The 66,852-nt window shown below is 40.2% G+C and overlaps 3 protein-coding genes across 8 annotated transcripts; all 3 read left to right on the top strand.

The window, feature by feature from the left end:
- The first annotated feature begins 6,719 nt into the window (after window positions 1–6,719).
- nfe2l3 (nuclear factor, erythroid 2-like 3) lies at window positions 6,720–16,659 on the top strand. The gene is made up of 4 exons (XM_017693860.2): window positions 6,720–7,705; window positions 9,626–9,727; window positions 9,844–9,930; window positions 13,595–16,659. Exons 1-4 carry the CDS (start codon window positions 7,274–7,276, stop codon window positions 14,834–14,836), a joined length of 1,863 nt encoding a protein of 620 aa, XP_017549349.1. The 5' UTR covers window positions 6,720–7,273; the 3' UTR covers window positions 14,837–16,659.
- Window positions 16,660–17,591: 932 nt separating this feature from the next.
- Window positions 17,592–21,695, top strand: cbx3a (chromobox homolog 3a (HP1 gamma homolog, Drosophila)). 3 transcript variants are annotated; one of them, XM_017693859.2, is made up of 5 exons: window positions 17,592–17,747; window positions 18,819–18,958; window positions 20,258–20,426; window positions 20,504–20,598; window positions 21,030–21,695. In XM_017693859.2, exons 2-5 carry the CDS (start codon window positions 18,825–18,827, stop codon window positions 21,154–21,156), a joined length of 525 nt encoding a protein of 174 aa, XP_017549348.1. In that variant the 5' UTR covers window positions 17,592–17,747; window positions 18,819–18,824; the 3' UTR covers window positions 21,157–21,695. The 3 variants fall into 3 exon arrangements, with proteins under 3 accessions (XP_017549348.1, XP_017549347.1, XP_037391360.1); XM_017693858.2 differs by having other exon boundaries at window positions 17,623–17,778; XM_037535463.1 differs by lacking the exon at window positions 17,592–17,747 and adding an exon at window positions 17,902–17,926.
- A 3,704-nt stretch (window positions 21,696–25,399) lies between these two features.
- Window positions 25,400–42,123, top strand: snx10a (sorting nexin 10a). Of its 4 annotated transcripts, none has more exons than XM_037535276.1 (8): window positions 25,400–25,468; window positions 25,747–25,928; window positions 36,125–36,170; window positions 37,291–37,377; window positions 37,815–37,915; window positions 38,531–38,629; window positions 39,244–39,432; window positions 41,155–42,123. In XM_037535276.1, exons 2-8 carry the CDS (start codon window positions 25,798–25,800, stop codon window positions 41,324–41,326), a joined length of 825 nt encoding a protein of 274 aa, XP_037391173.1. In that variant the 5' UTR covers window positions 25,400–25,468; window positions 25,747–25,797; the 3' UTR covers window positions 41,327–42,123. The 4 variants fall into 4 exon arrangements, with proteins under 4 accessions (XP_037391173.1, XP_017549339.1, XP_017549340.1 ...); XM_017693851.2 differs by lacking the exons at window positions 25,400–25,468; window positions 25,747–25,928 and adding exons at window positions 30,285–30,448; window positions 30,533–30,716; XM_017693850.1 differs by lacking the exons at window positions 25,400–25,468; window positions 25,747–25,928 and adding an exon at window positions 29,111–29,157.
- The last annotated feature ends 24,729 nt before the right edge of the window (window positions 42,124–66,852 follow it).

Raw genomic sequence — 66,852 nt, 5'->3', positions numbered from 1 at the left:
ATTTTATAAATGTTTACAATTACATTCATATTTCGATGCGAGTTCATTTAGCTGTACATACTGTATAAAGGAATTTCTGTACTTAATTGTTATGATGCTGAATTCCCATTGCACGTCCTTTATATTGTTCACAGATGTTTCTGTGTTGTCAATTTTATGTGTATTTGTAGTGTATATATATATATATATATATATATATATATATATATATATATATATATATATATGCTGATTTAATTGTATGTACACATGCACCAAGATGAATTCCTTGTACGTTTGTTTTTGGCGAATAAAGATCCTGGTTCTGAAATATGGGCTGATCAAACTCAATCCAACCCTTGGCTGTAATGACAAACTACATCCAACAGATGTCGCTGCAGCCACAACAAAAGAAGACAGAGAAACCTGTTGACTTCACAAGAAAAGTAAAAAAAGTAATCACAGTCTTTAAAAAGAAATCACAGACATGAAAAGGAACGTATCTACGTTAGTGATATATGTAGGATTTGTAAATTGTTATTATCTGGGCGAACAGCCACAACCACAACCCATTAGGATCTGTCCACCTTTGTTCCAAAAACAAGTCGTCCTTATGTGGTTATGTAACCTTGCCGATGGGTTTCCAGTGAAGTGGTGAGAAGCGTGATAGCTGAAGGTGGCATTTATTCTCTTTGAGCTGATAGAATTATATCAGGAGACCTTGGCCTGGAATAAGCAATAAGTCAAGTAGGCAAGTGAGTTTAATTTCTGATTAATTACAGATTGATTTGCAACAGAGTGATCTCAAAGTCCGTAAGAGTAAAAACAACAGGATGAGGCTGAGGAAATTAGTGCTTGATCATGTGTACTTTGGTCTACATCAAAATATTACATTTCTACATCACAGAAATGTACATTCAAGTAATCTTCTAGGTTACTGGCAACTGTTCTGTTTGTTTTTTAAGCAGTATATTCAAAAGTATCTGGTGAATTTAGTTACTTTAAGTTGCACCCATAGCTGACACAGGAGTTTAAATGTGCACACACAGCTTGTATAATCGTTTATATTATATAGCCTGTATAATAGTGTTTTAAATAGAATGGGATGCTCTGAAACAGCCGCACAAGCCTAAGGTGGCTAGAGGGGTGTAAAGCCCCACCAGCGCTGGTCTGGAGTGACGGAGCTCCATCCAGTACATTTCCAGACCTAATCATGCAACATCAAAACCTAACTAATCCTCTTGTGGCTGAATGCAATAAAAACATCACTGCAATGTCCCAACATCTGTTTTATCCATGTTATTGCATATTATAAAAATCAACAAATGTTCTTTGACCGGGTGGCACTGGGTAGCGCTGTCGCCTCACAGCAAGAAGGGCCTGGGTTTGATTCCCGGCCAGACGACCAGGGTCCTCTCTGTGTGGAGTTTGCATGTTCTCCCTGTGTCTGTGTCGGTTTCCTCCGGGTTCTCCTGTTTCCTCCCACAGTCCAAAGACATGCAGTCAGGCCAATTGGACATGCTAAATTGCCCCTAGGTGTGAATGTGTACCTCTGTCTGTCTGCCCTGTGATGGAATGGTGACTGTGATGGCCTCCACCTCCCCCCGCCACCCAGAAGGAAAAGCAATTTAGAGGGTGTGTGTGTGTGCGTGTGTTCTTTGACCAGGGACACCCAAACTTTTGCGTATGACTGTTTAGTAAAGTATAAAATCAGCAGTCTAATGATTCGGAACCTACTGAGGTTACTGTATTATGGATGCTGCTGCTGCTTTTTAGTCAGTCAGTATTTAAATATTTACTGAATTTATAGAAATCTTAACATTCGTTAAATTATTTTTTGACATAAAATTGTATGTGACTTTTAGAAACTAAAACAGAAGAGCTTGTGCCACAACAACACATCGAGTCACATGAGCAGACAACAAAGCTCAACTGAATGCCTGTGACCTTTGACCTTTCTGAAGGCATGGCGCTAAAAAACGGTGATGGAGATGACCTGGACTTGGGGATACTAATACAGACAAATGACTGTCAATAAACAGTTTGTTGCTTTATAAACAAATGCAGGTTAAGACTACCATGCAAACATGGAAGTCATATTTCAACAGCTTTCAGAAACCCTGCCAAGTTCTCTGGGCTCAAGCTCATCTGAGATTCAGGTCGGTTTATATAGTGCTTTTTACAAGTGTTATCATAAAGCAGCTTTACAGTGAAATCCAGGTCCAAGCCTCATTGAGCAAACCAATGGCGACAGTGGCGATAAAAACTCCCTAAGAGCAAGAGGAAAAAACCTTAAGAGGAACCAAGACTCAAAAGGGGAAAACATCCTCATCTGGTCAACACAGAGTAGCAAAACAATAAAACAAGAGTAATATGAATAGAGAATGAAGTATACCATCAGTATAAAGCATTAAAATACAGAAAAGGAGAAATGCAGGTGAAACAATGGCCCAGATTTAATTGTTTGAGTCTGTGCAGCGGTGCCATCAAGAGGATCAGTAGAATGCAGGTGAGGTTTGCACAACATTGTACAGCAAGAAGCTCCATGGTAGTCAAACTGGTCCAGAAGGTGGGCGAGCAGTGGGCACCCAGCTTCACAAAGAAACACACAGAGTTGGTTCTGTTATGAGAGATTGGTTATACTATACAGTGTAATAGAGTGCAGCAGAGTTTCAGGCAGATCTACATGTTTCAACCTAACTAAAAGGGAGAGCCAGAAGATAACGAATACATGAGGGCTCCCTAAGTTGCTCCTTCTCTTCACTGTCAATAAACTTTAGTGAATGTGTGAGAACAGGGGGACGACAGAAGCCACACTCCCAGGAGAGGATTAGTGGGTAACTAGTGGGTAAGCACCATTAATGCAACAACATGCCATTGTCAATCTACATTCTGCATGAGTTAACAAAGGCATGGCTGCTTAATCAGAGTGGGGCGTGCCTGCAGTCTAGAATTGTCTCCCAGTGAAAACATAAGACTTTTCATTTATTTATCCCCCAATTTTCTTCCCAATTTATACATATCCAGTTCCACCCACTACTTAGGACTCTCCAAATCATGCAATACCACCAGCACTAGGAGGGTGAAAGCTAGCACAGGCCTCCTTCAAGATCTGTGAGGCAAGCCACCACATCTTTTCAAACTTCTGCTAATGCAGTGTCATTGGACATTGGACCAATTGTGCTCTCTTGGACTCCCATGTATGGCCGTAGCATATGCAGGGATCAAATTCACAATCTCCTGATGATATCGCCAACACACAGATTATGAAGCTCAATATATGATCTCAAAAAAATTGTAAAAAAAAATTACTTTCAAAATTGGACCAATTGGTGTCTTCAGTCCCCAGAGGATCCTTAATTGTTAAAAGGTGATGTAACACAGTGGCAGACATGCTCCTGTCCCAACTTCCTCCAAAAGATAAAATATCAAATGCTGTTTTTTGTGCTGCTGTAGCTCAATGTAGATCAAACAGGACTGTCTAATCACTGCCTTCACTTTTTGGAAATGGGTTTCTATGTACATGGCCTTTGACTCATGTTCCCTTATGACCTGATCCAGCAAACATTTCTGAATTAATCTACATGCGCGAGAGGAGATACCTATCACTTGCTTCATGATGCAATCAATTGTTTGACCTCCAGCGATAACTCAAATGTTGTCCTGCAGTGCTTTTAATGCTTTCCTTGCTGATCAGCTAAGTAAGCCTCCTTGACTAGAAACAAGCTCTGCAGTGTTCAGACAAGCCACCACATGGGCAAAGAATGTAATACAGTTATAATTGCTATCAGAAAGATTACTTCTTCATTTTGAAACACACTCCAAGGCACATTGGACCGCCTACATTAATCACTTAATTTTTTGGTACAATTAAAAAAAAATGCTGGCTGTATTTATTGTCATTAACATATTGCTGATGGAGAAGTCTATCTAGGAGATATATAACAATAAAATCAAAGCTACTTTACCCTTTATTGTAGTTGATGAGCCAAGAGATGTTTACTGTTTGGAGTCATTAGTTTTACAGTGGAGCATCAAGTCAACAAATAGAGGAAGCTCATATCCCACCAATTAGCACAATATTATGTGTGTGCTTATATCATCCAATATTTCACATCACAAATGAGTTGGTAAATATTCTTGAATAGATTTAACTATGTGGTGCCTGGCACTACTGTTACCTATTTTTAAAAATATGTTACATAAATACAGTAATAGCAGCAATCTTAAAACTTGAATTTGTTTGTACTTTTGTCCATTTTCAAATGTTTGCTTAAAAACATTTTTACTCAGCTATTTCTTTAAAAGACACGAAGGAATTCAGCCTTTATAAACATCACTTTTGCACTTGCTATCACAAAAGCTGTGTAGACTACCATGATTTCATCTACTGGTTCAAGGTCATTCAATTCTGGTCCTGGAGGCCTGATGTCCAGCACAGTTTGGAAATTGTGCTATAGAAAATATTAAACCTACGATCAACAGCTGAGTTGAATGGGATGTGTTTGAGCAAGGAACTCACTAAGCTGTGTTGTAGACCAGTCCTCCAAGATTGGAGCTGAAGACCTAGACCACATAATGTTCTATTTCTTTTAGACTAATCAAGCACAATCCACAGTGAGCCCATTTTAATTCATAATGAGTGGTTCATGTATTGATGTATTGCCTAGCAGTCAAGCTAGACGTGTGAGGTAACCAGCGACACAAAATGGATTTGGATTTTACGTATAGTGAAGAATATTTGTGAAGAAACTAATCTACTTTTACTCATTCTTCCATCATTCACAGTCTGTCACTAACTCCTTTTTTTCTGTTTAACTTCTTTCTCTTCTGTTAATGACTCCTTTGCTGTTTGTCACACTTCTCTCTTTAGAAAGCGAAAACAGAAAAAATGAAATGCCTACAAATAACCTCCACAAATATGAATACTTATTATCAAAAATCGAACCTTTACTAGTAGTATAATGATTGAAAGAAAGAAAAAAAACTACATCGTACCATGACATTTTTCTCAAATCTATGTGTCTTCATTGTCAGCAACCCTAGGAATTATTATGAGTAAAATCTAAGTAGATTCCTATTCATATTTTATGGTTTATAGCCCACCTGAGTGTTTTAGAACAGTTTAGCACACCACAACATGGTCAGCCATGACGTCCTGTTTCATTGGGGTATGAATAAGAGGTGACACCCAGGCCAAATTCCCTTAGTCTTCCATCGCTTTAAGAAGACAAGTCAGGAAAAAAGAAATTAGCGAAACAGTTGAAAACGCCCCTTTCCACTATCAGATCAACAATTAATACATTTAAAGCAACTGTAGGTGTTTATAATTTGCTGAGAACCGGACGTACGTCTATATGGACCTCAGGTACAATGAGGACGATGATTCAATCGCCCAAAGAATCTCCAAGGGTTACAGCTTGGGAACTGCAGACATTAGTTAGGTCTTAGAATCAGGACATTTTCCAAACCACACTCTTAGAAAAACAGGTACTAAACTGTCGCTGGAGTTAGGGAACATAATTTAGCCACATTATACTGAAATGATATTTTATTATATACTCTACATACCCTGTGTTTACTATAGGCTTTATATCTTATTGTTCTGTTATGACACATTAGATTTTTTAAAAGGTACAAATATATAATATTTAAAAAGAAAATATTTAATGTCCACAATTGGACCTTAAACACCACTGGTGTACCTTTGAGGGTACACTTATTGTTTGTACCTTCATGAATGAAAAATGTATATGCACAGTAGCTTTTTTTCTGGCAGTGTACAATCACTCACCACCTAAATAACTCCAAACTGTTTGGCAGTAAATATTCTGAGAAAAACGTTCACCTCCTGCTACATTTTTTAATTCTTTTTTCCTTTTAGTCATTGTACTTCAAACAGATTTTTGTTAATATTTTGAATAAGAGATCAAAAGGATGAGCCTTAAAGAATGTTCTTCACAGCCAGTTGAGCTCATGTTTAAAAGGGCTGCCAGTATTTGTGAAGGGCACTGCATGCAATAGTTACAGATGTGCTGAGAGATAAGGTTTTGACCTAAAACATACTTTTTAAATACAATCAGGACAGAGATGTTTGTGCAGATGGCAAACCTTTTGTGTGTGTGTGTGGGGGGGGGGGGGGGGGGGGGGGGGGGTATTACTATTTACCATCATTATTTACTGCTTAAATCTCATGTAGGTTCACTGGCAAATGCATCGGCTATATTTACTTTGTAAACAGTAGACTGTAAAGAAATCTGAGTTAGTTAGTCTCTTTACACTGCATCATTTCACACGATACCGCTCTAAATAACTCTTTAAATGACACATAGGTTGTATACATTTTAGAAAATTTTATTTAATTTTATACTATTTATTAAAAAGTTTTAAGAGACCACTTTTACTTAACGGGAGTAATTATTTCACCGCAACGCCTTTTCTCAGCGTGGGTTTCAGGCTGCTCTAAACATCTGCTCTCTAATCTCGGAACCGGCTTAACGGCTAGAAACACACTCGTAGCCGCTTCAGCTTCAGCCAACGCCGCGGAGCCCGGGCACGGCCTCCTCCCCGCTCTACAGGGAAGAGAACCGGGTTAGTAGGTCAAAGTACTGAGGGAGTGTCCGGATGTTGCATCAGTGTTTGCCTCATTTCTACTGTCTCTCTCTCGGTATTTGAATGAGATTCAAGCAGCTGCCTCGAATTTCTATCGCTGTATGTTTCCAAACAGATCAGTTCCCAAAGCGGTTAGCCTGCTCCTTTCCCGGAAAATCCCAAAAAAGCCGTTAACGGTCGAACCAAGAGCTGTCAACACGCGGCCTTGTGATTGGCTCTAAAATGACAGAGTCAGCAAACGGACCAATCGGAGCTTGTTGCGATGGGAGTCCTGCGCGAGCCCACTGCAATTATGCAAATTGACATTTGCCTCCTCCTCGCGGTCCGATGAGGGGACTTGAGGTTTGAGACTTCAGGGAAATTTAACAGAATCTGAAAGCAAAAGCAGCCCACGGAGGGACGCGGACACACGCGGGACGTCTACAGTTGAAATGGTTCGCTCTGCTTTCGCGAGTCCTGCCTGAGGTCCAGCGCTGGTTGGGATGTCATGTCAGGAAGTTGCCAGAAGCCGGTGGTAGCGTGTTAGTGCGAACATTTTCGCCGGCCTGGGCTGTTCCCTTTGTCTGACAGGAGAGGCAACGGCGTGCTCTTTTGTTTGGGGTCTTTCTTTGTTTAACTGCAAAAAGAGGACCGTGTCTGTTTTTTCGTGGAGGCCGTCCCGAGGTTGACTTGATTTTGAAACATGCAATACATGAAGAAATATTTCACAGAAGGTTTGATTCAGTTCACGATCCTACTTAGTTTGATAGGCGTTCGCGTGGATGTCGATTCCTACTTGAACGGATACTCGCCGCTGATAATAGAGACTGACGGAGGGCCGAGCTCAGCTTTCATACAGACTCCGCTTCACCATTACCGGGACACGGCGGACGGTTATCAAGTGCACCCCAAATGCCCGGAGTTCGACTACCACTTGGTGAGCCGAAGGCTGCTGAATGAAGTACGCGCTCTCGGCTCTCCTGCCCGCTTCCCCACTCGCCTCAGCGCGTGGCTGGTGCATCTGGTACCCGGTGGCCAGGAGCGGGACGAACCACAAGAGAACAGCGGGAACCAGGACGCAGGAGAGCTCGACGGCCAGAACTCTTCTGGAGACGAAGCTGACGATAATAACGCCGTGAGTTGACTAACGCCACGAAGTTTCCTAAGCGCTAGCTAAGCTGGCTAACAAGCCTAGCAGGCTGACCAGGTAGCATGCATCACTTTGTTCGCGAGTTCGGTCACCTGTGACCCGATTTAAATCAATCGGGCTTGAGTCGGTGCCCCAGAACTGCTGTGCGAACCAGCGACTCTCTGAATTAGCGTTAGTTCATGGCATGCTTTCTGTGCGCAGGAGAAGCAAAGCCGAAAGTGAAACGACGGTTGGCACGTTAACTTGCTAGTTAGCTAAGCTAGCTAACATTAACAGCTTACGTTGGCTCTTCAGTTAATCGAGACAAAAGTTTCACTGACTAGTATCTACAGAGTTACCAGTGTTTAATGGTTTGCCATTCGTTTGTTAGCTAGAAAGATATGGACTACCAATACGCACTGTTCTCTGCTGAGCTTTTGGTATTGGTACTCAACAGAGAACAAAGCCTGACATTGTGTTCGGTTTACGCTAATGCTAACTGGCAGCCCACCTGTTATTTCAGCAGTCGCTATGGCAACAAAGTCAGGGCAAAGTTGGACAACACTCTTACTGCTGCTGAGATGGACTGCCCACGGCACTGGCTCTAAAACTACCTTTTATAAGAGAGTGTGTGCAATTTTTATGTTTCAAACATTTATCTAGAAAACAAAGTTCAAGTCCAAATTTAAAAAGTGCTTTTCCTAACCAGCTATACATTTAGAATGGTAAAGACATTGATTATTCCTAAATGCCTTATGCCTAAATTTCCTTCGGGATCAATCAAGTATCTATCTATCTATCTATCTATCTATTCAGTGGCACTCTTGCTCAAGCTGGGATGTGCCACAGGCTTTTACATAATAATTTTTTTTTTCTTAGGTAGGAGTGGTAGGTAGTTCATGTGATTGTGTCTTTGCAGCTGTAGGGGTTCTGGGTGGTTAAATCAAGTCCAGACAGAGGCTGAGCAAAGCCACTGTCTTTGAGTCACTTCTTGTAACTCCATGAGGCAGATAAAAGGCGTAACATGCAAATCTCTCCCATTAACTTTTTCCACGTATGAAGCCCCAACCAGGGATTGGTGAAGTGGTGCAAGTGTCACCCTAAGGATATCTCTTTACAGGAATTTACAGGAAGAGCGAACCGTTTGTAGATTCCAAAATTAGAGTGCAGTAAAACTTGGCTTGTCCGTTGGCATCACTGTTGACGGGATCTTTAACAAACATTTACATTTATGGCATTTGGCATCTTATCCAGAGCGACTTACAATTTTGATCATTTTTACACAGGGAGGCCAAGGTGGTGTTGGGAGTCTTGCCCAAGGACTCTTATTGGTATAGTGTAGGGAGTTTTACCCAGGTGGGGATTGAACCCCAGTCTACAGTGTAGAAGGCAGAGGTGTTAACCACTACACTAACCAACACACAACAAAGATGTATAAACTTTAGGTCCTTGGTTTGCACTTGCAGCAGGTGTGAAAGCCTCCATACATGATTGTGTGATTGTACTGCACCTGTCCGGCATCCCTAATTTAAGAGGGTGTACACATTCTACCACCACCTTTTCAGTCTTTTCTGAGCAGAGACGGAGCAATTGCTCTCATGGTCATATTTCACCGTAGTAGGATATAAGGATGGAATTAATTGCGTGATTTTAGCATAAAAGTAAAGTAATGAACTTCTAAAGGAGGTTTTGAGAGAACTTAACATTGGGTAACATTCCTGGAGGCAACAAACAGCCCAGTAATGATCAGAAAAAGGTTTATTTCATCAAGAAATTCAGTTTTATCACTGCAAATTTACAGACCTCAAACTTGTAACTGCGATAAACACAAGTGTTGTGCTGATCCTTTCTGTTTGCATGTCCACACCAAGCCTCTTTTGTTATATTGTTTTGTAACTTCTCTTTCTTTTTTTTCTACTATTTTAGGGGGCATGCCAAGCAGAGGAGGAGGCTGTGAAAGATGAGGATGAAGAGCTCAGTCTTGATCCACTGAGCCAGCTCACTCATAGCTCGACGCTGGAGCAAGAGGTAGGTTAACTAGTTTTACACTGCATTTTATTCTAATTGATTTGTGTGGTTTTGGGTATTTACAGTATTTTTATATATTTTTTAGAACTGTTAATGTTACTTGCATATGTTTTCAGGGATTGTTTAGTAGCAGTATTCTGCCTCCTCCTCTATCTGGGCTTGAGATCCATCCTCAATGGCAGGACCTCCTGTCAGATTTTGATGTGAGTAGCTTTATTTAGTTATTGTGTTTGAGTTGATGTAATATAACATGAAAGATAATAAACACACATGACTTATTTTTACTGAGAATTGTCAGGAACTTCACAATTAAATGATGTGACAAAATGAAAAGGAAAAAAACACACCACATATACAACCCCAATTCCAATGAAGTTGGGATGTTGTGTAAAACAAATAAAAACAGAATACGATGATTTCGCAAAATATTTTCAACCTACATTCAACTGAATACACTACAAAGACAAGATATTTAATGTTCAAATGGATACACTCATTTTGAATTTGATGCCTGCAACACGTTCCAAAGAAGTTGGGACAGGGGCGTGTTTACCACTGTGTTACATCACCTTTCCTTTTACCAACACTCAATAAGCGTTTGGGAACTGAGGACGCTGATTGTTGAAGCTTTGAAGGTGGAATTCTTTCCCATTCTTGCTTGATGTCCAGCTTCAGCTGCTCAGCAGTCCGGGGGCTCCGCTGTCGTATTTTGAGCTTCATAATGCGCCACACATTTTCAATGGGAGACGGTCTGGACTGCAGGCAGGCCAGTCTAGTACCCGCACTCTTTTACTACAAAGCCACGCTGTTGTAACACGTGCAGAATGTGGCTTGGCATCGTCTTGCTGAAATAAGCAGGACGTCCCTGAAAAAGACGCTGCTTGGATGGCAGCAGATGTTGCTCCAAAACCTGTAAGTACCTTTCAGCATTAATGGTGTCTTCACAGATGTGCAAGTTACCCCTGCCATGGGCACTAACACACCCCCACACCATCAGAGATGCTGGCTTTTGAACTTTGCGCTGAAAACAATCCGGACAGTCCTTTTCCTCTTTGGCCCGGAGGACACGACGTCCATGATTTCCAAAAACAATTTGAAATGTGGACGCGTCAGACCACAGGACACTTTTCCACTCTGCGTCAGTCCATCTCAGATGAGCTCGGCCCAGAGAAGGCGGCGGCGTTTCTGGGTGGTGTTGATATCTGGCTTTGCATGGCAGAGTTTTAACTTGCACTTGTAGATGGAGCGACGAACTGAGTTCACTGACAGTGGTTTTCTGAAGTGTTCCTGAGCCCATGTGGGAATATCCGTTACAGAATGATGTGGGTTTTTAATGCAGTGCCGCCTGAGGGGTCGAAGGTCACGGGCATTCAGTGTTGGTTTTCTGCCTTGCCGCTTACTCGCAGAGATTTCTCCAGATTCTCTGAATCTTTTGATGATATTATGGACTGTAGATGATGAAATCCCTAAATTCCTTGTAATTGCATGTTGAGAAACGTTGTTCTTAAACTGTTGGACTATTTGCTCACACAGTTGTTCACTAAGTGGTGAACCTCGCCTCATCCTTGCTTGTGAACGACTGAGCCTTTCAGGGATGCTCCCTTTATACCCAATCATGACACTCACCTGTTTCCAATTAACCTGTTCACCTGTGGAATATTCCAAACAGGTGTTTTGAGCATTCCTCAACTTTTCAAGTCTTTTGTTGCCCCTGTCCCAACTTCTTTGCAACGTGTTGCAGGCATCAAATTCAAAATGAGTGAATATTTGCAAAAAACTAAGTTTATCTGTTTGAACATTAAACATCTCGTCTTCTTAGTCTATTCAATTGAATATCGGTTGAAAAGGATTTGCAAATCATCGTATTGTTTTTATGTTTTACACAACGTCCCAATTTCATTGGAATTGGAGTTGTACGATAGATGTTTTTGGTCAGTGGTTGTCTTGAAATAAATTAAGGTTTTTATTAATAATTGCTTAATTTTTATTTGTTTTAGGAATACATGAATAAATTAATAACGGAGGAGTGTATTCCTGTATTGTAGGTGATGTTTTCTCTTTGGAGTTGTTCAGAGCACAGAACTGTCTACACTTTTAATCACAGTGACAACAGCACAGGCTGTAGTCAGTGTTTGGGTGTGAGACGGTCAGTGGCTGTAAAATTCTGTGAGCAACTGAATGTTTGCTAACGCATAGCACAGAACATTCAGCAGAGTAACATCAGTTCAGTTTCTATAACTTCTCTCTCTTTTTTTCTGCTATTGATTTATAGAAACTGAAAAACATCAGAAATTGAGATACTAGTTTGTACTACAAATGCACAGACTACCTCTTCACCATTAGCAATCACAACAGGCTACTGATAACAACTCGCTAGTACTGCTAAATATACCACATCTGTGAAAGTGAAACTAGCTCAAGTACCCAGCTATCATGCATGCTTTAACAGCAGAAAACAAACTAGCGAATCATTTTCACACTTGTTTCTCCGTGAATTGTGACTCACAGAAGGGTTGGACATAAATTACTAAGATACAAAACAAAGTTTATAAATAATAAATTTAAAATAGCTGACTCTGGAGATCTTATACCATGTAGCTTTTACTTACTAGTCAGTCAAACACACCTAATCCAGTTAGTCAGGCTCTTAAGGAGGCCATGAAAATTAGGTGTGGTTGAAACAAATTTTGTTGGTAGAAATCCAGTAGCAGGGCAGGGCAGCCAACTCTGATTTAAAACGAGGGCTTTCAGTCAGTTTCTCAACATTTACTGCCAGCAGAATTCTGTAATGGGACCTCTAGCAGATTTGCCCTCAGATAACCTTCACGTTGTGGTGCTTTTAATACTTCAAAACACTGCAAAACAGTTCTAATAATTGGCTGATTTAACAAGTCCTTCCTGAACTGAGTCAGGTAAGTCACTAAATTGTAAAAGGCACAATGACCGAAGTATCATGACTCATTTAAATTGTACATAGATGATTCCAAAAGAATTGAAAGCAAATTATTTTTGAATAAATAGTGATTGGTCAGAGAGGTTTTAATATTAAGATGTGTGTGGATTGGCTTGGCATCTTGTATCTCCATTTTTGATGCATTTGTTTTTGACATAATTTGAAAATACCAGTTACCATTTACATTGTATGTAAATTTAATGATGAATGGATCCAAAGAAATGACCCAAAATGACTTGTGGTGCGGGGGAGTCTGGTTCCAGACTTATATTACATTAAAAGTAAAGAAGTTTTTTTTTCTCCTGTAAAATTACCTTTCTGGTGATACAAGGTTTTCTTCCGACCACAGCGATATGTTTAATAGCTTATTTATAACTGAGGACAACAATTTTACCATCTTTTCCCCATCACAGTCCCCCCCCCCCCCAAAAAAAAAATCCCTGTGGTCCTTTGAATTATTTGTGAAATGTGTGTCTCTGAAGTAAAGCAAATCAGATAAATTGTTTGAAAAAGCTGGGAAAACATTTGAACATTCTTTTGAATCCAACTGGTTAGCTTGCTTAGCAGTGAAAGCAGCTTTGTAGGGCATATCCTGTAGTGGTAGAGATGGTCAGTACATGATATCCATGACGATGATTCTAAAGGAAAACGTGCATCTCCAAAACAGTAACATTACAGGAGAAGGCAAAAAACATTCTCAATTTTTAATGCAAGTTAATATAAAAAGGTTTTATTCCAAGTAGTTTTGAAACATTTTTCAGTCCATTCATTATAAATTTTCAAACAATGTAAAGGATAACCATTGTTCACATAGTGATGAAAAATAAAAAGACAAAACTTTCTTTCTTTGTGTGTGCTGCATTGTCTACATGTTATGAATTAGTCTGATGCACTTCTGGCTTTTTACTTTGCAGGCTTTTGACTCGTTGATCCCACAGCACATCTCCAATCTGGATGTGGATATCCCGAATCCCATTAGCTATAATGCCAGCCTCCAAGATGCAATGGTAACCAGTGGTGGAGATTACAGACCAGACCCACAAGGAGGTGGATTGCAGGCCACATCTCACCAAAGAGCATCATTCTTCCGTCTAGAATCAACTAACTTGTCTCACTCAGACACTCCACCTGGAGCAGCAGGTGCTCTGCCGCTCCCTCTGTTCTCCTTATCAGGGAACAGCTCTCACAATGAAACCTCCCATTCAAGGGTGGGGGGTTATCTGGACGAGGCTGTGTTTGAACAGATAAATCTCCTGGGTCTGGAAGGACTGGGAAGCATGGACTCTCAGCTGCTAAACAGGATGGAGGGCAGTATCAATTCTCCATGGCTGGAGGACTTTGACTCAGACTCTGGTCTATCACTGGAGAGCAGTTACAGAAGCCCAGCCTCTACATCTGCCTCATCGTCTTCAGATTCATTTTGCGAAGATGAGGGTGGAGCCACGGGTTACAGTAGTGAAGTGGAGTCGCTCTCTACTAAGGGAGGGGCCTGTGCGTCAGCATGCTATGACTGGACGCCACTGGACCTCAGTGAGAATATCTGGCATGACCACACCTACTCACTCCAGATGCCTGAAGACCACACCCCTCACAGCTGGGCCCCACCTGTCAAAGGTATTAAACAAGAAATGCTAAGCGAAGATGAATGTGAACCAGAGGAACTGAGTCGGGATGGGCGGCGCCTTCAGGCTTTAGGTCTTCCCTTTTCCGCTCCTCAGATTGTGAACATGCCTGTGGAGGACTTCCTGGAGCTGTTGGAAGGACGAGGCCTGTCCATGTCTGAAATCACACTACTGCGGGACGTGCGCAGACGGGGGAAGAACAAGTTAGCTGCTCAGAACTGCCGGAAAAGAAAGTTGGACGCCATCTTGGGTCTTCAGGAAGAGGTGGATGCTCTGGCAGCTCAGCGAAACGCCCTCCTACGTGAGCGGTCTCGGACTGCCAAGGCGCTTTCTGCTGCAGCAGAGAGTTTTGAAGCCTTTTCGCAGGACGTCTTGAGACAGCTGCGGGATGAGTATGGACAGCCCCTGAACCCAGAGCAGTACACAATTCACTGTGGCGCAAACGGACGGATAGCTGTCCGACCTCGTACGCACGCAAGAACCACCACCACAGGGGGCAAGACTGTGAAGAGGAAGAAGGATAAAAAACCCTAAGAGATTTGTGTGTGTGTTTGTGTGTTTGTGTGTGTGTGTGTATACAGAATGTATATGTGTGCTTCCTGAAGGGATATTTGGACTTGGACTTCTACTGAATTTCCTTTCCTGCAGTTAGCTGTCATGGGATATTTGTGGATCATTCCTGTTATTCATGGCTTCACAGGAGAATAGAAAGACTGTTGGCAATTTTAAATTACAGCACCCTAGACTACAGTTCTCTGCTTAAAAGAATGTAGCAAAAACACTGGACGTGTATAGGAGTGTCTCAGAGTATTTTTAAAAAAACGACTTGAAGACATTTATCCTTTTATTTTTTACAGTAGCTGCAAAAAGAAAATCGTTACTAAGTACATTTCTTTGCAACTAATGTAAAGATGGGCGTAAGAGGCAGGTAGTCACTGGATAACTTTGCCAAAAAAAAAAAAAACTCGTGCATTGTTGTTGCTACTCTGGAAAGGTATGAATATACAGTAGCCACAGTCAAGCATGACTTTAATTTGTGTAATTTAAACTTGACCACATGCTGCCCCTGACTTCCATCTGAAAGGGTGCATCATGCCATAATTAAAACCATTACAAGTTACTTGTAAGCAAAACAGTGTGTAGTTTTACTGCTGTAGTCATCATAAACACAGATGACGCAGTTATCTCCTACGTGCATGATGGTTCCTGCCTCAGCTGTGAGACTGAAGGCTAAGCACCCTCTGGTGGGAAGCTGCCTGTTGATGGGGCTTACACAATAATGTGTACTTACTGCAGTGATTAGGCTCCTCTCCTTGTTAAGCAATTCTTTTGTTTCCAAGTGTTTACAACCACATGACTGTTACTCTCTGGCCTTCCTCCTTTGATTATTCCACTTGTAGCTGTATTATTTCATATTTACCGTAACGGGAACAGTTTTGCGTCTTCAGTTCAAAAACTTTGTTTTTTGAAAATGTGTTTTCTTTTTTTTTTTGTAATGTCTGTCTTTACAGTTTTTATGCCAATTACACATTCTGTGTTTTGAATGAAAATCACATCAGCGCAAACCTTCAGAAATATGCCTTGTCCCTGAAGAGCACAAGACGTTCTAGACATTTGCCTAAATCTTTTGGAGCTTTCTGAGTGGTGATTCTTGGTGATTCGTTCTACCTCATAACATGACCACTAGGTCACCAAAGTTAAAAAAAGATTCATGGAAGAGAGAGACAGAATTACCCCAGCCCCCACTTCATTGCTTATCTGCCCAGTGTATTTTAGGGGAGAGGGGGCACCGATTTCTCTACATACAAATGATTCTTCTGGAAAAGCAGTGCAAGTCAAAATCATGTTCTGTAGTACTTAAGGATTTCCATAAGACAAATAAAGGAAAAAAAATCAAGTAACTGCTTTTCAGTTCTGGTTTGTACTTGGGACCCTCTTAACATTTCAGCTTATTTTATTGGAGAGGAAAAAAAAAAAATCAATACCTTTACCTTGTAGTAAGCCCCTCCACCTCTGTCCATTTCATAGACTGAGGTTATACTATATGTTCAATGTTAGTTTGTTGAAATAGAGTTCTCCTTGCTTTAAGGGAGTACTTTGGTTTTAAAAAAAAAAAAAATCACTTCCCCTTCAAACCCCAAATGTTGTCCATCAGCAGACGTGGTTGGTGTCTGTAGTTTATTTCTTCAGTTTGCACTGGAGCGGTGAGGCTAATGTGGCTAATAAGGGTGTAATGATTTACAAAATCCTGATTTTGTTTTCATACAATAGTCAAAAAAAAAAGTACATTTGAAACTAAGCTGTGCTTTGTAGTGTCCCAGTCTAGTGCTCTAGCCACATTAAAGGAGAATTCCACAGATTGTTCAAAATCTCTGTCCATTGAGTCCTTGATATGTAAAAGAAGTCACTCGGAGTGGTTTACAGATTTCTTTACAGTGGTGATGGTAGGAACCAGGGGTCATGATGTCATGTAAACATAGGCATTTGATTTCTTAACCGAAATGACAAATAAGCCTACATGCATCTTCTGGGTTTTTTATACGCAGTGTTTATAACCGTAAAGTTGTAAATCTGAAACAAGTTTTCATTGGGAATGCTATTGAAATGCCCTGCATCGCCCCTAATAACGTGAGGGAGCTTGGAGGCATTAAACTTTCCAGACGTCTGGTTCCCATCACCACCACTGTGAACAGTTTTGAATTTTACGTTTCAATACAACGAGGCATTTCACATCAAACTACGCTGAAGGACCTTATTTACTTCATATAATTATGCAGAAATTTTGAAAAAAAAAAATCAGTGTACTAACCCTTTAACACAGCGACCACAACCTAACGTGCTAGCCACGACAGAGCAAGCAGGGATTTCCAGCTGTGGTGCTGGAGGAGCCTCACCTTTTCCCTGTTCCCACACATCTGGAGCTTATACCCTGCTTCAGCTGCATGCTGACTGCAGATCTAGACAGTAACTGTAGTTTAAACCGTAATCCAAACAAATCTGTTTTGTGGTTTCTCACATACTGTAACATATAAAACCGCACATCACACTACCCGCTCAGCAGCGCGTGCGCTGAGCCGGGGTTAACCCGCGCGAACTAGTGGAGTGAGGTAATCAGCAGCGGGGGATCGGGAGACACACCGGCCTGATCTCTGCAGAGGGGCTTCCAAGCCCGGGAGCGAGGGCTCAGCGCCGTCCGAGCCCTTTAAGGAGGGTCCAGTGGAGTCTTTTAAAACGGGCGGACCGCCCCTTTGGCGCCTCCTCGGAGCTGATTGGCTGTACGTAGGCGCGCAGAGGCGTGGTCGGGCCGCGGCGCACATGTTTCTAACCCGTTTCCACCCGAAAGGAGAGGACGCTGTTAGCTGGCGACGTGCCAGAAACATCCCCGGAGAAGAAGTGTTTTAGTCTACAGCCTCTTTTTTTGTAGTCGTTTGTATCCAAGGCCAAAGTAAGTACCTGCTAAGGAAGACATAAACATGGTAATTGACGCTTAATTAGATTCCATACCGTTAAGTGAATGATGTTTGAGGCTGGTTCCGCTCGGTTCTGTGTTTTTCATCTCCGCTTTTGTTCAATTGTTTTCGCGCGCATGCGGCACACGCGGTGCGAGGCGCGACATCCTCCGCGGTATGTGGCTGCGGTTCGGGTTGTAGGCGACTTTGAGTGTCAGGCCGCTTAAGTGCTATAAAAATACGTTTTTCGAACGACACGATAGAAACGACCGTGTTGATCTTTAACTGCCCTTAACTGGAAATGAGCTGGTTGGTGGTTTCGCCCCAGCTCCCGCGCTAGCGCTGCTCCTGTTAGCCGAGGCTAGCTGCGCCAGGTAGCGCTAGGTTACCCTGGTATTGAACACTGCGCTGCTAATGTCCGGTACGAGTACCGCTGTTATCTGAGGTGCCGCGGAGCTCGCCAGTTCGCCTGTGATAAAAAAATACATCACTTTTAATGCGAATTAGATGCTGAAAACACCTGTACACACCGGTACCGATACAGGCCTCGTCTCGGGCTGTGGAACCGTTAGCACCACAGTTAGCATTAGCTTGTTAGCAGCGCAGCATCGTCTTTTCTTGCTAGGACACAACACCGTGATCCATTAATGGCTGTGCTGTTGATGCTGCAACATGCCCGAGTGTCTTTTGGGGGTCTTTTTATGCACGTAGTATTTCGTGTGTGTACCTTGGGGCGGTTTCTCGCCCAGCGGCTCTGTTTTCAGTGGTTGCTGAACTCTTCGCTCTTGTGCTCATTAGCTAGCTAGCAAACTTCTCAGGGTGGAAAACCACCAGGCACTGAAACGTGTCAGGAAACCCAAAATGTAATGCAAAGTGCGCTTCAAGCTAAACTGCGGACCTCTATTTGTGGCCGTTTGAACTGACCCTGGTCAAATATGGTGCATGTAATGGCGCTATTTCGTGGTGTCAGGCATGGAGCTGAGCACAACCAGTTTATTTTAAAAAAAGACCTTCTGCAAATGGGGCATTCTGTATGTGTGAAAAATGTGTTGATGTACCTTTTGCAGGCTGAGATGGGTAAGAAACAGGTGAACAAGTCCAAAAAGGAGGTTGAGGAGCCAGAAGAGTTTGTGGTAGAGAAAGTGCTTGACCAGCGGGTGGTGAATGGCAAAGTTGAATTTTTCCTTAAGTGGAAAGGTTTTCCTGAGTAAGTATTCGCCATCAAACATTGTGCAGTGCCACAAAAAGTTTTATTTTCTGCATTACTGCACAGTTTTTAATGGTAAAGATTAACCAGCCATATCAAACCATGGTCATATTGTAGTGTCTGCATAGAGTAAGACACAGGAGCGACCATGATTTCCACCATGAGAAGTGCTCTTTGTTAAACACTCAGACAGAAAGGCACAAACGCACAGGGGAGGTCGCCACTAGCATCAGGCTTCACCCTCCCGGTAGACCAGCCCCAATGCAAAACACACTAACTGAACTCCTACCCGGACACAAAATAACAGTTAACACGTGCAACTTCAACTAAAGCAACAAGATAAGGATTATTGGTTTTTAGGAAGGTGTGCACCTACTTTGCGTCTCCACTTGCATTGTCTTCTCCCAAGCTTAAAGGCAGCATGAGCCAGTAATGGGTTACTACAGTATACAAAGCCATCTGAATAAAGAACATGACTTTTTTTATATAATTATATTTTATTTGAATCCCTTTGTGGAAAACCTCTTGGGTTCAGTACCTGGACCACGCTAGGAATCACGGTCAGATTATGTGAGCAAGACATTTCCAGTTCTGCTAGTATAGTTGTAAATTGAAATGTTTCACAGTTCTTGATCATTTAAACGCATGTTGGCGAATCTGAGATGAACACTTATCTTTATGAGTAGTAGGTTTATTATCTCAAGTATTCAATAATGGGCTAAGTTCATGATGTCTAGGTTGTATGGATTGGATTTGTATGCCCATTCCTGCACTACAATGCTTTGTCTTGATGATGTATAAGTAAAGACAAACCTACTTTATGTCCCAGTGTGATTTATACCATATCTTGAGTGCCGTACTCTAGCCCTGGAGAACCACAGCTCTTTTGATTCACTTCACTAGTTGGGCAGTGACTTAAATTTGAGATGTGATTTACGTGCATATTAAAACAAATGCCTTTCTGTCTTGACCCTAGGAGCTTAGACTACTGTAATCCCTGAGACACCTAACCAAAGTAAAAATAAAAAAAGAAAATATTAAACTGTTTAGGTAACTTGATTACATTTATTTACATTCCTGCTTTGTTTACAGCAGTGGTGCACGTCTCTACTTCTGGAGTGCTTGTCTACCACACCTGCTAAACCTGGTTTATAGTCTTAAGTTGGTTGGTTGCTACAGAGGTTTTTGTGTGCAGATCACTTCAGAAGAGGCCTCTTAGCTATTTAGATGCACCCCCCCCCCCCCTGTACACCTGTCATGTGTATAGTTTTAATAGACCTAATTATTTTCTTGTTTCAGTACTGATAACACATGGGAGCCTGAAGAGAATCTTGATTGCCCTGAGTTGATCTCTGCATTCCTGACATCACAAAAAGGTGTGGTTGAGAAGCCAGACTCAAATAAGAGGAAGTCATCTACAGATGAGCCGGAGACAGAGGAGAACAGTGCTAAGAGGAAGAAGGAAATGGTGAGTATACAGCTGATGTTACATGATTGAATCTTGTTTGATTGTGGGCCGAATGTATAACATGGTCCATTTTGCAGAGTGAAAAGCCAAGAGGATTTGCTAGGAATCTGGAGCCAGAGCGGATCATAGGAGCAACAGATAGCAGCGGGGAGCTCATGTTCCTGATGAAATGGTGAGATAATCTGATGTAGTATTCTATAGACAATTCCGACAATTCCTTCAATACTTTTTATCCTTTCCTGCTGCTTTGATGGTGGATAACTCTATATTGTAAATCAGGGCTACCCAGCTCTGGTCCTAGAAACAAGCAATCCAGCATAGTTTAATGATTTATGTTGATGCATAAATCTGTTCACCAACGACCAACTTTAGTAGGTGTTTTGGAGCAGTCTGTGCTGAATTTAATGATGGGACCAGAATTACTCCAGCTGTGAACTGTAAATGAACGTGGGCAGTAGGGGGCAGCACGCACTCATAGTTTGAAGTGTTTAGAATGGAGATGGCAAAGCTTGCAAAACATATTTTAGGCCCTTATTTTTTTTAGTAATTCATGGCTTCGAAAATTACAGCTTGGGTAAAGCATGTCTCTCTCCCTCTCTGCAGGAAGGATTCGGATGAGGCAGACCTGGTGCCAGCACGAGAGGCTAACACCCGCTGCCCACAGGTAGTTATTGCCTTCTATGAAGAGAGACTGACCTGGCACTCCTGCCCAGAGGATGAACAGCAATAGAATTTTCCTATGCTACATCTCCTTACCCGCAACACGTTTAAGCTCTCTCTGGCTGACCCACCCTGTTCATCGCAGGGCCTCACCTGTGTTGAATGCTTTCCTACCCTGGCTTTGTGCTGCAATGCGGACAGCCTTGACCAGTGGTGTGTTTTAGTCTCTGGATTGGGCTGAAAGACTGGTAAAAGGAGGGTTGGTTTTTTTTTTTTTTTTTTTTTTTTTTGTTTGTTTTTAAACTGAAAAAAAATTGTTGCGCATATGACAGTGCTGGTTGCCATTGGTGATGCACTGGAGTTTTCCCCTGTTAATGTCTTTGTTTAGCTGTAGTCTTCCAGTTGACCTTCGCTTTTGTGCATCCTTCTCTTGTAATGTTCAGCTTTTAATGTAAAGAACCCATAATACTATTAGATGATAGATTTTTATTTTCCACTGCATCTTTTGGTTCATACTCTGTTTTGAATAGCTGTTGTGTATATTTTTTTCTGTACATATTTTTCAATAAACTGAAAAGGTTATTCAATAAAGTTTATTGATCTTTTTAATATGCTGTCTTATGCTTGTGTCTGCAGCTGTGATTCTATAGGAAAAGTCCATGAGCCAATAGTCAACTTTTAAAGGGATGGAGTGTTGGAAGTGAATGTCATTCCAGATCCAAGAGGTTTCCAGTCAACTTTGGGACTTCTAGTAGGCCATGCTTATATTCTGGTTTCAGTCCAAGCAGAGCTAAGCCTGGTTGCCTCCGTTTGTCCTCCTTGTAGACAGGAATCCAGTGCAGTTCAGAATAGAACAGTTGATCTAAGCAGTTTCTTCCTCTATTTATTATGGGTGTAGTCACCACATGGTATGAGATTAGCTTTCCTATTCCTGACATGACTGGTCTATGGACATGGGGTTCTTCACTTAGTGTCTGCTAGTAGAAGTGCCTTTTGCAGCACGAAGATTCTCCCACACACTTTAAAGGATGCTCTCCATTGACATCTTTGTTTTGGGATTGTCTGTGTTAGACAGAAAATTGACATTAAGAGCAAGTTTTGTCTACTGCAGTGTAGTTTATAATGGCATATAATTGAACCAACACTAACCGAATGACACTAATGATGTTTAGCACAGGGGATCCCAGTGACCACCCTATGGACGTCTTTGTGATTTTTCCTTCCTTTAGCACACATTCAACTTGGTAGCTAAGTGTGTTTGAGTACGGAAAACAAGTATGCAGAGCATGCAGTCTTTAGGAACCTTTGGGTTAGCATGGTATTGTTTTTAGTGTTATCAAGTGCTTTCAAGCTTTATTCCTTATTGCCAGCCTTAACACTTTGTGGCGAGTTGTTCTATAATTAGAAAAAAAGAGCTCCAGTTATCTAGTGTCTTAACTCAATACTAGCATGTGGCCTTCTGAAAGTACAGTACTTTATACAGAGAATATCCTGGATTAATTCTGATCAGATTACATAGTTGGAAGAAATGCAGTGTATTTGTCAGAGTAATGTTTTTGGAAACTAGTTTTCTGGTGAGATGAACAAATAAGATTAAGACTTGGCTCCTTTTTAACAGTGCGCTGTTTCCACACACTGCTGTCAAACAGGGAAACGAGTCTTTGATGTTTTTGGCATGGAACGATGAGTACGTGTTCAGTAGAGAACAATGAGTGTCTTAGTATTTTTGTATGCCACTTTTTGTAAGACAAAATCAAAGGTAATGATAAAGTATAGTAAACAACATCCAACATGAAAGGCATGTATGTAATGTCAGTATGTGGGGGGGGGGTCCGTTTTAGAAATACACAAGCTGAGTACCACCAGTTTAAAATGAACTTCCCTCTATGTTGTAATTCAGATATTTCCCACATGAAGGCTTTGAGTGAATGAATCATCTGACAAGTTCAAAATGCAGCAAATGAGTGCAGTTACAGTGATACCAGCACTGGTGCATTTTCTAAATTCTGCCCTTTTTCAAACCAGTTTTGGACCACAGGCTTTCTTTTTAGACGAGGATTGTATCTGGCCTGTGACTAAACAGCTATGCAGCAAATGTCGTCATGTGGTTGTTGACCTTTGTCTCTACTGGGGCAGGACTGTGTCTCAGGATGAACGCTATTAGCCTGTCAGTCATATGGCTTAGAAACCAATAACTGATACACAATGTTTCCCAACTAAAGTCAATCAAGACCAACAAATAACTATCTGAATTCCAGTGTGAATGGGGAATACACGGGTGCTCCAGGATTAGTTGTTTCCCCAAAGGTAATGTAAATGAGCATTTAATGGCTTTGGAAATAAGTCATGGTGAAATTGGCATCACTTCCCTTGTGGTGACTAAGTCAGTTTATGAAGAAAGCCAGGATGACAACGTTTTTTAACAGCACATACATGTCAAGTTCACAGCTTGGACAGCACATACATAAGAAGTCCTCACTACAAAATGAACACAACACAATATATCTGAAAACACAGCTCTCAAGCTTTCAAGAAGACACAAACAAGTGGAATTAAGCTTTGGATTTGTGCTTTTAGGATTATGATTGGAAGAAGTGATTCAGTTTCATTTCCACTTGCCAAGCAGGCTCATGACGGAGATTAGAAGATGGACTTCGAACTTGTTTTTTTTCCTGTTTTTCTTCTATTTTTGCTGTACATTGAAGGGGATTTCCCCCTATACTTAAACAATTCTTTCAAAAAGATCATTCAGATTGGTTAGATGTGAAATGCTCCATTACAGAGAAATTGGCCCCAGTCAGAATTGTTCACAGTGGCGTTAATAAGAACCAGACGTATTAAATGTTTTCTAAGTCTTTCTAAAAACTACATGACAGAGAGCAGTTACAAATATGCTGCCTTGTGCCTTGGACATTGTTTTATAATAAATTTGAGATCAAATTTTGGCCTAAAACACATTATTGGTGGAGTAGAACATGCAAGGAGCTGTAAAGGCAAAAGAACATATTTACCATTGCTGACATATGTTAAAAAAAGCAGAAGACATGTAGAGTCACTGATCATTATGGATAGTAAAGATGTCTATATTAGCACTGTAGACATTGACCCGACCTGACTTGGTTCTTTTCACCTCCACTTTAAATAAAACAGTCTGTACATTTTTCTACTATTAACCATCTTATATTAAACCAGTGATGTAGGCAGAAATACATTTTTGAGCAGGCCTGTAAAAATATGGGCGGACTAGTTTGGTAGATACTACTTCCAAATGTGCTCTGACTTTACACCAAGCCATAGTCTATCCATGACAGCCATTCACTGATCACCCTACATAATCCAATGCTTCCACCCTGTAGTGATATCACCTGGATTTACATAAACATAATAAGCACTGCGGCACACTTCACTATAAAGATGTTCAATAAAGATGTCAGCTGAGTTGTGCAAAGATGAAGAAAAACAACACAATGTACTTTAAAAGCCTAAACCTAACAATTAAAGCCAAAAACATTTTGCTATGTCAGGCATAAAAATATATTTATGGTCCATTCATGTCTCACCTTTGATTCCCTGAAGTGCTTTGACATTGGATGTTTGCTTTGACATTTTCACAAAGCCTGTTTCAGCCTTTGTAGTAAAATGGACAACAATGTTGTTTTTGTTTTGGATGGATAGAAAATGACATGCTCTACGGACCGAATTGCATGTTTAAGTGACGCTACATCTATGAACCGCAACTGAAGCTGACGGCACACTGATAGGAACTGACGGCTTGAGGTAATGGCTCAATAATACAGTGACAGCTCTCATAAAAAACAAATCAAAGTTCATTATTTAAAACTACTTGACTTAAATATTTTTTATCTATTTGACTGGAAGCCTGTGACCAATCTTGGTAGCCCTGTACATGAAACCACTCTGAATGCCTTGGTTTACACCAACTCAGTTATGCAGAAGAAATCCATGGAATCACTCTATAAAACAGCTATGGACCTATGGAAATGTTTTAAAGTGAATCCAAACAGCCTACATCAGGGTCAGAATTCCTTTAAACAGCTCGATTTAGGAAGTGCATGGACAAATTTTGAAAGCACACAAAGGAAAGGAAGTAAATAAAGCCTGGCGTATGCTGTTTAGTCTATTTTTAAACCCAGTTGTAACCGAATCCTCCAACCTAAACTACCTCTGCAGTTACTGATAAGTACATCTAGTACCATAGGCTCCTCCCACTGAATGCAAAGGTTAGTATACACATCCAGGGAAGGGTACACAGGTTAATCCTTGAAGCATTTCTGACTCTGTAGGACAAACTGGTTGCCGTGGGAAGACTTGTGTGTGTTGTGTGCAAGATCTGACACGTTCCTGTCCAGACCAGAGAAAAGGTAAGAAACATTCAGTCATGGACAATGATCTCAGCATTCTGTCACAGTGTTATCTTTCTAAGATATATGTTTTTATTTTTATTTTTTTACAACATTTATGATATCCAATATATGTCTCTTTTTGTCTGTGTTCTTTACTGTTTTGTTGGATGGTTTGCTTCTATTAATAACATATTCAAACATCACTTTAATTAAAACGAATATAGGGAAGCATATAGCTTCACTGTAAAGATGATTGCCTGGTTACAAAATGACGTCATAACATTTTTCCAATGCAGCTGAATCAAACAGGAGAGCCACCCTGTCTGCCAAATACCTGAGAGGGCCCCATGGAGAGAAAAGTAAACCATAGCCAGAGAGGAGGCTTAACAAAGCAGCACAGAACTTCCCCAATAACCAGAGAAATACAGAAGCCCACCATGGAGGAAAGAGGAAAGAGTCAAAAGCAATATAAAGCAAGGTAAAATAAATTATTATTTTTAGAATTATTACAGCTGATAATGTAGAATTAGAAGGAGGTTACTTGGTGCATTGTAAGATACAAGCGACAGGTCAAATGGAGGAACTCTAGAACTTCACAGTGAATGTCCAGAATTGACTCCAGTCTTTGAATCATTTGGACAAAGAGCATGTAGAGCTGTCCTTCGGTCTCCATCAGTTTTTGTGTGGTTTTACATGCAGGATTTGGTAAATTCCTGTAGACCTGCTGAATATCTATCAAGTTGTCGTGTGTATTGACTGGGTTTTTAATTGACATTGAAACTATAGAGCTGACTTTGAAGCTCTTGACTCTCTTTGAGGTTTGTGGTTGTAATTTCACAAATATATAAAGATCCCTCATGAGGTTTCCTTTATGAGCGCATGTGTGATGACTGACTACGTCACGTTCCTTTTTACTTGTTGTCTGCTGTCACACTGACCACAAAACAAACGGCATGAAAACTCCAGTAATGGCCTTCCATGATGTCATCAATAAATTTCCAAGCCACAAAGTCTGTATAATGATGACTGGATTAGAGTCAAGCGCTGCACTCTGTTCCCTTCCATTCACTTTTCCTTCCTCTTTTCACTTTTTATTCTCTTTTCCTTCCTCAGTTTTCTCAACAGATATTTTCAACGATGTAATTTGGACTTTATGAAGCATTTCATATGCTAAAGCATACAGGTTTATTCTGCATTACAGTGACTGCATTGATGTGGCTAAGTACTTTTTGTGAGTGCAGATCATGCCTCCGATTAATGACTGTAGTTCAAGGTGTGATTGCAAAACTGTAGTAGATGAGAGCAGTCAGAGAACGTGGGTGGAGTTCTGTGCAGCTTCCGCTTTGTGCTATAAGGCCAGGTCCCCTTGCTTAGTATCCAAGAGTGGACATAGTAGAAATAAGGAACAAGTATGGAAAAATCCATAAAGCAGTCAACAGTAGTGACAGGTAGAAAATAAGGTTGCTTGTAGGGGGAATTTTCATAGAAAATAAATTAGCTAAGGGGGGGGGGGGGTTTCTAGGCATAGTCTTTCTCCAAAAGTTCAATAATTGCTTAACTCCATTTTTTGTTACAGTGATTTAATCATGTGCTACCAAAGGGCAAAACATATTGATTGACATGTACATCCAATGCTTTCAAAGATGGCCACTATGTCTCAACATCTAGTCAACTTTCCTTAAGAAATTTTTAATTCTTAAGTATCATAAAAGCCGTCTACTGACATTCGTTATGTATTTTAACTCAGTGAGGCAATGCCACAATGCAGTAACACATTTTCTTGAATAATTGAATTCAAGGTGGCAGGGAGAGGCCAGAATACACTGTGTGCACAATTATTAGGCAAGTCTTATTTTTGAGGATTATTTTTATTAATCACCAGCTACAGCGCTCTCGGTTAATCCAAAATGTTAAACCTCAAACATGAATGTTTAAGAAAAATAGTGAAGTTTTGGCTTTCTTAGAAGAATCTATATCTATATGTGCACATTTATTGAGCAACTATAATGGTGCAGAATTATTACGCAGCTAAATGAAAAACACATTTTCCCATCTCACTTTATTTTCATCTGTTCATGTGAGAATTATAAACAAACAACTCAAAGCTTTCCAATGAACATTTCTGAGGAATAAAAAATTAGTGACCAGTACAGCCGCCCTTCTCTTCACTAACAGTGATAAGCCTTCCATTCATGGAGTCTGTCAGTTTCTTGATCTGTTGATGATCAACTTTTTGCGCAGCAGCAGCCGCAGCCTCCCAGACCCTGTTCAGAGAGGTGTCCTGTTTTCCTTCACTGTAAATCTCCCGTTTAAGAACTGCCCACAGGTTCTCAATTGGGTTCAGGTCAGGTGAGGAAGGGGGCCATAAGTTTTTCATCTTTAACGCCTTTACTGGCGAGCCATGCAGAGGAGTCCTTGGATGCATGTGATGGAGCATGTCCTGCATAAAAATCATCGTCTTTTTGAAAGATGCAGATTCTTCCTGGACCACTGCTTAAAAGAAAGTGTCTTCTAAAAACTTGCATTAGGCTTGGGAGTTGATTTTGAGCCCATCTTCAACACGAAAAGGTCCAACCAGCTCATCTTTGATAATACCAGCCCATACCAGTACCCCACCTCCACTTTGCTGACGTCTGACTCGAAGTGGAGCTCTGTTACTGATCCAGCCACGGGCCGGTCCATCTGGTCCGTCAAGAGTCACTCTCATTTAATCAGTCAATAAAACCTTTAAAAAATCTGTCTTCAGATTCTTCTTGGACCAGTCTAGAAGCTTCAGCTTGTGTCTTGTTCAGTGGTGGTCGGGTTTCAGCCTTCCTTACCTCGGCCATGTCTCTGAGTGCTGAACATCTTGTTCTTCTTGATACTCCAGCTAGGCTGCGGTTCTGGAATATGACAGAACTGGAAGATAATGGGTTCCTGGTAGCTTCACGCTTGATTCTTCTCAAATCCTTGGCAGTTAATTTGCGTCTTTTTTCTCAGCACGTTTCTTGTGACCCTGTTGACTATTTGCAACAAAACGTTTTATGTTTCTGTGATCACGCCTCAAAATCTTAGCAATTTCAAGAGTTCTGCATCCCTCTGGGAGACTTTGTCATTTTTAACGTTTCAAAGTCAGTTCAATCTCTTTTTTGGCCCATTTTGCCTAAAGAAAAAAGCTGCCTAATAATTATGCACACCTTGATATAGGGTGTTGACCTCCTTAGGCCACACCCTCCCTCATTACACAGATACACATCACCTGCTAAGCTTAAATCCATTAAGCATTCAAGTTTATCCAGCTTGGAGTTAGAAAATATGCCTAAAAATGATAATATGGTGAAAATACTCACTTGCCTAATAATTGTGCACACAGTGTATGTATAGCATGTGGAAAAGTCATCTTCAAACAAGTTATTTCCACCAAAGTATGAATATATTTTTTTAACTGAAAATTTTAGCCATATTATTTTTTATGTTTTTAGTACTTCCAAGAGAAATTATATATTAGCATGGCTATTGTTTCAAATGGCCAGCCAGATAACTAATGTGTCACACTGCGGTTTTGTCAAATGTTATTTGCTAGATAACGTTATCATGGAAGGTGGTGATGTAACAGCTCTCTAGACAGTGTGTCTCAATAAGCAGTCTTCTAAAGCTCCATGTTTGTTAAAATGCTGCCTGCTGAAACAGCTACCTATGCAGAAGAGAGCAGAGGAGCTCAAGGCAAAGTAAGGCAAGTTTATTTATGCGGCACATTTCATATATAATTGCAATTCAACGTGATTTACATAAATAAAAGCAAAAGAAGCAGAGAAAAATAAAGCCAAAGTGCTTAAGAGTAAAAAACAAAAGAATAAAGTGATAAATAATTGAAAGGAAGTACAAAGTACATAAAAGCAAAATAAAAAGGAACTTAAGCGCCTTGTCTTTAACTGCAATTAAAATGAGCGTATTAAAGGAAAAGTGGAGGAGGAATAAAGTGCAGGTTTTAGAAGTCAATCATAGAAACACAATGATGGCTTTTGTCTGTACTTGTATGCAGCATAACAGCTAAATGTTACTTCACCTTCTTTAGTGTGGGCTCTACTAGCTGTCCTGTATCCATGGATCTAAAAGACTTATTTTGTTTATATCATTTAATCATATCATGATTTATAGACTAGTAGCAGCTAGCTATGTTAGCACACCAATTCGCTAGGCGGTACATTTAAAATTTGATCAATACATAGGTAGGCCAAGATAGTGTTAGGAGTCTAGCCCAAGGACTCTTACTGGTATAGTGTAGGGTGCTTGCCCAGGTGGGGAATCAAACCCCACTTCCACAGCATAGAAGGCACAGGTGTTACCCACTACAGGGACAGGGAACATGTCAGATCTTGCACACAACACACACAAGTCTTCCCAGGGCAACCAGTTTGTCCTACAGAGTCAGAAATGCTTCAAGGATTAACCTGTGTACCCTTCCCTGGATGTGTATACTAACCTTTGCATTCGGTGGGAGGAGTCTATGGTACTAGATGTACTTATCAGTAACTGCAGAGGTAGTTTAGGTTGGAGGATTCGGTTACAACTGGGTTTAAAAATAGACTAAACAGCATATGCCAGGCTTTATTTACTTCCTTTCCTTTGTGTGCTTTCAAAATTTGTCCATGCACTTCCTAAATCGAGCTGTATGAAGGAATTCTGACCCTGATGTAGGCTGTTTGGATTCACTTTAAAACATTTCCATAGGTCCACAGCTGTTTTATAGAGTGATTCCATGGATTTCTTCTGCATAACTGAGTTGGTGTAAACCAAGGCATTCAGAGTGTTTTGAATTGGGTAATTTCTGCTCTGTTTTAGACGTTAAGCCATGAAGTGAAAAGCCCTGTGAGAAACAAAACCATAAAGCAGACACAGGCGGGGACAGGACCTCTTCTCAAATTCAGAAAACAAATGGTTTAAAACACATAACAGTAAAAAAAAAACTAAAAACATGGGATCTAAAGCTGAAATCCAGTAAACTGGCGGTATCCAATGGTAAATATGAAGCTAATTTACATCAGAAATCCAAACCAACCCGATCAGTTTTCAGTCCTGATGGTGCTAATGGTCTTTTTTCAGCAGGGAAGCCTCACTACAGTTCCGTCTGCCCTGTTTCGAAAGTGAAGTGTTACAGAGAGAAAATGGACAGAAAGCTGTTTAGCTCTCCATCTCATTTCCTCTCGGGAGCGCGCGGGTCACAGTCCGTTCGAGACTCAGTGGTGGCTCGTCACAGCCCGTCGAGGACAGGAGAAGAACTTTAAAGGTGAAAAGCGATGTTTTCTGTGGTGCTTTTGACCTGACAGACGCTAAACGACGTCGGTTTCACGGTCGAGCGGCGCTTCCTGTGTTTGTCTGAGGAGGGAGCTGCTGAAGGAGCCAGCAGGTGAAAGGACCCGTGTCTGTTGGCCGGGGCCGAATTCATGATAAGCGGCGTGTGTTGTTGGTCAAACGGTGTGCTGATATAACGCGTACAGCTAAGAAATTGCAACGGTGACTTGGATAGCGTTGCACATAAGCGATATCCCGCCAATTTGTCTGAATAATTCAGTCACTGAGGTGTAAACGGAGATCTTCAGACTGGTTTGACGTGAAATGGTTCATTTGTAGAGAAACTCGAGGGCTGATGTCTTTACAGTGGCGGTGATAGGAACCAGGCCTATTCGTGTCTACAACACCAAATATACAAGTTTTTTCTTCGGGTAATATTTCACTTTACAACGCCATGCATATTCCCTGCCGCCTAAATGAATTAAAATCAAGGGGTTGAAATGCATTTTTAAGCCCAGTCTGTGAGGGAGCTTTTAGAGGTGGACGCTTGTTTTCTATAGTTAACCCCAGCTGTGATCAGTTCTCGGTAAGTTCTCTAGAAGAGAGCATTTCACCCCAAACCACTCGAGGACTTTCTTTACATCAACCATTTAATTACGTAGAATCTTTGCAAAAATCGGTGGCCTTGCGCTCTAAACGCAGTCTAACAAAAAGCTGTTATAACAAGCACGCAGTTATATTTGAACGACTTGCTGAACAAGGCGAACTCTGTTCCCGTCCAGACAGCGTGAGCAACATTGACTGCTTACTAGACGTTTTCTTGGGGGTCTGGGTACATGCAGGGAACGGTTTTATGATGTTCGTGCACAGTAGGTTTCATAAAATAACACCGAGGCCTGAACTCTCACAGGCATGAGTGATGTAGTCAGTGCTGCGGGCTGGGCTACCTTAAAAAAAATCTGCTATCTACACATAATGCCTGTTTTGAACTGATTCCAGCTGAAACAATGAGAAGTTTAGGAGGATTACATTTATTAAACGGTCAAGATGGTGCCATATCTTCCCAGGCAAGTCACTAGAATTGGGTATCTGAGGTTGACGTGTGCCACAGGCCACTAGTAACACATCCTCTCTGCCCTTAACAGATGAGCAGGCATAGCTTCTCCTTCTTCACTGATTTGATGACAGTTTCATGTTTGATACGGGCTTAACAGATGAGTTTATTTGGCTATAGGACATTCAGTCCTGTCAGGCCATGATTCTAATTAGATCTGTTGTTTTGAACATGAACCTCAATTAAATATAACAATTTTTTGTCATCTTGAAAAGCAAAGAGGTTGCTAACCTAAATGACTCAGCATTTCAAGTAATCCACTGCAGTGAATTAACAATAGATGGTAGATGGCCCATTCGACATGTGATGTTGAGGGGAGCCAAAGTGGTGTATAAAGTGTCTCATGTTGTGAGGAAACCTGCTGTGTAAGGTTAACTGTGTGTTGGCTGAGCTTTGTTGAAGCTGTGTAGAAGATGGCTTGTCATTTTATTTATTTATTTTTTTTTTTATATATATCTCATTAAGGGACCCATGAGCTGAACGACATTGATAAACTTCAATATAACAGCATTTTAATGCTTCTTCAGCACTGGTATTTGGGGATTGTAGATACTTTATGCTAAATAATGTCTTAAAATCTTGAGTTTGTTTTGAATGGACACTTTTTTGTTCTGTTCTGCTTTTTAAAAAATTCCACCAAATATAGTCGTGCTCAGACAGTAGCATGCTTTTCTGTAATGGGAAACTTACTGTTTATTTAATTTGATGTTTTTAAACATTTTGTTTTTATTTAAAGCAGCTAAAAAAATGGCTTACACTGCAATTAAATGTTAGGTGTTGGATACCATGTGGAAAGTACACAAAATAGAATGACAACATTACAAACAAACTCAAGAAACCCTGCTATTTTATAGGATTTATTGAGCAGAAATAAGGTTCATTGTCAAACATATTACTAACAGTATCACTAAAGCTAAAAAGCAATATCAGGATATGCCAATCGCTCTTCTCACTGTTGACGATGTCTTCCTAGCCTTGTCAAGGTGTAGCAATTCAGGACAAGTGCCCTTAATGCGTACTAGTACATTGAATTGAGACACTTTTGTTATTTTGTTATAAGTAATTATTATCAGTTACTGCTTGGGTTTCTGAGTTTTCATATTTATTGTTCACTCCATTAAGAAAAAAACACTGCGTCTTCTCACAACTACAAGCTGTCATTGCGAATTCATAATGCATCTTGTTCTCAGTCAGTGTCACTACTACCAATACCCAAACCACTGACGGTGATTGAGTACTTTAATGGCAATTAGCCATGTCATAATTATTGAATAATCACCTAATCACAAGTTTTTGAGATGATCAGTTACTTGCTGACTGCAAGTCGTTATCTGCAGTCATTATTTCAAGTTCAAGTTTCAAGTTTATTTGTCATTTGCACAACATGTCGGGACATTTGTGCATTGCAATGATTGTGGTGAGGCTCAGATAACCACTCTGCAGAAAACAAGTAAGTGTGTGTGTGTATGTTTATATATATATATATATATATATATATATATATATATATATATATATATATATATACACACACACACACACACATACACAACCCCAATTGCAATGAAACTGGGACGTTGTGTAAAACAAATAAAAACAGAATACGATGATTTGCAAATCCTTTTCAACCTATATTCAATTGAATAGACTAAGAAGACGAGATATTTAATGTTCAAACAGATAAACTTTATTGTTTTTTGCAAATATTCACTCATTTTGAATTTGATGCCTGCAACACGTTCCAAAGAAGTTGGAACAGGGGCAACAAAAGACTGGGAAAGTTGAGGAATGCTCAAAAAACACCTGTTTGGAACATTCCACGGGTGAACAGGTTAACTGGAAACAGGTGAGAGTCATGATTGGGTATAAAGGGAGCATCCCTGAAAGGCTCAGTCGTTCACAAGCAAGGACGGGCGAGGTTCACCACTTTGTGAACAACTGCGTGAGCAAATAGTCCAACAGTTTAAGAACAACGTTTCTCAACGTGCAATTGCAACAAATTTAGGGATTTCATCATCTACAGTCCATAATATCATCAAAAGATTCAGAGAATCTGGAGAAATCTCTGCAAGTAAGCGGCAAGGCAGAAAACCAACACTGAATGCCCGTGACCTTCGACCCCTCAGGCGGCGCTGCGTTAAAAACCCACATCATTCTGTAACGGATATTCCCACATGGGCTCAGGAACACTTCAGAAAACCACTGTCAGTGAACACAGTTCGTCGCTCCATCTACAAGTGCAAGTTAAAACTCTGCCATGCAAAGCGAAGCCACATATCAACAACACCCAGAAACACTGCCGGCTTCTCTGGGCCCGAGCTCATCTGAGATGGACTGACGCAGAGTGGAAAAGTGTCCTGTGGTCTGATGAGTCCACATTTCAAATTGTTTTTGGAAATCATGGACGTTGTGTCCTCTGGGCCAAAGAGGAAAAGGACTGTCCAGATTGTTTTCAGCGCAAAGTTCAAAAGCCAGCATCTCTGATGGTGGGGGGGGCTGTTAGTGCCCATGGCAGGGGTAACATGCACATCTGTGAAGGCACCATTAATGCTGAAAGGTACATGCAGGTTTTGGAGCAACATCTGCTGCCATCCAAGCAGCGTTTTTTTCAGGGACGTCCTGCTTATTTCAGCAAGACGATGCCAAGCCACATTCTGCACGTGTTACAACAGCGTGGCTTTGTAGTAAAAGAGTGCGGGTACTAGACTGGCCTGCCTGCAGTCCAGACCGTCTCCCATTGAAAATGTGTGGAGCATTATGAAGCACAAAATACCACAACGGAGCCCCCGGACTGCTGAGCAGCTGAAGCTGTACATCAAGCAAGAATGGGAAAGAATTCCACCTACAAAGCTTCAACAATTAGTGTCTTCAGTTCCCAAACGCTTATTGAGTGTAAAAGGAAAGGTGATGTAACACAGTGGTAAACACGCCCCTGTCCCAACTTCTTTGGAACGTGTTGCAGGCATCAAATTCAAAATGAGTGAATATTTGCAAAAAACAATAAAGTTTATCAGTTTGAAGATTAAATATCTTGTCTTTGTAGTGTATTCAGTTGAATATAGGTTGAAAAGGATTTGCAAATCATCGTATTCTGTTTTTATTTGTTTTACGCAACATCCCAACTTCATTGGAATTGGGGTTGTGTGTGTGTGTATATGTATATATGTGTGTGTGTATGTATATATATATATATATATATATATATATATATATATATATATATATGTATATGTGTATATATATATATATATATATGTATGTAAAATTAAAATATATTAAATATACCCAGAATCTACAGAAAATATATGCAAAATATAGAGACAATATACATAAGACAGTATACATTTTAACGTGACTTGAGTGACACTGGTGTTGTTCTTTAAAGTGGCTTAGTGTTAAGGTATTATTGTCCATAGCAGAGATGATATGATACAAAGTGACTGACTGAAAGTGGTAGTTGAGGAAGGACCCACAGCTTCACAGCTTCATATGAAACTGCAACAAACAAAATGTGTGCATTGTGAATTGTGTGCATTGGGCCCAGGCCAGTTATTGTAACTAAAACAAAGACATGTCATGGAAGGCTGAAAGGTTCTAACATCTAACTTGGTGCTCTAACCTGTTTCAAGGGTAGCACTAAGTGATGTTTGTTGATTTGTTCTGATATTTTTAGCATGCATTATAGAAGGAGTTTTCACTTTCTACACAGCACACAATTCTGTGTAACTGTAGATGCACAGAATTGATTCGACAGTACAACCAGTGTTAGCTACAAAGTAAACACAGCTAGCAAGTAAGGTGGCTGATCAGGCAATTTGGCCACTTTACACTTGTATGTTACACAAACAGTGAACAAGAGAAGACAATTACATAGTTAATCACACTTATTCATATGACAGCCATCAGCCAAAATTTCATGATTGTGACAGCCCTAGTGGCATTCATAGTTTGATGCTAGTGCTGATATCAGTGTCTGCATGGCTTACGACTTCCTTCCGGGTTCAGTTTCATGAAAGGGATCTTCAGTCCAACCTTAGCAGTAAAGCTCAGAAATTACCATAAATATTGTTTATTTACATGTGGTTGATGAATCCAGGCCCAGAGCCCCAACACGGGGCTTTCAGGTCTGCTCACATGTATCAAAAGCTTAATTTGTAATCCTCTTTCGTTTTTGTTCCTGTTTTCATTAAAGCTTCTCATTGAGCATGTTGAGTGATTAGTGGTCGGTGATCTGAACCAGATCCCTTTTTCTTCTTTACTGACTAGTAGTGTCTTTCTGCCTTTTTCAGCCAAGCCCCTGAAATGGAGGACACAATAGACAATCTTGCAAAGAAGGTACTGTTTTGTTTTCATATTATTCAGGATAATCATAGTTACAGTGTTTGTCCTGATCACACAGTTTTATCAGTGACGTTACTCTATGGTCTCTGTTAGACATTGAAGTGTTTGACTCTAAGATGTGAATGAAGGCTTAAAGCATTCTTCTCCTGTTCTGAGAATTGCCAAAGAATGCATTTGACGTGTCATTTTCTTTGTCGCGCTCTGGAGTGATGACAGATAAATATTGTAGTTCGGTGAAACCTCAAGTGATAAGGCACACAGATATGTTTTTTCCCCCCTCTGTATGTAATCTTCCTGTTAAGGAAGTGTAAAAATTGTTTTGGGCTATAGTGTTAAATTATGATTGCACAAAAGTGCTTAAGTATCAAAAAGAAGACTGTTTGTTTATTTTCCCTCGAGAGGGAATTTCCTTGTGGTGAACCTTTAAGTTAGTGTGGGTCATTTTCCATTATACTGAAATATAGTTATGAATCTAGTAGTAATTCTTCGGGTGTTGAAATTCATATATTTGCATATGTGACTACATAAATAACACATTTCTTTTGTAGTAATGTTTCCGGAGGTTGTTGAAATTTGAGTTTAATTTTAAAAGTGATATTGGACTAAATAAGTGTTCTTCCCACAGTTTCCTAGCAGAGTTATGAAAGCATTTAAGATGGAGGAGAAACTTAGTGGTTTCATTTTTATTGGAAAAACCTACTGTTGGTAAGAATTGATTTTGTAACATGGTTGTAATAAAAGAAGGTCCCTCACTAACCTCTATTGAAATGTGTTAAGATTCCAGATGCCAGATCTGGTTGAGAGTAAGCCTTGGCTCAGTGTGGTATTTTTAAGATTAATGTTTCGCTTTTAAATCTCATTCAAAGAAATGAGGAAAGTTGTAATCATCATTGTAAGTTTTTTAGTGGGGTCCATGTGAACTGCCTGTAGATGAGTTTAGCCAGTCAGAAGCATGCATGTGCTGACACAACCATGGCTAACTGGTGGTCCATGATTCGAGCAACAATATGCATAGATGACTCAGTGACTCAGAAATGTACCAGTGTACCCACTTCCTTTAAACACACACTCTTCACACTCACGCTCATGATATTCTCTTCTGGTTGTGTTTTAGGAGTTTACAAGTGTTTGGGTTCGGGATCCCCATCTTCATAAGGAGGACTTCTGGCACACATACGTTGACTATGAGATCTGTCTTCATGTGAGTCCAAACCCACATATGCATGTAGCCCATGTACAGTGTACAGCCACTACCCATGGACCATAATGTAAGAACCGATCACCTATTGACTCACAGTATGCCTATAACAGAGGCCCACTGGCACATCCTTCAGCACTTTCAGTATCTGCCCAATGCCTTTTTTATATGTATTTTGAGTCAATGAGTTTTATGTTCTCTTGCTAAGGGAAATATCAAAATTATTGCCTGTAGTAATTGACTGTACAATATAGTTTCAGTGGAAATGGTTTATAATGAGGAATGCTACAGTATTGCTTTAAGGGAATACCTTTCAAATAATCAACCACTCCCTGACTGGGTCAGTGTTGACTAACCTGTTTTATTCAGTTGCCAACAGTTATCACTGTATAATTAATGATCATTCACATCATTCTGTTTTCTGGGATTTATGTGTGCAGACCAATAGCATGTGTTTCCGGAAGAAGACCTCCTGTGTGAGAAGAAGGTACAGTGAGTTTGTGTGGCTCCGTCAGAGGTTACAGGACAATGCTCTGCTCATGTGAGTGCACTGATGGCCAGCACTATGCTTGATTTATTATAGTTTTGTTTGTTTGTGTGTGTACAATTGTTTTGTCTGACTGTACATCTGGGGGAAAATGAATTACTAATTATGTGGTATTTTCAGTTGGCTTTGTTGATGGTCAGTGTATAACATTACATGCATTTTGTGATATAAATCAACCCAAATATTGCCATATGATCCAACACTTGGTTTATGATGCATTTTTCAGTACAGGAGTAAAAATCAAAAGCTGAAATTCATTTTGCTTTTATTGTTTGGTCAGTTGCCAAAACAAGACAGCAGTGTTTGGTGAAAGCATTATTAGCACAAATAAGTACTTTTCCTAAAGACAAATACACATAAAAACAAAAACATTAAAAATGATTTTGGGGTATTTTCTCAAAGTTTCTATCCCTTTTATGGATATTGTTGTGTTTTAAAGAGAACAGTGGATATTATTCAGATTTATATCAGTATATCTGCTATCGTTATTGTTTATAGCAGACTATAACTGTATTTGGTTGACTGTGAATATTATCTCATAAACCCTGTATCTGAGTTAATATGCATAACATGTTCATTTCACTTTATGCTGTTTCTTTGTGTCCTCAGACAGTTGCCTAAACTGCCCCCTGCCAGTCCTTTCTTCAGCCTCAACAACACAGACCAGGTGAACCAGCGTATGCAAGGGCTGCAGAAGTTCTTAGATGGGTATGTGAGCCGACCTCTCTTTTTTATCTTTCTTCTTTCATCCCATCTTCTTTCTCTTTCTCGTCTCCTGAATTCATCAAGCCTGTTTGGACAGGCTGGACTTTTGGCTTAAGTTATCTTGCTAACCGGAATCCTGCTCTGTGAAATATCTCATGGGTCACTTAGCCTGGTGCATCAAGCTGTAGAAAATGTGGTGGTTTTGCCATCTAGTGGCTGCTAAGGGAAGACACCTGCTTCTTATTAATCTTTCTTGTATTTCTTCATCCATTGATTTCCAGTTATTGTATAACACTTAAAATATTTTCTTAAACTTTCAAGCTAGAGGCAGTAGTTTAACCATACATGCTAATGTTGCCAACATTGAGTGAAAGCAAGTTATAATTTGCATGATCTCATTTGAATAATATTAATCGATACTATTCATTTATTCTTCATCAGCATTAATAACTGGACCATCCCTTATCATGAAGGGTTTCATTTCGGAAGTTGCTTTGCGGTTTCCTAACGTGTCTCAGTTTATGTCTCAGTGATTTGCCTTGTGGTTCATGTTTGATTTATGCAAATTTGGCACTAGTGGAGAAGGTTTACCTTAGATGTGTGCTTTTTGTGTGTAGAGTGTTGCAGACACCACTGCTGCTGTCAGACAGTCGACTGCATCTGTTCTTGCAGTCACAGCTGAACATCGCAAAAATGGAGGCGTGTGTGCAGGGCCAGACACGCTACACTGTTGCCCAGGCCATACAGCGCAGCGTGTATGAGACGCGCGAGGACAGCAAGAGTTCCTGTGATTCGGATGGTGAAAGGTGTGTTGTTAATTTACTGATTTACACTAGATTCAGAATGAGTTGTAAATATACTCTTGATTCATCACATGAGCAAATTACTTTATAAAAGATATCTTAGCATTGGCTTTACAGGTGGGGACATTGCTCATATCACTCGTATCTGCTTTTTTTTTTTTTGCATTTCTTTATAGAGGTCAATTTGAATATTGAACTTAAATATGGCATGTCTTTGCCTTTTCAGTGCACAATTTCTATTTATTTGCTGAGCTGAAATTCAGAAAATAGAGTAATTGTGCATTAAAATGTGCAGAAGTATATTTTCTGTAGAGGATGTGTACTCATTTTCAACAGACCATGTAGTTTGATTAGGGGCACCAAACTTTTTGTATATGTATGCTATTTAAAATGACAACTATATAACAGGGTTGCCAATTTTGGGCAGGTGACTGGAGCAGATTTTCAGGCGGTTGGATGGAGACTGGAGGGTGATGATCAACTTTGCATGCACAAGTGCATGTCCATTGTTACACTGCTTAAAACACTAATTTGAGCCATAAATCATAATTAGTATGTAGAGCTGTGGTTCTCAAACCAGCTCACCGCTCACACATGAAAGATAACTCACTCAGTGTCCGCTCCATCTTCTTTGTATTGTTACAGTCACAATTTCCACAGGAACCCGTTTCCCCAGCAGTATATTAAAGCAGTTTTAAGAAGAACATTAGTCAGTATCTCAAAAACACTGTCTTTTTTGTCTGTCAGATCACTATGAACATGCCTTGCAAATGAAAAAGAATTAAATAAAGATTGAGATTACATTTTTGATAGAAAAAGAATATTATACGGTAGCCTTGGCTGCAGATGATAAGTTAGACCAAACAGGAGTTTGAACTGAAGTGTATCAGTAACTGAGCTGAGGAACTGTGTGTGTGTGGCACTTGTGAGATTGAGAGGTATCTACGTGGTCTAGGAGTGAGAGAGAACCATGACTCTCCCGTTAGTGATCTTAAAGAGTGAAACCTTAGCAGAGACAGCCAATGTCTTTTCAATAGGCTGCAGTCAGATATTTTGCAGAAAGAATAAAAGTGCATGAGAACTTACTCAAAAGTCTGAGAGCTGGCAACGCTGCATAATAAAATACATAGTTTAATGCTAAACAAGCTTGATAATTGACAGCACGCTTGCTCCACCTACTCCTCCATCTCACAAGATAACATGAATATGAGTGAAGTATTTGACAGTTGCATTAAAAATGCACACTTTTTAACTCTTTGATGTAGGATCCTAAGCTGGAGCCTATACAGCTTGTACAGTTTAATGGTGTAATAATAATGCATCATATTGTATATAGGGCTGTCACTATTAACTATATTAATAATTAAGCAATCTACTGATTATTTTGACAACTGATCCAGTAATCAAGGTTAGCTGAACAATAACAATGACTACAGTAACTGTTTCTTACTATAAGACAGACTTAAGAGAATTAACGTTTGTTTAGTTTGTGCACAAGTTAGTATCAAACCATTCTGAATGGATCAGGTAAAACTCGACTGCTATTCTGAAGTGTAAAATACAGTCCTTTCAAAATGTTGTGTTCTGAGAAAAAGGCTTATTTGTAGGAACCCCCCATTTTTTTGCTATATCAAAAAATGTGTTAAATCGAGGCACCATCATATTGTAAAAAACAACACCTGCTCGAAAATGATTGTTTTATTTTGTGTGTGTGTGTTTCTACAGTACATCCTCCTCTGGTCTGGGCAGTAGTGTTGATCCAGCCACGCCCATCGAAATGTCCTCCCACAATAGTAGCCCCTCCCAGCACTTCCTGGCCATGCCTGCACCACATGAGCACTTAGGATGTTTGTCTTCATCTCCTAACAGTCCGCAGGACAGTCAGCAGAATTCATAATGTGCACATGACACATACGCACACACAAAAAACCTTGTTTGCTGCTCACATCTCCCAACATAACATTTGGGTGGATTATGATGAGAGGAAAAATGTTCCTTCATTTTAATGTGGTTTGTCTTTTTGTGTATTTGTGTTCTGTATTTGTCTTTTAAAGAGAAAATGTTCGCTGCCTGAAATTGTTGAAGGTGAAGACTCATGCTAAGGCATAGTTAGGAGTGCAATAGGAGCAAAAAGCAAAATGTATAGTCAGCATGGCTTAAAGATAGGTTGAGCAAAATATTGGAAAGGAATGTCATAATTATGGGAGTGTTTGTTAGTGTTGCTTTGTTTTATTTGCATTGTTCAGTGGTTTATCCAGGTGTTTACAGAGATGTGAAGAAAAAAGTGGTTAATGATTTTTTAAAAGATAATTTAATTTTGAAAAGGTTTTATTGTAATTTAGATATGTAAAAAATGAATAAATGGTAGTTTTTGGGAAATTTTAGTTCTTTAAGATTCTGTTTGTCATAGGAAATAGGAAATTTAGTAATACACTACGCATAAAATGCTTCACACAGAATCATAAAGGGCCATTCAAGGCTAAACCTGTAGTTTAGTGTTATTGTGTTCTGTAATGTTCTGTAGAGCAGCATTGCATCCCTCAGCCTCATCTGTGTGGCAGAATTCACAGATTTGTATTGTTTGTTTTTTCATCCATTAATGTTCTCTTACTACAGTACCCAGCATGCATTATGCAAATACATCATACAACCACTGGGAATCATTATACAGCAATAAAGAAGTCCTGACTGCTAGTGTAGCCACTGATGTGAACATTAAAGAGTACAGTTGTGATGTATGACTTCCTAGCCATAATATCAGCTACCTGGCCTCCTTCTGCACTAAGCAGCTAGCAGAAAAAAAACATTTCAAATAATTTGCCTTCAAATATCTGTCATGAAGCTTTTGTAGTTTTCAAAGCTCTTCCCACCTTCAAGATGCATTACATTACATTACATTTAGCAGACGCTTTTATCCAAAGCAACTTACAAATAATGAGGTACATAGAACAAACATAGTCAGGCCTTAAAGGGGGAGGCAGTTCATCAGAAGGGGTTCGTTCTTGCTCTCTCTCGCTCTCTCTCGTGCTCTCTACTTCACTCTTCGCCAAAAAAGACACTTTTATTTATATATATATATATATATATATATATATATATATATATATATATATATATATATATATATATATATATATATATAAAGTAATAATATATAATAAATGGGCAAATTGCAGGTCGATTAATGTAGCAGACACAAATAAAAGCATTTTGATATGTTGTTCTTCCGAATACACTCATGGTCTGACAAAACTTTCTTCAAGAACATTTAAATACTAATATTACAGACTTTTGTTTTTTATTAAATAACTGCCCTCTAGACGAATGGAAAACTATTATTTTAAATGTTCTCGATGCATCATGTAGAATAATTTGGGCTTTTAAGAATGTAAATATCTAGAAATCCAGAATACATGAAATTAGAATGAACTTTCATGTATTTTATGTTTCATATATAGTCAGCTATAGGAGCTGTTTCTATTATCTGTGTTTCTCTAGCATGTCCTTCCCTGAGTGTTCATAAAATCTTTAAATTGTTCTGCTAACACTGAAAAAGGAAAAAAAAAGATAAAGTTCCCCTTGAATGAGGGATGGCATCAGTAGACAATACGGAGGGGTATTGGTTAAGACAAAACTGAAAAATGTTGTCGTTGGCGTTGGTGTTCTGATTGGGAAAGTGTTCGATCTGCGCAGTCGTCGATTCATCAGTGTCCAGCAGTAGCCGATAAGTGTTTTCAGTAGTGTCGCACCAATCACTACACCCATAAACCCTCACCAATCTCTGCCATCTCAAATCACCTCTGCATAGGGAACGCTAACCTGCAGCTAAACTGCCCTGTCAGCTGTATTATCCACACACATTACCTACAGAACCCCAGATATGCAAACTGCCATTCAGAAAACAACCTAAAACTCATATTGGAACTAAGTCCTAAAATAGCCAAGAGGAAATGAAAGCAAATTCTGAGTGCAGTATAAACTGTACCGTCATATATTACAGTGAGTCAGAAACATTTTCATCTACTATGTTGTCCCACATCCTCTATCTACTCTTTGCTAGACACTACAATTAATGTGACTAAGCCCTTTTCTGTTCAGAACGTGAGCAAGTCAGAAATCAAAACTCATTTTCCAGCTGCACTCTGACAGATTTGCGAGTGGAACACAATATCAGGGAGGGTTTCTGACCTAGCTGAGCAATTTCGCTTGATGTTAGGTGGAGGGTGGTAAGAGGGCGGAAGTAAAACATGATGTTGTTGGTTAATCTTATGTTTTTCTACCCGCTGGTGCGTAGTGATGTAATTACAATTCAGATGATGCTTTATAGGCAGGAAAAAGCCACTACACTTTGATGGAATATTATGGAATATTGTTTTTTTATTATTATAAAAAAATGGCTGTTTACATATGATAAATTGTGAACTAACATGAATGATGTTGATTCAGATTGACTTTAAGTAATTATCACAATTCAAACGACAAAGGTTCAACAGTACAGAGCTATATTTTATGCATTTTACTGTGGTATGGATCACCATTGGCTTTCTCTTTCCTATCTTTCCTGTAGTCTTTCATAAACCATAAAGTATATGGCAGAAATGCAGCAGATCAAGAGTAAACCATACATGGTTTCTACACCATTCCATATGGTTTGCGGGATGGGGGAGTCTTGCCACTTTTGAGAAATCCAACAAAAAGCCACTTTTAACTTTAAGCCAAGGGTCACCAATCAGAAGCACTTAGGCAGGGCAGAGGTTGCCGTAGTGACAGTGGAGCTGGCGGAGAGACGGTCATTTATCACTGGCTGCTTCGGAGTGAAGCTGAGAGAAAGAGACAGCGCCTGCCCCATAGACAAACGACCAACAATAAAGAGAATTAATCAGCCCCGATTACCTGCCTGAGAGAGAGAGAGAGAGAGAGAGAGAGAGCACTAGAACACTGAGTGGGCCAGAGACAGGCCAAAAAAAAAAAAAAAGTCAGTAAAGCCTACTATATAAAGAAAAAGCAAAATTTAGGCCTATTATATTTATTTGTAAAATATGAAATATGCATTTACACATGGTTTTGTACTTTCTCTCTGTTGATGCCCAAAAAAGACCAAACTCATTTTATCAGTTCACAGGCTTTGCTAATGACTGCAAAATTGCTTTAACTGGAGTACAATAAAAAGAAAAATCAACTCTAAATAAAGGTTCCTAAATGGTTCTTGTATGGTTCCAAAAATGTTGGGGTATAGAACTTAAAGGTTCTTCGAAGTTTAAGTACATTCTTCACACTTGGACATCTCATTTATGAACACTGGGCCTCATTCATCAACCATTCTTAGAAGGAATTCCTTCTTAAAACCCTCTTAGGGTTGACGCTCACCAGTTTTTTCTTAATTGGGATTTGTTCTACAAGAACTACAATAAAACAGACAAATAAACAACAGTAAAAGTAAATAGACACAATCGTTTAAATAAATGTATATGCCGGCTGGATAGGTTTACCAAATAAAGTGAGTGTATTTATAATGCTAAGTGTATTTCATGATGCGTTTTTTATGGTAAAGCAACTATCAGTGATTAGGTGCCCCACACTGGCAATCAGTATCCATGATCCTGAAATGAACACCGGTTTAAGGTATTGATCAGGAGCTGTAGGCCCCCAGACCCACTCAGCCTAAGTTAGAGTTTAACAAAACTTTGTGGGAATTTTGTCATTAATGCATACATTACAAATCCCTGAGTTTGCCCAACTCCAGCATAACTGCAAAAAAGTGGAATTAGTAAAAAACTAGTGGAATTCTTTGTTAATGTCTGAAATCAAAGCATGCAACCTAAACAGCGAAACACTCCCTTCACCTGTCAGTCTGTTGTAGTTAATCAATAATTTGATTGTAACTCACCTCTTTCTGATGGATTAAGCAGCAGAACGGGCCTGACTGTTCACACCCAATAATGCCGTCTAATCATTCCTCATACAGGGCTGTTCTCAGTGCACTGCTACTCCAGCAACACCTTGTGCTGGTTCCCCGCATTCAACTCACCTATCACTGTTTGATCCTATTTGGGTTCTTGAGGTGTCAGAGAAAAGCTATTTGCATTGATTTGTGATTATTTTGTGATTCACTGATAAACTGAAACAAATCTCAACCATTTCGTAGTGTACAAACTGATGCCTGGTTGTTTCTTTGCCAATTTACTCTGTGCATTTTAAGGAGGTCTCTAAAACTCGTGACCTAGGTTTCACAAGCTAGGTGGTCTTCTCCAAGGTGGGCTGTTGAAAAAATTCAGGACCTTTTTTTTTTATTTTCATGTGTTAACGTAAACTGCAGTCCTATGCCAAAGTTGAACACCTCTGGTCAAAATACAGATTAAATTGATGAAAGTAATTTGATTTAAGTGAGTTCATTTAAGTGATATGGTATTATTATGCCAATTTTAGAGTAGTATTTTGAATGAAATAATAAGTTTAACATATTGGAAGAAATAAAATGTACAGTATAAAATGCCATAACTTTTGCTCAGGCTACATTTTCATACAGGTGTGTTCTCTGTACAGGACATCAACTTATTTTCGCTAAGAAAATCAACAAAACATGTTATTTGACCAGGGTGCCCAAAGTTTTCTTTATGACTAAACACATACAATCATTAAAGTGCAGGCCATGTTTATAAGCAATTCTTCTGTCACCATGAACCACAGCTTCTGTAGTAGTAGTAGTGATAATAATAATAATAATAATAATAATAATAGTTCTTGTTATTTTAGTGTTCAGGTAAGACAAGAAAACAGAATTAAATGTTACTCTTATTGTGACGTCTCTGGCGTTCGTGCTGAACATGAGAAGTCATTGTGAGTGATATGTTGGCTAAAGCGGAGCAGTTCTCAAAGGATCAGTTTGGTAATTCGGTTCATTTCGCAATTCTGACATGCCGTATCCATTGCTTTGTCATTAATGAATCTACATCTACCAATTCTGTCTAAATTAGAATATTAGCTAAGTTGTTTGTGGCTAAATTACAGTGATGCCTGCATAGTATGCAGCATTCATGCTTCTTCAGGTTTTTATTTTAAAAGGTTCTTCTTGCATGCAGCACTCTGCTTTTATTTTTAACAGCATAAGCACCAGATGAAGCTGATCTTATATAGTTTAGTCTTATATAGTATAGTTGGGTAGCCCCACTGTCTGGTGGGTAAAGCTAATCTTGCAAGGCCAGCCATTTATGATGGCTGTTTTAGAGACTAGAGCACCAGTAAAGTACACTCAAAAATAAACCAAGGCGATTCTTTGCTTTACAGGCTGAAAATATGATGACATTAATTGCGATGGCATTTAATGTCCATATACAGGATGCTGACTCTGCTGTGTTTGATTGAATAGAGTTGTGTGGCATAATTACATTATGTTTACAGTGATTTATGTTTTTGAGAGCAGAGGATTCTCTCAGAGATAAGAGGACATGGTTTCATCGATAGGACACACACTCTCGAGATATCTCCTGTATTCTGCAGTGAAGATAAGAATCAGTCATTCACCGTTGCTTTACATGGAGTCCTTTATCCCTCTAGACCACTTTCCATTATCTGTTTACCTTATGACACACTGTAACTAGACATTAGCGTCAACTCTGGAACGAGCCCATCCTTTAGTGCTCTTGTAACTGAGGAGTCAAGCAAGGGTTTGATGAGTGAATTTATATCATTTACTCCCTAGCAGGGGAATCTTTTATATAGCATTAGTGGTGAGGCCTATGCTTAAAGACCCCTCAGTTTATTGGTTGAGCTGCCATAAGTGGTGCAGCTGAACTCCCCCTAATGGATGCTGACGGGTTTACCCAATCCGAATGCAGCAGCAATTGACAAGCTGTAGGAGAGAGACAGAGTACAGATGGATTTGAGTGTGTGTGAGCGTCTATGTGTGTGTGTTATATTGTGTAGTAATTGCTGTGTTTCTCTGCTTTATTGGCTCTTAACCTTGGGCTGACAGCTACCGAGCTGGTGGGGGGTTCGGTTGCTATGACAACCCTGCCGGAATGGGGGAATGGGGACGGCACTGGCAGGTACGATATACCACACTGCAGCATGGATGGAATCACCAATGAAGTGATGGAGAGAGAGCAAGAGAGAGGGAGGCAGACAGAGAGAAGTCAAACATGGAAATGAATCATTATGTGATGTATGCAGCTATCTCAGCGGTTGAAAAGCTAGTCTGATGGATCTTAAAGAAAAAGTGTTTTTTTTTGTTTTTGTTTTTGTTTTTGTTTTTTTTACCCAGTCGCTTTTCCCTGCAATTAGTAAAACAAGGCTGAAAACACTTATAGGAGTTGCTTCAGGACCTTTTCATTGCCTCCTGTTATAAGCGTCTATCATGGCAGTAGGTTGTTTTTTTTTTTTTTTTTTTTTTTTTTTAAGTCTTGGGAAATTATTATTCATGGTAATAAACTGTATTTTAATGATGTAGAAGATAGAGATTTGTTGTAAAACATTAGAGTATTCCTTTAAAGCACAACCTTTTAGGCCAAGCCTATTCAAAGCAGTCAGAAGCTTGAGCCAGTTGTAATTAGCTAGCCCTAATTTTTGCCTGCCATTTTTGTGTTTCCGAAAGAATGAGCACAAAGGCACCCCACAAAGGTGCTGTTTGATTGTTTATTCATATGGTCTTTCTCCAAGCATGATGAATGTTGCGCTTGTCTGGCTACACGCCACAGACAATCACAGACTCGTGGACACTGAGGCCTAATAGTGATTGCAGTAGATAAGACAGTACATGGGTTTGTGGAGCAGATACTGTTTGTGGTCTGTAACTTCAAGGCAGTGACACATATTTAAACCGGTTCCAAAGATAGTGAAGGAAAGTGAGGGTGTGTGAAGGAGAAGGAGAGCCCATCTGTTCTTTTTTTCTCGATCTTCATTCAGCTCAATGTCATAAACAGCCAGAACCCCTACACAGTGGGTGCTGCATAGACTAGTCAACTAATATGTCCACCACTTGGCACTGTGGGTTGCTGCTGAGTAGTTGAGGACAGTCCCTGAGTTTAGTAATGAAATACGACATTACAACTGTAAATATGCAGAGGTCAGAGGTTTTTGTTTTCTTTTTTTATACTAAATGCAAACCCTAAAGTACTTTATTAGAATGGAAGTACTATACAACATAACACTGCACTGAAACTCTCACCAACCAGAGAGTTAAAGGAAAGGGCCGTCTGACTGATGTTCAAGCCAATCAAAGACAATAAAAAGCAAAAATAGCAATAAAAAATAATAAAAAAGGATTTCACATTCACTTGCTCTAACTCTCAAATAAATAACATCAGTGGGATAGCACAAACTTCAACAACGTTTTTTAATCCAGCAAATAATTCTTGTTGGCAAAAGCCTCACTGTTCCCTTGGTGTGCAAATGTAGCTTTAGCTTGACAAACTAAACTTTGTTTCCCATCAGACTGATGACAGCAAATGCCAGGTGAAAGAGTTTGATGCCTGTGATCATTTTAGAGTGCAGTATACGTTTGACAGTCAGTGTACCTCTGCTGGTACAGCGATTAAGACTGGGATAGAACATTATGCCACCTCTGCAGCCAGCCCCTAATAGCAAGCTACCAACAAAATGTTAGTCAAATGGTAAAAATGAACAATCATACTCTTACTACACAATACCTCAAAGGCTACATCTTTTTTGAGGTTTGTGTGGGTTTTTATGGTTGCTGTGCCTTTTAGACATATGTGGCAATGACGTCTCTGTTCTGATTGACTGTCCTGTATTGCACCTCATTCTAAAAGCAAGCTATGTTAAAAGCTTCCTTATAACTTTGCTGTGAATGGTGAGTGACAGAATTTGGTGGTTTTCGAACTTTAGTTTTTCCATACATGAACTGTATAGACTGATGAGTGAACAATCCACACATAAAGTTACATAAAACATCAAACTCATATTTGAAAAAATACTTGAAAAAAAATCTATGATGTGGCTGTTTGAAGGGGAGCGTTAATTGATATGAGGTTAATACGGTGTGGAGCTATAATTAAAATGACTGAAGTCAATATGAAGAAAAGTGTCAGTAGGTATAAAACCCCAAACACGTGATGTATTTCAACAAACTGAAACAGGATGAGAGGAGACAAGAAGGGCGGAAGAATATTGAAGTAGCGGACAGAAGAGAGTTGAAGAGACAAGAGGATAAGAAAAAAGAAGGAAGATGATTTAGGAAAAAAGGAAGAAAATAAATGAGAAAGGCTGGGACATGCAATCTATTACTGAAGAGCTGAAATTGAGACTGCCTCTTTCAGAAACCTTATTAAATTCTCCAATTAGCTGGAAGACATAAATAACTGCTTCCAATTTCAGTGTGTCACTCAAGGCCAGGTTCCAGCTCCAGGGAAACAAAACAATTTAAATTACGTCTCTTCCGCTTTGTGGCCGGCCTCCCTTTGAACGCCATAATTACAGAGCTATTCTTCCACTCGTCGCCATGACGATACATCATCAGGCTGCAAGCCTTGCAATGAACACCCTGCACCGGAGTCATGTGACCCAGCACCACCAGCAGAACTCTGTCTCTCCTGTGCTCTTTCTCTTCTCTCACTTCTATTTCTTCTTTCTCTTGCTGTCTCTTTCATTTTTATTCTGTCTCTTCCCTCCTCTCTCTCACTCCTTCTCTCTGTATATCTTTCTATCTCTTTTTCTCACCCTCTTTCTCTGTCTTCTCTTTGCTCTTACTCATTTTTTCTTTCTCTTTCTTCATTTTATGTTTTCCTCTACATATCACTCTACATCTTTGTCCTTCCCTCCATCCCACTCTCTCCTTTCTCTTCTCTTTCTGTCTCTTTTTGCTCTCTCTTCCCTTCATCCCTTCACCTTCTCTCTCCCTTTTTCTTTCTGCAGGTCTCTCTGTTTTATTTTATCCTTGTTCTCTTTATTCTCTCTCTTTTCACTTATTTCCCTCTACTTCACTTCTTCTGATGTTTTCTCTCTCCCTCTTATCTATTTCTTTTATTTCTCTGCCTTCTCTCTGTAACTGTTCCTCTCTCTCTCTTTCTCTCTACCTCTCTCTCCCTCTCTCTCCATCTCTCTCTCCATCTCTCTCACTCTGGAGTGACAGTATTTCATCGCCAGCTTGGCCACATCTATAATTCACGCGTCCCTCGACTCGGCCGCTGTCGGTAAAAATAGGGAATCCATCACAGAGATAAATGTGTGTTAAATGAAGCCCCCTGTGCCACGGGCGGAGATGGGCGAAGCAGCAGATGAGTTTTAATTGTCTCGGTGTGCTCATGAGAAATTTATCAATTCATCGCTGCCGCCTTACGACCAACAGGGGAGCGCTGGGGTACGTGCTGATACATGTGTATCAGAGACTAATTGAAATGGCTTTTAATATCAGAGTGTATTATGTAGTAGAAGTGCAACCTCATGGTCTACCTACACACACTCACACTGGAACTGCAACATTCTACACGAGGTGAAAAATGAGTTAAAGAAGGAGTTCATAACAATACATCAGACTACCATACATCTGAAATGAAGAGGACAGTGTCCAGTCCTTAAAGACAAGATAATTTCAGTATGATTGTGGTGTGAATGCTCTTTAAAGGTTCTGTTAGCATATCTCCAGCACTAAAGAGACAGTTACACTATGCACTGACTGCACCTTTAAGGTTGTAAAAGGGCCCATATCCTACTTTTGTCTTGTATTTTACTTTTACTTGCATTCAACATTTAACATTTTGGGATTTTATGTAAACAGTCTTAATTCATTCATATCTAGATCCCTTAGAATTAAACAGGCTGTTTTGGAAAAATTTGTGAAATTTCTGACCTGCCTCAGTCAACTGTAAGTGCTATTATTGTGAAACAGAAGGATGGAGGATACCAGTAGAACATTACCTGTCTGATTGCAGTGTTCCAACAGTGAAGTTTGGTGAAGGAGGCATAATGCTGTGGGGTTGTTTTTCGGGGGTTGGCCTAGACCATATTAATGCCTATGGACTTAGAATGGGATGCCATAAAAGCTCCTGTAGGTGTTATGTGAAGGTGTCCCAATAACCTTGTATCTACACTCATTGCAGATTTTATCAGATCTACATACCATGCAAGAGCACATGATAGTTGCATTATGGATTGCAGTCCATTTGTTTCTCTGCAAACCAAACTATCCTGCCAACAGCGTCCTGAAGGCAGTAGTCTGTGGCCACTGATGAAGGACTACAGGATGACCGACACAAACGGTGCAGCAACAGATGAGCTAATGTCTCTGATTTCACATCTACAAGGTGGACCAACAGTAGGTATGTCTAATAGAGTGGACAGTGAGTGAACAGTGTTTAAAAACTCCAGTAGCACTCCTGTGTCTGATCCACTTGTACCAGCGCAACACACACTAACATATCAGGGTCACTGCAGGGCTGAGAATAATCCAGCAAATAATAACTGCTCAGTGGTGGTCCTGTGTGGGTCCTGACCATTGAAGAAGGGAAACAAGGCATACAAAGAAACAGATGGACTACCGCCTCTAGCTGTATAACTGCAAAGTGCATCTATATGGAAAATGTATCTGATAATATGGGCAGCGAGTGTAGATACAAGGTAGGTGAGCCTAATAAAGTGGTCAGCGAGAGTATACTGTTACTCTATACAAAGTGGCATTTTATTATTATTATTATTTATTATTATTTTATTATTATTATTATTTTGCCAATTAATTGTACATATCACTTTGAAAAGTGCCACAGTCCTGCTAGTAACAGAGCTGTGCTGCATAAATCTTAGTGTAGCATGCCATGTGCTACCCCGGGCTCAGTGAGGACACTGGAGGCAGGATTCTGAGCTGCAGCAGCCATCATATTAATTTTCCAAAACACAAAAACATACACAACAAACACTGCACTAAGCTGGTCACTTCTCAGTGGCTCAAGCTGGCTAGACTTTTCAGGCTCTTGAGCTTTCCAGCTCTTTCAGTCTCTGCTGCTACTCGTCCCTCTCTGGCCCTGTTCAAGAGCTCGCCGCTCCGCCTCCTCATTATCTCCCCCAGCTGGCAGCTCGGCCGCCCGGGTCGAACGTAGCGGCCTCGCTGCATAATTAGGGATTCGCTCCTTCCTCCGATGCCTCTCGTCGTCCTCCTCCTCTCGCCGTCACTCCCGCACGTCGGTGGAGCTCGCACTTTGCGCACCACCCCCTCCACCCTGGCGGCTCTCTCCCCAGCGTCCTCGCTGAGGCACACGCTATGTGTTCGGCCCCGCCTTCCAGTCTCGGCTGTCATCGTCGGGGCCCGGAGGGCGGGCGCATGCTACACTTAGGCTTTGCTCATTTAATGATTTATTTCTTTCCATCAAGCATAATCCTCTGAAGTCAGACTTGACTCCTGAGATCGAGTGAGTTAATCATACCCGGTTCCCCATAACGATTTAGAGGACAGTTATTGGCTTTGAAATGAAAAAGCCAATAAGATGTGTTTTGAGCAAGATGAGACAATTTGGAAGTCACTGCTGGTTGGTGTTACACTTAAACTGCTTAATAACAGTAATAAGAGGCCGAATTAGGATACTGAGCTATTACGACTGCTGAAAGAGTGTGTAACTGTGTGTGTGTGTGTGTGTGTGTGTGTTTAAATTGTTTAAATTGGAAATCCAGGCTCCTTAGTACCTATCTCCCATCAGCCTGTCAGTCAGTTTCTGGTTTGTAGCTGATCAGAGAGAGAGAGGATGGAGAGAGAGATGGAGAGAGAGAGAGAGAGAGAGAGAGAGAGAGAGAGAGAGAGAGAGAAAAGGAGAAGACATAGAAAGAGAGAGAGAGAGAGAGAGAGAGAGAAAGAGAGAGAGAGAAAGAGAGTAGGAGACAAACAAATCAAATCAAATCAAATTTATTTGTATAGCGCTTTTTTACAACGGATGTTGTCACAAAGCAGCTTTACAGAGTTTCAAAAAAGAAAAAGTTTCAAGAGAACTCTAAGAATGTACAGAAACCCCCCGGTGGGCAAGCCAGAGGCAACAGTGGCAAGGAAAAACTCCCTCAGAACTGAGGAAGAAACCTTGGGAGGAACCAGGCTCACCAGGGGGGACCCATCCTCCTCTGGTCAAACTACCTACAAGTGATTTTATTACTAATATTAACAGCAGTAATATTGGTATTATGAATAACTAGGAGTCTATGAAAACATCAGCGTAGGGTGGGCAGCTCATCCGAGGTAGGTGGTTGGGGCATGGGCAGCTGGTCTGAAGTAGGTAGCAGGAGGGCTTGGCAGTCGGTCGTCCTTCAGTGTCCAGCCGGTCATATGGGTGATTGTGTACTCGGAAAGAAAGTAGGTAAATGGAATTAGTTTTGTTCTATCCATTTGTACATAAACAGGGACAAAGAGAAGACAGACAGAGAGAGAGAGAGAGAAAGAGAGTAGGAGACAGACAAGGAGAAGAGAGAGAGAAAGAGTGTAGGAGACAGACAAGGAGAAGAGAGAGAGAGAGAAAGAGAGTAGGACACAGACAAAGAGAAGAGAGAGAGAGAGAGAGAAAGCAAAAGAGAGTGTCAGACATAAATATAAATGTTTGCAAATGTTTGGGTCAGTTTTTCTCATAACTGTTGAACATGCCACATTTTGCATTTTATTTATTTTTTCCAGGAAAATCATTCACAACATAATTTAGGATGCTCAAACGTTTACCTCTGACTGTATATATGCATAGTGAGGGAAAGAGAGAATGCATGAGAGTCAGAAAGACAGAATGAGAATGAGAGAGAGAGAGAGAGACAGAGAGAGAGAGAATCTGTCTGTCACATGGACAGGCTGCAGTTGCTCCAGTTACATCTTTCTCTGTCAGTCAGGAGGAAATGAGCTGCCATGTAGCATGTCATCTGTCTATCTATCTATCACTCACACACACACACACACACACACACACACACACACACACACACACACACACACACACACACACACACACACACACATCAGATTCTCCAGACAAGCACTGTGTACAACTGTAAGCACAGACACATGTGGACACACAAATGCATGCGTTTGCAATCATATAAAAAGAGAAATATGATCTTCTATGAACTGGGACTTTGATTTGCACCCAAAACAGACAAACAGTCAGTGTAATAGAAGATACTACATTAGCTAAGCTACACCACATCAGCAAAGCAGGAAGCAGGAGAGAAGCTCATGTACATCGTACTGCAGCCTTCAGTGCTGACAAAGCAATTTTAAATAAGCTTTGTCCCCCGCCCCCTCTCTCTCTCTCTCTGTATGTGTGTGTTAATGGCTGTCCTCTGGATGACATTGTGGGCTCATTGTAAATGTATTATGATAATGTGCTGCAGATGAGCACTTTGTAATTACCTCTACAACAGAGGGGTGTAGAAAGTCATCAAGCTTATTCAATTAGCTCTCTCTCTCTCTCTCTCTCTCTCTCTCTCTTTCTCTCTCTCTCTCTCTCTCTCTCTCTCTCTCTCTCTCTCTCTCTCTCTCTCTCTCTCTGTCTCTGAATATCTCAATAATTAAATGAGCTGTCAGGAACAATGCACTTGTCACTGAATATTTTCAGAATTACAGAAAGTCCATTATTATGAACATGGGTGTGTGTGCCTCTGTGTGGTATAGTTAGTGTGCGGTGTAGTTAGTGTGCGGTGTGTTTGCACATGTGTGCAGAAGGTGCATAAATGACATCTGCTGGAATGGTCGATGAGATTGAGTGTTTGGCAGTGTGGATGTGAACAGCAAGTGAATGAAATCTGGTGCCCTGGACTGATTTCATTCCTGCTTACTGTGTTTCATCTCTCATTTTCAGAACACACGGCCTAAGACCCAAATCCCCATAATTCCAGCAGGCAGCTGCTGCTGTTGTGACTGCGTGCGGTACCATTAAAGGGATCGAATACTATTTACTACTACTAAATTTATTTCTTTTTTTCTCTACCTCAAAAGTGGTCAATCAGCAAAAAAAAAGAAAAAAGAAAAGTGTTTGATGTTTGCAAAGCTAATGTAGCTAACGTGTTCTGGTTGCTTATGTACAGCAAACTAAGTAATTCAGAGTGGTTTGATGTGAATAGTTAACTGTATGGAAACTTCCTTCCTGATTTACAGCCATTTTATTAACAATCCAAAATGACCAGTAAAACTATACAATTCTATACAGCTTTCTATGTAATATTAAAGATAAAAGAATGGTAGATCTGAAAAGAGGGTTTCTTTTTGGTACTATTTTGCCTTACAACACCCAGCATGTACCTTTCTGCCATGATCCTTTGTCCTGGACGTCTGGTCCCATCACCACCACTGTGTACGATTCTCATTCTCTGAGCTTCTTTAGAGTGGAGTGTTTCATGTCAAACATCTGTTTATTTATGCAGATATTTTTGAAATTCCCATTTAAACAGTCTCAAATAGACTTACCTACATGCATGACATATTGTTATCTATGAAAGTAGTTAAAATAGCAGTAGCAGCGATCTTGAGGTCTGAACTTTGTCTGTACTTTTGCCTATTTTTAGAGATAACACTCCACATTACTAACACTCTACCTATCACATTACTAACACTCCACCTATCACATTACTAACACTCCACCTATCACAATACTAACACTCCACCTATCACATTACTAACACTCTACCTATCACATTACTAACACTCCACCTATCACATTACTAACACTCCACCTATCACATTACTAACACTCTACCTATCAGTCTACTAACACTCCACCTATCACATTACTAACACTCTACCTATCACATTACTAACACTCCACCTATCACATTACTAACACTCCACCTATCACATTACTAACACTCTACCTATCACATTACTAACACTCTACCTATCAGTCTACTAACACTCCACCTATCACATTACTAACACTCTACCTATCACATTACTAACACTCCACCTATCACATTACTAACACTCTACCTATCACATTACTAACACTCTACCTATCAGTCTACTAACACTCCACCTATCACATTACTAACACTCCACCTATCACATTACTAACACTCCACCTATCACATTACTAACACTCTACCTATCACATTACTAACACTCTACCTATCAGTCTACTAACACTCTACCTATCACATTACTAACACTCCACCTATCACATTACTAACACTCTACCTATCACATTACTAACACTCCACCTATCACATTACTAACACTCTACCTATCACATTACTAACACTCTACCTATCACATTACTAACACTCCACCTATCACATTACTAACACTCCACCTATCACATTACTAACACTCTACCTATCACATTACTAACACTCTACCTATCAGTCTACTAACACTCTACCTATCACATTACTAACACTCTACGTATCACATTACTAACACTCTACCTATCAGTCTACTAACACTCTACCTATCACATTACTAACACTCTACCTATCAGTCTACTAACACTACCTATCACATTACTAACACTCTACCTATCACTCTACCAAGACTCTATCTATCACTCTACTAACACTCTACTAACACTCTACCTATCAGTCTACTAACACTCTACCTATCACTCTGCCTATCACTCTACCCATCACTCTACTAACACTCTACCTATCACTCTACTAACACTCTACCTATCACTCTACTAACAGTCTACCCATCACTCTACTAACACTCTACCTATCACTCTACTAACAGTCTACCTATCACTCTACTAACACTCTATCACTCTACCTATCACTCTGCCTATCACTCTACCTATCACTCTACTAACACTCTACATATCACTCTACTAACAGTCTACCTATCACTCTACTAACACTCTATCACTCTACCTATCACTCTGCCTATCACTCTACCCATCACTCTACTAACACTCTACCTATCACTCTACTAACTCTACCTATCACTCTACTAACAGTCTACCCATCACTCTACTAACACTCTACCTATCACTCTACCTATCACTCTACTAACAGTCTACCTATCACTCTACTAACACTCTATCACTCTACCTATCACTCTGCCTATCACTCTACCTATCACTCTACTAACACTCTACATATCACTCTACTAACAGTCTACCTATCACTCTACTAACACTCTATCACTCTACCTATCACTCTGCCTATCACTCTACCTATCACTCTACTAACACTCTACCTATCACTCTACTAACAGTCTACCTATCACTCTACTAACACTCTATCACTCTACCTATCACTCTGCCTATCACTCTACCTATCACTCTACTAACACTCTACCCATCATTCCATCTAACACTCTGTCATTATCCTTATAGCTCCAGTGCATTAGGTTGAGTCTGGAAGCTCCGCCCTGTTGTATGTTCTGCCTGAACCAATGTGGGTGTAAGTCATTAATTAGAGGTCACGTGATGGGCGCTGCCTGATCTTTCTGGATTGAATTCAATTCCAGTTAGTCAATCAGCTGTTCAGTGCAGCGAGTCATTGCTCTGCTTTTTGTCCTTTCTCATTATTTTTCTCTTTGACTTTCATAAACTGTTTTAATGAAGCTTCTTTTGCTCATCATACTGGCCCTAAACTATTGGTCAAGTTTTAAAGCATTTTCAGCGCTCTGATTAAAAACTCTTATTCACAAGAGCGTTTTATGGATCAGGAAACAAAACAAAGCCAAGAATTGTATTTCGGTAGCGCAGCCTTCAGCTCCCAATTCTCTCCAATCCAACTGCCCATCAAGACATATAAAGGTCTCTGGTGCCACCTAGCGGACAAGTAACAAACCCAGTTACATACACTTTTTCCACAATGAATGAATGAATGAATGAATGAATGAATGAATGAATGAATCTATCTATCTATCTATCTATCTATCTATCTATCTATCTATCTATCTATCTATCTATCTATCTATCTATCTATCTATCTATCTATCTATCTATCTATCTCAGCTTCCACAGCTCTGGTTCATATCACTCTAGTTCACTGTGTAAAAATCCATACAGCAGTTTGTGCTCATCAATTCTCATTTAGTTTATGGCTAATTTAATTTGCTTTTACCTTTTTAATTTCTCCAGACTACCTGCATCTGGAGAAACACTGGGGGACATTATTATTTCCTAAGTTTTACAGGTTTTACAGGTACAAGTTCACAGCTTTGGTAATGAGGTCTAACCATAGAACCTAACAGTTCTAGCAAATACAAGGAATATTATGCTGATGTACAAGTCTAGAGGGTCTTTTCAATGGCAAACAGATAAAATCCAGACATACAGAAAAAAACAAAACAAAAAAACAGAGAAATCACAGAGCAGTTGCCACTTCACGCTGTAAATGATTTCTTTAGCCTATCATTATTCAGAATATTAAAGTTCATGAAGGCATGATTCTGCTGACTTTCAAGATCAAATGAATGAATGAATGAAATCACTGATTAATCATAAGGCCTACAGAAAGGAGTTTCTGTTTAGCTACTAAAGAAAATATAAGACATTAATGCTTATCAATTTTATAATTAATAGCCTATGGCCCTTTTAATAAGGAATCCACTGACTTTTGAAAATATTGCATTGTAATAAACATTTCACAGGTGACTAAAATAAAGCCAAGCAGCTTTTAAAGGGAAAACTCTTCTAATGCAGGATTTCATGTTTTTCTGATTTTAATGAAACATTTTACTGTAATTTATTATTATATTTATTGTTAGGTGATTCACTGTATTTTACAATCTATTATACTGTGACTATAACTTTACTGTAATGTAGCTGTGTAACGTTACTGTAATTTAATTAATCAACCGGTATATATACTCTATATTAACGCTTACTTTTGTGGGAACTGAGCTAGTTTAATTTATGTCACCATACAGCACAGCAGACTCTCTGGAATCCAGTAAAAGGTACATATGACCCCTCTTTGCAGACTGTCAGAAAAAAAAAGGGTACTGTAAAGGACATTTTTGTTTATCAAGATACAGTGTAAATGTATGTTTCAAGGCAACACTTGGTTCTTAGGGTCCAGTTGTGATCATTAAATGAGTTTTAAAAGCACACTAAATTCACTTTGTTAGGGGAGCTGTGCATATTTATACCTTTTTGATAACCCAACTTTTTAATATAAAGTTTAAAATAGAAATATAAAATAAAAAGGCAACTTTAAAAATACTACAACAGATATGGTTATGTCCCCTAACTAAAAGCACTGAAGACGTGGGTGCCACCCCAGTGACGTAATTACCGTGTTTTTTTGTGTTTTGTGTGTTTTTTGAGTGTATTTGAATTGAACTCAGTCCCAAATGGCACACTTCGGTGACGTCAGCAAAGTACAGACCTATAGGGCACCAGGCCTCGAGGTTATTTAGTTTACACATGCGCATTTAGGACAGAGCCAAGCAGGCTCTGTCAGTATGGACTGTACTGTTGTTTGAATGACTTAATTAACTTATCTACAGTATCTGAGTTCATATCGCAGCGATGATGTAGCTCAATGACAAGTTAAATACACACGTTTACTCGCATCTGAAGATCTTCCTGTCCGTCAAGCTTGTCAGAAAGCTGTAAACAAACGCTCCACTTTGATTGGTCCTCGTCTGCATCTCAAGGGATTTTGGGTAACAGGCCGCTGTTCAGTCTTTGGCGAAGGCCTCATAGGGGGCGCTAGTGAGCCCGTTTATGGGCTATGCGCTGTGGATTGGCCGACATTTGGACCTGGGCTTTGGTCGGTAACGTACACACACACACACACACACACACACACACACACACACACACACACACACACACACGTATATGCGTACATCTTAAAGTGTGTGCTGAACAAGACTGAATGTACTATCGAACTGCGGATGTTATGAAGGTCTGTGTCCCTCTGTGTTTTATTTCTTATTTCGGAGAAAGAGTAAAGGCTTTACTGCGGTCATTTAATGTTATTTTAATGTTATATTTGATGTTATTTTCAGTTCTGTTTTGCTCAGAAATTATTCGCGTCAAAATGGTTAGTAAGAAGGAGTTGAACTAGTTATTCAACTCAAATAATTGCTTTGTTTAAACAGCTGCTCATTCAGAGTTTTTAATCCAAGCTTGAATTAAACGTTTTTTTTTTACCGTTTTTCTTTAGGGTTCAACTGTCGAAATATTTTACACTGTATGATACAGAAACTGGAGGTAGATTAAAAAAAGTGAATTTTCTCAAATTCGCTACTTGTGGTGAAATGGACAACTGATTTTTTAACAAAGGATAGAAAATCTTAAATTAATTGTGAATACAAATAGAACTGCATGTCTTTAAAACAATCTAATGGCAGCAGCTGGATGTTTATCTAAGGTACAGTCATAAATCCATCTTTTCAACACTTCAGACCAATCAGAACTGGTTCTGTGGTAATTTCCCCTCATCATACTAAACTCGGTTGTTGGAAATGAATGGATTAAACTGAAAAAGTTGAATATAACTTTAAGGCTGGCTTTAGACTGTAAACCGTCTATCCAACGTTAGTTGCTTGAAACCAAAATGAAACTAAACGGCACTTGAGTTGCATAACGTAAAGTGTCGTGCGTCTCATTTGATCGTGCAGGCGTCTCAACTTTTTGTAACAAATTCATGAAAATGTCAGTCAAATTGCAAAACACATCACGTGACCGTATCAACGTCTTCATCATTTCAAGCGATTGATTCAAAGGGGTCAACAGAAACGTAGGCGAGACGGAAGGTGGTTTACTGGTCGGTTGAAAATGAAATCTTCACGGACTTTATCAGGCTTGGGTGTTTATCATTTTGTCATTTACCTGTCACTTAACTAATTAACCTAAACAGCTAGCGGAGTGATGTGTTGGGTGAAACTCTGCAAGATTTAGCTGAATTGCTTCGTGTACCTCTAAAGTTATTAAATAATGTTGCATGCAACTCACAAAATGAAACGAATTGCATAAAAGTTTCACCGCGTGAAGCCAGCCTCACAGCCCTCTGGGAGTTAGAACAGAAAGTATAATAATCGTGTTAAGAGTGCTGTATTAAGCTTGCTGTGTTAAGAGTGCTGTGTTAAGAGTGCTGTATTAAGCGTGTTGTGTTAAGAGTGCTGCGTTAAGAGTGCTGTGTTAAGAGTGCTGTATTAAGCGTGTTGTGTTAAGAGAGCTGTGTTAAGAGTGCTGTATTAAGCGTGTTGTGTTAAGAGTGCTGTGTTAAGAGTGCTGTGTTAAGAGTGCTGTATTAAGAGTGCTGTGTTAAGCGTGCTGTGTTAAGAGTGCTGTGTTAAGAGTGCTGTTTTAAGCGTGCTGTGTTAAGAGTGCTGTGTTAAGAGTGTTGTGTTAAGATTGCTGTTTTAAGAGTGCTGTGTTAAGCGTGCTGTGTTAAGCGTGCTGTATTAAGCTTGCTGTGTTAAGAGTGCTGTGTTAAGAGTGCTGTGTTAAGCATGCTGTGTTAAGAGTGTTGTGTTAAGAGTGCTGTGTTAAGCGTGCTGTATTAAGCGTGTTGTGTTAAGAGTGCTGTAGTAAGAGTGCTGTGTTAAGAGTGCTGTATTAAGAGTGCTGTGTTAAGCGTGTTGTGTTAAGAGTGCTGTATTAAGAGTGCTGTATTAAGAGTGCTGTGTTAAGAGTGTTGTGTTAAGAGTGCTGTGTTAAGCATACTGTATTAAGAGTGCTGTGTTAAGAGTGCTGTGTTAAGAGTGCTGTTTTAAGCGTGCTGTGTTAAGAGTGTTGTGTTAAGATTGCTGTATTAAGCATGCTGTATTAAGAGTGCTGTGTTAAGCGTGCTGTGTTAAGCGTGCTGTGTTAAGCGTGCTGTATTAAGCTTGCTGTGTTAAGAGTGCTGTGTTAAGAGTGCTGTGTTAAGCATGCTGTGTTAAGAGTGTTGTGTTAAGAGTGCTGTATTAAGCATGCTGTGTTAAGAGTGTTGTGTTAAGCATGCTGTATTAAGCGTGCTGTGTTAAGCGTGCTGTGTTAAGCGTGCTGTGTTAAGCGTGCTGTATTAAGCTTGCTGTGTTAAGAGTGCTGTGTTAAGCATGCTGTGTTAAGAGTGTTGTGTTAAGAGTGCTGTGTTAAGAGTGTTGTGTTAAGACTGCTGTGTTAAGCTTGCTGTATTAAGCTTGCTGTGTTAAGCGTGCTGTGTTAAGAGTGCTGTGTTAAGCGTGCTGTATTAAGAGTGCTGTATTAAGAGTGCTGTATTAAGCTTGCTGTGTTAAGAGTGCTGTATTAAGCGTGCTGTGTTAAGCGTGCTGTGTTAAGCGTGCTGTGTTAAGCGTGCTGTGTTAAGCGTGCTGTGTTAAGAGTGTTGTGTTAAGAGTGCTGTTTTAAGCGTGCTGTGTTAAGAGTGCTGTGTTAAGAGTGCTGTGTTAAGAGTGTTGTGTTAAGATTGCTGTATTAAGAGTGCTGTGTTAAGCGTGCTGTGTTAAGCGTGCTGTGTTAAGCGTGCTGTATTAAGCTTGCTGTGTTAAGAGTGCTGTGTTAAGAGTGCTGTGTTAAGCATGCTGTGTTAAGAGTGTTGTGTTAAGAGTGCTGTGTTAAGCGTGCTGTATTAAGCGTGTTGTGTTAAGAGTGCTGCGTTAAGAGTGCTGCGTTAAGAGTGCTGTATTAAGCGTGTTGTGTTAAGAGTGCTGTGTTAAGAGTGCTGTATTAAGCGTGTTGTGTTAAGAGTGCTGTGTTAAGAGTGCTGTGTTAAGAGTGCTGTATTAAGAGTGCTGTTTTAAGCGTGCTGTGTTAAGAGTGCTGTGTTAAGAGTGTTGTGTTAAGATTGCTGTATTAAGAGTGCTGTGTTAAGCGTGCTGTGTTAAGCGTGCTGTATTAAGCTTGCTGTGTTAAGAGTGCTGTGTTAAGAGTGCTGTGTTAAGCATGCTGTGTTAAGAGTGTTGTGTTAAGAGTGCTGTGTTAAGCGTGCTGTATTAAGCGTGTTGTGTTAAGAGTGCTGTAGTAAGAGTGCTGTGTTAAGAGTGCTGTATTAAGAGTGCTGTGTTAAGTGTGTTGTGTTAAGAGTGCTGTATTAAGAGTGCTGTGTTAAGAGTGTTGTGTTAAGAGTGCTGTGTTAAGCATACTGTATTAAGAGTGCTGTGTTAAGAGTGCTGTGTTAAGCGTGCTGTGTTAAGAGTGTTGTGTTAAGATTGCTGTATTAAGCATGCTGTATTAAGAGTGCTGTGTTAAGCGTGCTGTGTTAAGCGTGCTGTATTAAGCTTGCTGTGTTAAGAGTGCTGTGTTAAGCATGCTGTGTTAAGAGTGTTGTGTTAAGAGTGCTGTATTAAGCATGCTGTGTTAAGAGTGTTGTGTTAAGCATGCTGTATTAAGCGTGCTGTGTTAAGCGTGCTGTGTTAAGCGTGCTGTATTAAGCTTGCTGTGTTAAGAGTGCTGTGTTAAGCATGCTGTGTTAAGAGTGTTGTGTTAAGAGTGCTGTGTTAAGAGTGTTGTGTTAAGACTGCTGTGTTAAGCTTGCTGTATTAAGCGTGCTGTGTTAAGCGTGCTGTGTTAAGAGTGCTGTGTTAAGCGTGCTGTATTAAGAGTGCTGTATTAAGAGTGCTGTATTAAGCGTGCTGTGTTAAGCGTGCCGTGTTAAGCGTGCTGTGTTAAGCGTGCTGTGTTAAGCGTGCTGTGTTAAGAGTGCTGTGTTAAGAGTGTTGTGTTAAGAGTGCTGTATTAAGCTTGCTGTGTTAAGAGTGCTGTGTTAAGAGTGCTGTGTTAAGAGTGCTGTATTAAGCGTGCTGTGTTAAGAGTGCTGTGTTAAGCTTGCTGTGTTAAGCGTGCTGTGTTAAGCGTGCTGTGTTAAGCGTGCTGTGTTAAGAGTGCTCTATTAAGTGTCCTGTGTTAAGAGTGCTGTGTTAAGAGTGCTGTGTTAAGCGTGCTGTGTTAAGCGTGCTGTGTTAAGAGTGCTGTGTTAAGAGTGCTGTGTTAAGCGTGCTGTGTGACTAATGCTCTTGGATTGCTGAAGCAGGGTTTGCGTCTTGTGTGTTCAGTTTTCCTCGCGAGCCGCTAGGTGTCACCCTCAAACACGGAACGGACACCACCACCGCATTCAAGGCCTGGCCTCAAAGACCGGCTCATTTTTGTCCACCCGTATTCAGACAAACCGCCTGTTGGAGGACTGCAAGCGAGGTTGAATTACCAGCCAATCCTGGCGCAGGTGGGCGGGTCATGTCGGTAAAAGGGGCGGGGAATATTAATTGACTGGTGACGGTGCCCGTTCTGCCTCCAAAGCAAAGCGTAGCGCAAGGAGGCGGGGCTTGCCGGAATACGGGCGGGAAACAAATCACCAGTTTGAGAGTCGTGTCAAACTATAACTCAATTTGAGAAAAGGCAGTAAATGCGTCGCGGCAGACGTGGTATATTACTGCTAGGCTGCGCTATCTGAGAAAAGCCTTTATGTCGAGGCACGCCAATAAACAAACGCACGGGACGCGACGCTATTTGTAACCATTACGAACACTTAACCTTATGGACGGAATAAATCTGCCCCCATTAACTTCAGCGTTTCATAGCGAGCGCAGATATCACCGCATTGAGAAATACAATAAATAAACGCAATTTGCATCTCTCACAGTCGCTGGGTTCCCAATGACGGAACGTATGTGCTATATCTTGGCATTAATAGTTGTATTTACTTCTCTCTCTCTCTCTCTCTCTCTCTCTCTCTCTCTCTCTCTCTCTCTCTCTCTCATTAAGAGGGAGTGATAGTCCTATCAGAAATGTTAAGAGCTCCAAACCTTATTTCGAAATATTGAATGATCTCTGAGGTAATCTGTGCAGTATTTTTAAAGGACCAGAAAGCCTCGATCCTCTGAAGGTCATCAGGCTTATCAGCAACCAGTGTGCCAGTTTGTGTTGAGGACAACAAGCTCCCCAGTCCCCCCAACACATATGGGCTTTACATGTGAAAGGAATCGTTAATAGATTTTTGCACTTCCCACTGGAAAATTGAGCAGCCTGGAGACGTGTCCAAACGTCCATAACTCCCGTTTAATTGCGGTAATTCCAGAGTGATGACGGCCTGATTAAATTTTCGCCTCGCCAGCTGCTGGGGGACAATCATGTGACAGACTGCATTGGTCATGTGACCTGCCAGGGGCGCGGGAGCGGGGGCAGTGCAGGGTCAGTACAGTGGTGGTGACCGTGACCCTTTTGACCTCCTGTCACCGAGTGTAGATATGTTTCCACTCGTCTGTCTTGGAGGAAGATGACTGATATCACCAAAAACACACACAAGAATGGAAAAACAACATAGGTGCACACGTTTGGTCAGGTCTCCGAGTCATCAGTCTGACCCAGACTGCGCTTCCTTTCATGCAGACACTCAGGAGATGACTGAACAAAAGGGTAATCTCTCTCTCTCTCTCTCTCTCTCTCTCTCTCTCTCTCTCTCTCTCTCTCTATCACTCTCTCTCTCTCTCTCTCTCTCTCTCTCTATCACTCTCTCTCTCTCTCTCTCTCTATCACTCTCTCTCTCTCTCTCTCTCTCTCTCTCTCTCTCGTTTTCCTTTTTCTGTGTGAATTGTAGGTCTTCCCACCCCCATCTCCCTCTCTTATTATCTCTATGCTTGTCTCTCTCTGTACCCTCTCTCCCTCCCTCTCCTGTTCTTCTCTTTTCCTGTCTGTCTCCATTTTCTCTTTCTCTGCACTTTCTCAATCCACCCACTGTCCCCCTCCTCTCTCTCTCTCTCTGTCTGTCTGTCTGTCTGTCTGTCTGTCCATCTCTCAACTCAATTCAGAGTAGCTTTATTGGCACGACTATCTCAAGTACAATGTTGCCAAAGTATATAAACTTTGAAGCTGAACATCTTTTGTAGAATTATTAACAGTTATATAATGTTAGTAATACATATAATAACTATAGTATAATAATAATAATAATAATAATAATAATAATAATAATAATAATAATAATATGAGAAAGTAAATAATTAAAGACAACATATACTAAATCATAGGAAATAGTTCTGGACAATATACACCGATCAGGCAGAACGTTCTGACCACCTCCTTGTTTCTACACTCATTGTCCACTTTATCAGCTCCACTTACTGTATAGCTGGTCTTTGTAGCTCTACAGTTACAGACTGTAGTCCATCTGTTTCTCTGATACTTTGTTGCCCTGTTCTTTAGTGATCAGGACCCCATGGACCCTCACAGAGCAGGTTCTATTTGGGTGGTGGATCATTCTCAGCCCTGCAGTCATGCTGATGTGGTGGTGGTGTGTTAGTGTGTTTTGTGCTGGTATGAGTGGATCAGACACAGCAGTGCTGCTTTTAAACACCTGAGTGTCACTGCTGGACTAAGAATAGTCCGCCAACCAAAAATATCCAGCTAACAGAGTTCTGTGGGCAGTGTCCTGGTGAAGGACTGGAGGACGACCAACACAAATTGTGCAGCAGCACAAGGAGACAAGGAGTCATAATGTTATGCCTGATCAGGATATGTTGAACTTCCTACATATAGGTAAGATAGCTGTACATAAGAGGTTCATTTCTTGTTCTTCTCTCTCTCTCTCTTTCTCTCTCTGCCTCACACACACATGAATTGCATCAGCTGTTGAATTCCAATA

This window comes from Pygocentrus nattereri, chromosome 27, assembly GCF_015220715.1.
Source record: "Pygocentrus nattereri isolate fPygNat1 chromosome 27, fPygNat1.pri, whole genome shotgun sequence".
Classification (NCBI taxonomy): domain Eukaryota; kingdom Metazoa; phylum Chordata; class Actinopteri; order Characiformes; family Serrasalmidae; genus Pygocentrus; species Pygocentrus nattereri.
This window is presented reverse-complemented; position numbering and strand designations above follow the sequence as displayed.

Bases quoted from the DNA above. Each gene is read 5' to 3' on its own strand.
- nfe2l3 (XM_017693860.2), top strand. From the start codon at position 7,274: ATGCAATACATGAAGAAATATTTCACAGAAGGTTTGATTCAGTTCACG. The intron at 9,728-9,843 runs GTAGGTTAACTA...ATATGTTTTCAG, and splicing joins GCTCGACGCTGGAGCAAGAG to GGATTGTTTAGTAGCAGTAT. The intron at 9,931-13,594 runs GTGAGTAGCTTT...TTTACTTTGCAG, and splicing joins ACCTCCTGTCAGATTTTGAT to GCTTTTGACTCGTTGATCCC.
- snx10a (XM_037535276.1), top strand. From the start codon at position 25,798: ATGGAGAGAAAAGTAAACCATAGCCAGAGAGGAGGCTTAACAAAGCAG. The intron at 37,916-38,530 runs GTGAGTGCACTG...TTGTGTCCTCAG, and splicing joins CAGGACAATGCTCTGCTCAT to ACAGTTGCCTAAACTGCCCC. The intron at 38,630-39,243 runs GTATGTGAGCCG...TTTTGTGTGTAG, and splicing joins CTGCAGAAGTTCTTAGATGG to AGTGTTGCAGACACCACTGC.
- cbx3a (XM_017693858.2), top strand. The intron at 18,959-20,257 runs GTAAGTATTCGC...TTCTTGTTTCAG, and splicing joins AAGTGGAAAGGTTTTCCTGA to TACTGATAACACATGGGAGC. The intron at 20,599-21,029 runs GTGAGATAATCT...CCCTCTCTGCAG, and splicing joins CTCATGTTCCTGATGAAATG to GAAGGATTCGGATGAGGCAG.